At 45.6% G+C, this 72,089-nt stretch overlaps 2 protein-coding genes and 1 non-coding gene across 6 annotated transcripts; all 3 read left to right on the forward strand.

Annotated features, from left to right (window-relative positions):
* Positions 1-737: 737 nt before the first annotated feature.
* LOC119331704 lies at positions 738-3,242 on the forward strand. Of its 3 annotated transcripts, none has more exons than XM_037604869.1 (4): positions 738-782; positions 1,085-1,188; positions 1,303-2,216; positions 2,925-3,241. In XM_037604869.1, exons 2-4 carry the CDS (start codon positions 1,143-1,145, stop codon positions 3,048-3,050), a joined length of 1,086 nt encoding a protein of 361 aa, XP_037460766.1. In that variant the 5' UTR covers positions 738-782; positions 1,085-1,142; the 3' UTR covers positions 3,051-3,241. The 3 variants fall into 3 exon arrangements, with proteins under 3 accessions (XP_037460766.1, XP_037460764.1, XP_037460767.1); XM_037604867.1 differs by having other exon boundaries at positions 747-782; positions 1,088-1,188; XM_037604870.1 differs by lacking the exon at positions 738-782 and having other exon boundaries at positions 1,138-1,188; positions 2,925-3,242.
* Positions 3,243-15,092: 11,850 nt separating this feature from the next.
* Positions 15,093-18,165, forward strand: LOC119334483. 2 transcript variants are annotated; one of them, XM_037607042.1, is made up of 4 exons: positions 15,093-15,311; positions 16,513-16,575; positions 16,657-17,582; positions 17,739-18,165. In XM_037607042.1, exons 2-4 carry the CDS (start codon positions 16,533-16,535, stop codon positions 17,832-17,834), a joined length of 1,065 nt encoding a protein of 354 aa, XP_037462939.1. In that variant the 5' UTR covers positions 15,093-15,311; positions 16,513-16,532; the 3' UTR covers positions 17,835-18,165. The 2 variants fall into 2 exon arrangements, with proteins under 2 accessions (XP_037462939.1, XP_037462940.1); XM_037607043.1 differs by lacking the exon at positions 15,093-15,311 and adding an exon at positions 15,924-16,093.
* Positions 18,166-33,200: 15,035 nt separating this feature from the next.
* On the forward strand, positions 33,201-33,361 carry LOC119334977. Its single transcript, XR_005161670.1, has one exon. It is a non-coding gene; the product is annotated as a U1 spliceosomal RNA (small nuclear RNA).
* Positions 33,362-72,089: the final 38,728 nt, after the last annotated feature.

The following is a 72,089-nucleotide window of genomic DNA, read 5'->3' on the forward strand; positions in this document are numbered from 1 at the left end:
CTGTACATTTAAGTTAATGAAATTAGTATTGGAAAAAAATAAATAATAATAAGAGAAAATACAAAAAATATAAAAATATTATTAGAAATCTATGCCTACGGCCTACCCGTCGGCATAGCTACGGCCACGGAACGGTACAGCCCTGGATCGATGACGTGGCGTAGGGCGGGGATCAATGACGTGGCAAAAACCATGGGCCAGGCCTATGCCGATGGCCTAGCCGTCGGCATAGAAATGCCACCCCACTGGACCGGCGAACGACGCAGATCGATGACGTGGCGGCGCGGCGGATCGGTGACGTCGGCGTAGCTATGCCGACGGCCACCGTTAGCCCGTCGGCGTAGCCTGACGCCATCAAACAGCCGTCGCCGCCCGGGTAGACGGGCCCACGTGATATGCCGACGGCCTGCTCTATGCCGACGGCCCCCGTCGGTATATTCGGAGAAACGCCGACGGCTTATCTATGCCGATGGCCCCCGTCGGCATAGATGGTTATACGCCAACGGCCTTTCTACGCCGACGGCTTTAGTTGGGCCGTCGGGGTATGCCCATGTATGCCGACGGGGGCCGTCGGCATAGATATGGCCGTCGGCAACTGCCTAAATTCTGGTAGTGAACGTTGCCACTTTTTTACCCTCTCCGTCAGTTTAATAATAGGGATGCCAATCCCTGGCCGGCTAATTATAGAAACATTCTAAACTCTGCCTTTTCCTCCCTCTCCTTCAGTTTCCCCAGAGCAAAGCAGTCTCTCGCGCGATCCATCTGGGCCGATCCCTTTGCTGGTAAGCAAACCTGTCTTGCTTGGATCGTTGTTCGTTCATTTTGTTCCCTTCTATCTGCTGTGAACAATTGAATCTTTTTTCCTTCGAAGATCAATCCCAGTTGACGCCATCCCACCCTTGCCCTGCATTTTTCAATTTCGATACCATCTGATCGGTTTTTGCTCACAATTTGCTTCATTTGGTTTTTGAGATGTTTATTCACAATTCCTTGCCGGAAATATTACCATCCAGGGGCAGAGCCAGGCAAATGCAGCTTAGAATTTTAAGTTTCTCCTGTTGTTGATCATGGTCCTTTTTTATAGTAGCAGGGAGATCATGTCCCCTGGTCCATTGTGCATAATGAGTTGATCACAAGTTGAAATGGACCCTCCTCCAGTTGCCGATCCTGGACAAACCAAGGATAAAGGTCAGCTACACATATCAGAATCAAGAACGTTGTTTGTCAACTTTAAGTCACTCATGGTGATTCTGAGTTATGACTACATCGGTTATAATGAATGACTTATGTATGTGTTTGCAGGTGTTGGATCTAAGGGTGAAATGGATCTCCCAGTTGCCGATCCTGGACCGGTGAGGGATGAAGGTGAGCTTCTCCGGTGCCCGTTTTGCGATTATGAAGCAGTGTACAAACTAGCACAATTCTTGCTCCCTGGTTTGGCTGCGGTCTGTGTCGATGGTACAACTGGTGATCTGTTCAGGAGCCCATCTGATGTTGCTGTTGACCTCAGAAAAGAAATGGTGGACAGCATTACACAAAGAAGTGAAACGTTCATAGCCGATGTTGAGGCGGAACAAAACGCTGAGAATGAAATGTCGGATGACCCTTATGAGATCGTGTCAATATTCATGGATGATTTCAGTCGCACGAAAAGGAATATCATTGGCCATGTCTCTGGGTGGTTGCTAAGTGACAGCCGTGATGATAAGATCGATGACTTTGTCCAAGAAATGGAGATGACCCGCTTCTGGCCATTAGAGAGGAGAGAAGCGATAGCCGAGGTCCTCCTCAGGAATGTGGACATTAAAACCAAGTTCCACTGCCCTGAGAAATATGAAAACGAGGAACGTCTTGCTGAGCACAAAGCACAGTGTAGCTTCAGGCCTGTCACTTGCCCAAACGAGGGATGCCGAACAAAAGTCTCTGTTCGTTGCATGCAGGATCATGATGCAACTTGCCTTTTCAAGATCCTTCAGTGTGAGCAAAACTGTGAGAAACGGCTTCTGCGGCGTGATATGGATAGACATTGTGTCACTGTCTGCCCCATGAGGCCCATGAAGTGCCCTTTCGGGTGTGATGATTCGTTCAGTGAACACGACCTCGAGGAGCACTGTTCAGAGAGTCTCCAGCAACACTTGCTTAAGGTCCTTCAGGTGATTCACAAGAATAATTTTACAGCTGATGAGCTAAAGGAAACTGCTCTACGACTGGAGAAGGTTAGGCTTTTTTTATCTTGGAATTTGCAAGCTGCAACATATCTGTTTTCACTGCTCTTTTAGGGCATCTCCAATACAGTGTCGCAAAACGGACTCACTATCCATCCGTGGACACGTCCATGGACACGGGTACAGAAGCGTGCCATCCAACCACAATGCCCAAAACGTCCGCTTCTATTACATTTAAAAAGATGCAAACTTCTGCCAAATAGCTAAAATCAACCTTCTGCTAAACAGCACAGCTATGGCCCGTAGTCTTCCGCCAAATGAGATCAACTTTCCGCCAAATAGCTAAAATTATGCAATAATTTAACATTCTCCTCCCGCCAAACAACCAGCAATAGCCACAGTCTTCCGCCAAATAGCATGACTATACAATGATTTAATCACGTAGGTATTATCCTTCCACCAAATAGCAGCAGACGTGGGGTACGTGGTGGCTTTGATTGGCTAGGCGGACGTCCAAACTCCTGCAAACCTCCCGCCGGTTTGCTTCTGGTTTGCGGGATTTCAGACGTGTGGATGTATGGGACACCATGTTGGATGGTAAAAATGATCCAGATGCGTCGGTACGACGCTTTCGGGAGTTTTGCAGCATGGTGTTGGAGATGCCCTTATTTGTATTTAATCATTGTCATCAATATGTATGTATATCTTTAAAACAAATGAATAGACTGAACATATGTTATTACTAAATGATCTCTGCAGTCTGAAGATCGTGGTAAACTGGCTAAAGCTCGGGATGCTAGATCTCTAACTAGTATTGTGAAGGATCTTGAAGCAAAGAAATTTCAATGTTCTAGTGTAGTATCTCATGTAAACCTTGGTGGTTGACACGTGAGGTGTGGAGATGGAGATAACCACAGGATAACACCGTACATGGAGATGGAGATCACCATGGGACCGCCGTGTACATAGAGATGAAGATTATCATCGGTTGCCAAAAAGGGGCTATACCGTATCATACTTGTATAAACTGTTTGTGAAAGTTTATCCCTTATATATATGCACCCTTCTTTTACATGGTAAGATTTTTTAAGTAAGGTGATCTTTCAAAGAATGTTAGTAAAGTTGACTCCCCAATTGTCGTAAAATCACATGTCAAGTATATTTAGTGGTGCGATTATAAAATTAGTGTTATGCTATTCCTCCTTGACGTGACGGGTTTGTGTCAGATAGTTATGTGTGAAGCATTGGCTAACTTGTTAATGCTACCAAAATAATTTTGGGCCTCGAGACATAAGAGTTCGTGAGACATGTGATGTGCCCAACAAACAAGTCACATAGAGATATTACCAAGTGTTGCTTAACGTGTGATCTAGTCTTCTAGCAGTGATGCAAAAGCTCAGTAATCGACATGTTGACCTCGGATCTTGAATCATCAAGTATTGACGGAGGATTGTTGATTTTAGTGGGAGTATTATTACAAAAATGTTCAATATGGATTACTCTTGGTGAACACATGTAAGAAAAACTTGTTTGGTACCCATCATTTGAGTTGGTTCTCATTTGCGAATATATGTGTTCAACTTGTTTGGTTGCGACTGAGGGACGTAGTATTTCATTCGTCGATTCGAGATGATGGAAGCTTTCCCGAACCCCAAATCACGTGCTCTCAGCCGTCATTCTCCTCGATTTCAGTCTCGACGCCCTCGTCTCCTCCTTCCCACAGTCTTTCTATAGGTGTGGTTGTAGGAGTGGTTACATCAACAGCTAGTACCAACTGCTGATGTACTTGTAGGCACTAGTACTGTCGCCTGCCTTTGTCTCTCCCCTCTTTTTTACCCAAGGTCACTAGTAAAGCGGTGTTTAATCCATTCACTTCTTGACATGATTTGGGTTTATTAGAGAGCAGGTGGTTCTCAGTTCCCTACATTTGCCTACCCCTTCTGTTTTGAGACATGACTTTTCGTCGCCCCCCCCCCCCATAAAATAAGATCCCTCACTTAAAGCTCGAAGGGTGCTAGATTTATCATGTAGTAGTACAACTATTTTTGTTGGTGAGGTTCTTGACTTTTGTTATAGTGTTCATGGAACAGAGCAAGATTTGTTCTCGACTTTACTCCTGCATTTTTAATCCGCTGCGAGATTCTTGCTGGTGTTTAGGTTCGGGGCTTCGGGCTATTTTGTCATGTCAAGTAGTACCTAATCGAAGTAGCTTTGTAAGGGCATTTCTAACCGATCCCCAATACGGCCATAAGGGTTTACTCCCTTACGACAGACCTAGCCGATCCCCTAAAAATGTTAACAGAGTATAATTTTTTACTCTAACTCTCTATTCCCCCAAAGACTTTCCTAAATATACTCCATCGTGCGGTGGCCGAGTAAAACTCCCTCTCGCCCTCCCGCGCCGCGCTGCCTCCCGCCCCCGCCACCTCTACCGATGACCTCTGAGCCGACCAGAATGGATAGCCAACCCTCCCCCCTCACTCACCCCGCCGGCCACCGGCGCCGGCTTTTCGCCTCCGTAAACCACCGACGCGCCGCCGCCGGTGCCGAAAAAAGCTTGGGGATGACAAAGAACCACTAGGGTCCAAGCTCCGCCTCCAACCACGCCAATGGTGTCCGGGGTGGCCACCATGTCTCCGGCAATGACATGCACGCCCTCCTGCCGCACCTACCAGAGGCAAACGGGCCCGAAAGCCAACGGCGGTGGCATCGGTGCACGTCAAGGCGGCCGCCAAGAAGAAGATAAAGAAGACAGTGTCGACACCTTGTCCAAAGCCTATGCCTCGTGTGGCAACCTCGTATGCCCCTACGGAGACTGCTCTGGCGCGAGCGGCCGCAGCCGGCAACAAAAAACGCGGCTGCCAAGTGCTCGATGAAACGCCAACAGGGTAAAAATAAAACCCCGCGGCCCGTTGGTATTCGATAGTGATTGTTCGTGATCAGTAGTGATTGTTTATAATGCTTGTTTTGACATTGTAGAGCGGAGATGAACACGGCTGAATTCCTCGCATCATTGGGGTCCTCGGCCACCGTTGGTCTTGATGATCTCAACTATGACTCGTTCTGGAATCATTCGGCCACCAAGACACGGAGGAGGCCGAGGAGGAGGTACAAGAGATGGTGCCCGGGGAGGAGGTGGTGGAGGTGACCGAGAGGATGGTGATGGTGGCCGAGAGGGTGTCTAGGTTGATTTCTATGCCGAGGACGTCGTTTAAGTGGTGGTGGCCGAGAGAGTGGTGGTGCATGCCAAAGATTGGCTCGATCCACAACATATACATGCTATGTTTGTGGTGATTTTGAATCAAATATTGTGTTTCAAGTGATGCCCTTTGGGTGAACTTCGCATGTTTAAATTTGAAAAACGCGGTGATGAAACCTTATGTTATGACGCTTATTGCTGTCCATGCTTTAATTTGAATGATTTTAAGATATGTATTGTGCAGATTGTGTTTGTGTGGCTAGTATTCAAAACGGCCACACATTTGATTTTACTCCGCTAACTATAGGGGATCGGCTATGTGCAGCCACCGTTAGAGGAGTAAAATTTTCCTCGACTAACTTTACTTCAAATTTTACTCCACCAACTTTTAGGGGATCGGTTAGATGTTGGTTGGAAACTGGAAGATATATGAGTGTAGAAGTAGAACTACTATTGATCTAAGAAAATGTTCTCTGAATGTAGCCAATCTTCTATGTTTATGCAAGTAATCATTATGAGTCAAAATGGATATGCCCTGAACAATGCATGCAACAGTAAAGTTCCTCTTTCCGTGGCTTAAAGTTATGAGTAGTATACCTTTCAGGTTCATGTAGAAAAACACATGGTCATTTCTGCTATTGTTCCTTGAGTGTGTATTTTCTCCGTACCTCAAAACATATTCATTTCTTCTAGAGAAGTAACCATACTCCAATAGCACGCCTTTACGCTCTAGGAAATAGAAGTAGTATCTGCAAAACAAGCTTCAGCTTGTGTAGAAGGACCAAAATAGGCATACTAGTCTCTCTGTCCTTTAGTTAATTATCGTAGAATCATATATATGTTCTGGTTTTAGTCCAAAGACTCTTACAACAAGGATCTATAGAATTAAATAAAGCTTAACACCGGCACCAGTAGTTGATCAGTTTAGTAAATGTGCACCAGTACTTGATTGTTTCAGGTCAGGAGTAATCAGGAAGAACTAATCTCGCAAAAAAAGGAATAACTAATAGGTTCAGTCGTGGACTCGGACAATGAGGCGCCATGTTTGTTTCTTCCCGTGAATGAAAGGGGTAAATTTCCCGTGCAATTTTACTTCTGTGTGTGGGTAAAACCCCTTGTACACATGAAACAGAGCAGGAGCTACTACATTCTTGCTCATGTTCAGGTTCAGGCCTTTTTTCATGTCAAGTACTATGGTTTTTTTTTCAAATTTTACTTGTGGATTTGATGCAATTTAAAATTCCCTTTATCCACTTAAGTATTTGAAGTTATTCTTAGCATTACTATTTCCTTCTATGATAAATGCAACTAAAATATTGATGCGACTTTTGCTGCTTCCTCGAACTTTACATTTGATAGTTTGTATACATGATTCTCATCATATTTGCAGGGCAAAAAAGGAGCCTCAAGTTGAACCAATATCAAGTCTTACTTTGATGCAAGTCAAGTCAAGCCACAAATTGTAAAATGGCAGTCGTAATTTGATTATTTGGATTTTGCTTTATGGATCTGCTTATGATTGTGTGCCGCAACTTGTTCCCGACAATTGTAATTTGATTCATTATGCGGATTTTACTTTATGGAGTTGTTTATGATCGTGTGTTGCAACTTGTTCATGACGTTGTAATTTGATTTTGTAGATTTTGCTTGATGGAGCTGCTTATGCTTGTGTGATGCAACTTGTTTTATGTTCGCATGAAATTTTAATTTTGAAAAGATGATGTTTGTTGCATTTTCTAAGCCATGCTTGGTCTGGGTTTATTGAATTCTTGCTAGAGTGGCAGGCAAACATGATGTACAGATCATTTCAAGTGTTACCTGAACATGATATTTTGATTTGGGATCATGATTCAACCAAATGAAATATCAGCATACATTGCATTTCATTTCATTTCCACCAAATGAAATGAGAGGTGCCAAACGGGTTGTTAGAGTTTTTGCATTTTTCTGTTGTAGATCAATGGCACCACCTACTCAAGTTTCCAGTTTTGCATTGAAATCAATCCTTGGTAAATAGAAACCTGCTATAGAAATCCAAGAGTTGTTCTCAGGCATGATAAAAAAGAACATGTTCTAGAGGAACCACTTTGAGAGAACATGGTGAAAATATTAATGCTGCTATCTGGAACGCCTGCGGGGGGCTTGTTGATGAGTTAACTAAAATCAGTTGCCTCACTCTTGCATTCCTCGAGCCGGGCCTGCAACAACAGTTCCTGAAAATAGAGGCTTTTGGTATGATCGAGAGTCTCAAGGGTATGTTCAAAACAGAAGCAATGACCAAGAGATAACGTCCAGAGGCCCTTGATAGAGTGCAAGCTAAAAAAGGTGATCCGCTTAGTCCACATGTGAGAAAAAATGTTGGTTACATGTAGACTCTGGAAAGACCTAGCTTCTCTTTAGGCCCTGAGTTGGCCATAGATACAATTTTGGCTTCACTTTTGGCTAGATATGGCTCGTTCATCTTGAACTACTACATGCATGCCATGGATAAGAAACTTACTAAGTTGCATGAAATGCTTTAAGATGGCAAAGCAGGACATTAAGAAAGGTGCACATCAAGTGTTGATGGTGCAGAAGCTGACAAAGTTTAAGAAGAGTTCTTGTGCTAAGAAAAAAGCTTAATCAAAGGGCAAGGATAAGGCTATGATCCTCACTCCAGCTGTTGAGCCAAAGTCGGGGCCGGATTCAAAGACCATGTGCTATTATTACAAGGAAACTAGTCATTAGAAGAGGAATTGCATCAAGTAGCCGGAGGCCCACGGCAAGAAAAGTGGAAATACAACTTCTTCTTCCTCTTCTCCAGGTACACTTATTGTATATGTTACAACCATTTATCTTGTTGATGTTTCTACTAGCTCTTGGGTACATCATATACCAGATCAGTTGTTCATATTTATAGCTCGATGCAGGAGATAAGAAGAACTAGGAATGTCCCAAGAGGAGAAGTTGACATATGCGTAAATGGACCTAGAAGGGGGTGAATAGGTACAATTACAAATTTTAATTCTTACTTAGCAATTTTAGGCAATAATGCGAACTATGAAAGTGAGCCTAACAATTGCAAAGGTGGATCTAGTGCTAAGAAATATATTCAACAACAACAACAAGAAGAAGCAAGGTCAGTAAGCACAATATATTGTAAGTAAAGACTAGGAGACAAATAGCCACAAGTAGGGAGTTATGGTACGGGATAACCACAACTCTGGGAGACAAGGATGTATGCCGATGCTCACGTATTTTGAGTGAAGCTAGTCACCGTTGGAGGGGAAGATGTTACCACGAAGGCTCACCCTATTCCCCCCTTGAGACAACACCACAAAGGTGTTTGTCAACCACTAGCGGTAGAACTTGAGGTGGTGTCCAAACCTTCACAAAGTTTCCGGGGGTAATCACGATTCCTCCTCGGAGTACTCTTACCGCCTAGGAGTCTCCAACCTCCAAGAGTAATAATATCTAGGGGGAAAAGCTCAAGACCTGCTCAAATCATGATTTGCTTCGTTCACAAGAAGGGTAGGGAGTGGATCTTTCTTTTGATTGGAACAACTCTCAAGAACTCTCACAAATCGTCTTGACCTAAGATTTAGTTTAGGAGAGTATGAGAGGGAGTACTTGTGTTCTTGGCAAAAATGTAAGTGTAGTAGTCAACTATCTACCAGAGTGGGAGAGGTGTATTTGTAGTTCCCAAGAAAAGTGACCGTTCGGTGCACAAACTGACCTACCCGGATGATCCGGATATCTACCTGGATGATGCAGGCATTGCCCGGACAGTCCAGTTAGGGACCCGAATGTTCTGGGTGGGTCAACAAGAACAACTCACGGGAAAGAGGTCCGGATGCCCGGGGGGACTCTAGGTGCAACTTGAAACTGGTGGTTGTGCAAAGGGCAAACCTGATGTCCGGGATGCCATCCGAACGATCTGGATGTAACCGGATGAAAATGCCATCTGGTTAGTCATCCGGGTGTAACCCTATGGACACACTCTCTGTTTAGTCATTCGGGCATTCCATCCGGGCTGCGGTCGGATGATCCGGATTGGGAATTGGACGATCTAGGCAACGCCTGGACGATCCGACTACCTGTCCGTATGATCCGACTTCAGCTCAACCGTTCGGGTGTCTCCTGGTCCTCTAGCCAGATGATCTAGGATAGAGTCCGGATAATTTAGGCGATGCCTGAATGATCCGACAAAGAGACCATGTAGATGAATATTTTGACTTGGGTTTTGGCTAAGTGGTTTTTCTGAGTGCAATTAAGTGAGGTACTGGTAAGGACATATACTGTGACGCCCCGATTCAATCGTACACTAATCATGCACGCAAACGTGTACGATCAAGATCAGGGACTCACGGGAAGATATCATAACACAACTCTAAAACATAAATAAGTCATACAAGCATCATAATACAAGCCAGGGGCCTCGAGGGCTCGAATACAAGTGCTCGATCATAGACGAGTCAGCGGAAGCAACAATATCTGAGTACAGACATAAGTTAAACAAGTTTGCCTTAAGAAGGCTAGCACAAACTGGGATACAGATCGAAAGAGGCGCATGCCTCCTGCCTGGGATCCTCCTAAACTACTCCTGGTCGTCGTTAGCGGGCTGCACGTAGTAGTAGGCACCTCCGGTGTAGTAGGAGTCGTCGTCGACGGTGGCGTTTGGCTCCTGGGCTCCAGCATCTGGTTGCGACAACAAGGTAGAATGGAAAGGGGGAAAAAGGGAGAAAAGCAACCGTGAGTACTCATCCAAAGTACTCGCAAGCAAGGATCTACACTACATATGCAGGGGTATCTGTGTAAAGGGCCATATCAGTGGACTGAACTGCAGAATGCCAGAATAAGAGGGGGATAACTAATCCTGTCGAAGACTACGCTTCTGGCAGCCTCCGTCTTGCAGCATGTAGAAGAGAGTAGACTGAAGTCCTCCAAGTAGCATCGCATAGCAATAATCCTACCCGGCGATCCCCTCCTCGTCGCCCTGTTAGACAGCAATCACCGGGTTGTATCTGGCACTTGGAAGGGTGTGTTTCATTAAGTATCCAGTTCTAGTTGTCATAAGGTCAAGGTACAACTCCAAGTCGTCCTGTTACCGAAGATCACGGCTATTCGAATAGATTAACTTCCCTGCAGGGGTGCACCACATAACCCAACACGCTCGATCCCATTTTGTCGAACACACTTTTCTGGGTCATGCCCAGCCGCGGAAGATCAACACGTCGCAGCCCCATCCAGGCACAACAGAGAGGTCAGCACGTCGGTCTAAACCTAAGCGCACAGGGGTCTGGGCCCATCGCCCTTAGCACACCTGCACGTTGCGAGGGCGGCCGGAAGCAGAACTAGCCCCCTTAATACAAGAGCAGGCTTACGTTCCAATCCGGCGCGCGCCGCTTAGTCGCTGACGTCACGAAGGCTTCGGCTGATACCACGACGTCGAGTGCCCATAACTTTCCCACGTAGTTGGTTAGTGCGTATAGACCAAATGGCCAAACTCAGATCAAATACCAAGATCTCGTTAAGCGTGTTAAGTATCCACGAACGCCGACCAGGGCCAGGCCCACCTCTCTCCTAGGTGGTCTCAACCTGCCCTGTCGCTCCGCCACAAAGTAACAGTCAGGTGCCGTCGGGAACCCAGCCCCACCACTACCTGGGTGGAACCACCTGCCCCTTCAGCCCCCATCTCCGAACAGTATCACATGTAATGTAACAGTGTAAAGTATATAGTATATGCCCGTGATCACCTCCCGAAGTGATCACGGCCCAGTAGTATAGCATGGCAGACAGACAAGAGTGTAGGGCCACTGATGGAACACTAGCATCCTATACTAAGCAGTAGGATAGCAGGTAAAGGTAACAACAGTAGTAGCAAGGACAGGCTATGCGGCAGTATAGGATTAACTGAAAGCAGTAACATGCTACACTACTCTAATGCAAGCAGTATAGAGAAGAATAGGCGATATCTGGTGATCAAGGAGGGGCTTGCCTGGAAGCTCTGGCAAGAAGGACATGCCGTCAACACCATAGTCGAACTGGGGGTCGCCGGCAGTCTCGATGTCTACCAGAAAGAAGTAACGGAGGGGGAACACAATAAATAACAAAGCAATCAAAGTATAATATGACAATGCGCAGTGCTAGAGGTGACCTAATGCGGTAGTAAGTGATACTGGTGAAGGGGGAAAACATCCGGGAAAATATAGCCGGTGTTTCGCGTTTTCGGACAGATGAATCGGAGGGGAAAAATTGCGTGTTCGCTATGCTAGGGATGCGTGGCGGACGAACGGGCTGCGTAACCGGATGCGTCTCGTCGTTCTGAGCAACTTTCATGTAAAAAGTATTTTCATCTGAGCTACGGTTTATTTTATATGATTTTCTAAAGTTTTAAAACATTTTTAGAATTTATTTAATTAATTTAATTCAACATTATCCAGAACAGAGAACAGTGCACGCTGACGTCAGTAGTCAACAGGGATGTTGACTGGTCAAACTGATGTGTGGTCCTGCATGTTATTGATTGTTAACTAACCTAACAGATTAATTAACTAAACTAAGTGATTAGGTTAATCTAATCAGAAATTATTAAGTTATTTATTTCTTTAATTAATTAATATTTTAATTATTTTTATTATTTATTTATTTATTTATTTTTAATCTTTTTTATTTTCGTTTTAATCAAAAGGGGCGTGGGACCTCCTGGCAGTGGCCCATCGGGGCCTAGCGGGGCGGACACTAGCGGGCAGTGGCGTGAGCGCCCGAACCGTCACGAGCCCGAGAGGGCGCTGGGCACGCACGACGCACACCGGCGCCGGCGGCCAGAGCCACTGGCAGGGCGCGGCGGAGCAGCAGCCAGCGAGGGGGGGTTCGGGAGGAGCGCCGGGCGGGTGCACGCAACCGAGGATGGCCGGGGCACGAGCGGGCGGGACGGTCGGCTGTGGCGGCCGGAGATGGGGCGCGGGTGCGCCGGCACGAGGGCGCCAGAAGTGCGGCGAGCGCGACGAGCGCTGCAGCAGCAGCGGGTTGCAGCGAGCTATAGGGGGAACTGCGCCGCGTGGCTGTGGCAGTGGTGGCTGGGCACGGCGATGGCAGCAGGGAGCAGCGGCAGGGGTCGGCGGTGAGCGGGCGGATGGGTTCGGGACTCGCCGTCCGACGATGGATTGGCGCGCTGAAGAGGGCGTTCAAGCGCTGGCGCTCGTGCGCATCCAACAGGGCAAGCGATAGCAGTGGGGGGTGGCCGGAGCACGAGGAGGAGCGGAGCTCTAGTGCGGTCGTCGATGGGGAAGAGGGAGGAGATAAGGCCGGAGCCTCACCGCGGGCCGTAGGGTCAAGGCAACGGTTGTCGAGGCGCGGGATGGGGACGACACGCGATGGGGAGGAGATCCGACGAGGAAGCATCCCGGCGACGTGGTGGTCGCGACGATGGTGCTGCTGCAGGCGCGGCGCTCGGGGCCGGCCATGGCAAGGAGGAGGCGAGGTAGGCCAGATCCTCAACGGGGCCTTGAGGATTCGTCCATCTCCGGTGGCGAGGCGACGGCACGAGGACGGCAGGAGGACCTGCGTGGCAGAGGCGGCGGTCCGGGATGATGGGGTCGTGCTGGGATCGGGTCCTCTTCGATCCAGATCGAGGGGGAGGAAGAAGCGAACGTGGGGGGCGAGTGGGGGCGAGGGGAGTGGGGAGTGGGGCGACGGGGGGTTAGGGTTTGGGGTACGAGGGGGTAAGGTGTGGCCGGCTGGGCCGTTTCAGTAGGGTCGGCCGGATGGGTGGGATGGGCCAAGGCCCATGGGGAGCCGAGGGGGTTTCCTATCTTTTGTTTTGTTTTTACTTTTATTTAATTTTTTATTTTCTGTTTACTTTTAGTTTCCTTTTAATTTTGTTTTAGAAAAATACCAAAATGGCACCTAAATTAGTGTTGTAATTTAAGCCTCTGCAGTAACAAGTTTGACTACTAAATAAAATAGTTTAGTATTTCAAAATAATAAAAAGGCATTTAAGTAAACATTTAAATCAATGTTTTATTAATTTTTGAACATGCAAACACATTATAAAAATGTGGTTTCTCCTCCAATATTTATTATGGATTATTTGCCACCTCTAGAACATTTTAGTTTTAATGTTTGAAAACTTTATCGGTTGACTTTAATTTAAAGTTGAATTTGGATCGGTTCTGAACTAACACGAGATTAGCAACAGTAATCGAGGTGACGTGGCATCATTAGCAGAGGGTTATTGTAGCTTAATTATCCGGGCATCACATATACGAAGATGGGTATGTGTAGGATGATAGTGACATGAAGATAACTTGAGCAAATCTTGAATGGACCCCTTCGATCCCCTCTTAATAGTGCAGAATCCCTATAACTCAAGGTTAAATGAAAAAGCCTACGCTTCTTTTCTTATTATAGTCATGCTTGAGTCATATCTCATTTTGATGTGTCCATGGTCCCTATACAATGATGCCAAAGGGACGAACGTCATGTGTATACACTTAGCAAACATAATTAGTCCCTGTATGTATTTCTTCATCAAAATCAAAGTATGATTAAGGGCATGATTGCACTTTCAGTCTGGAATAGAGCAACAATTTCTACATTAGTTGTCGACACCATGCAATTTAATTTACCTTTAGGATTTGTAATGAAACTCGATAATTGTTATGATGCTTCAACTTTAAATTGAAACATTATATCTGCCTTATGCTCTATGAGACAAGGTTATGAATTCAGTATCAAGTATCAAGGACAACGGTTTTTCTATATATTTGACTAATATATTTTGTTTCTTTGCACCAATTGTGAATGGGTTATTCATATTAGTTCTTGAAGGTGAATCTGTCTATAAAATAAATGTCAAGACTTAAGCCTAACATATGCGATTGCATAGTTCTAGATTAGATACTTGAGCCACTCATCATGTTTATAATTGGACGGAGCCGGGTACAGTATATGAATTACTTGTGTACTCTCCACATCACACACGCCACTATCGTTGTTTCCCAGCTCGATTCTCACTACTAATTAAGGGTTTTCCATGGACACAGTCACAGTAAGGGTTCTCCGTCAATCCCCTGTCAATTGCAAAGGCGGGGACGAGAGGATATTACTATCACCTCTTTACCCCTATATCCCAACCTTTACAATGACATTAACATGCACCATGGCCATACATGGCGGATATGCTGAGTAGGGGCCCTTCACAACATTAACGGAGGTTATCAAATCAAACATTCAATAGAGGATCTCATATCTCTATAAGCGTCCAACACCTATACATATTAGGGTTTACCCATAATCCTGAGAATTAAGGGGATTGCTCAGACATGGAGATAACAAGCATTATATGAATGGCGGTGACAAACATGAATGATAGATCAAGCAATCCTCTAGGGTTCGATATTACAATGAAATGGAGATGAGATGGCAGTGAAGATGGTGATGGAGATGGTTGACGCCGGCATCTCCTTGTACGTGGTGTTGCTGATGGCGATATTCTCCTTGCTGATTTTCCCTTCGAACCCCTTAAGGCTAGGCCCTCACATTGAGGGACACAACGAGGCTGCCTCACCACCACCGCCATGACCGACAGGATCAGAAATGACCCAACATGCCAAGTTCAGCAAGAGGTGTTTGGTAACAATGCACACACCAGCTACCTCAGCTGCATATACCGAAATAAGAACGAAATGCGTTTTTCCTGAATGAAAACAGCAATTTGAAAGGCTCACCGAACAACAAAGAAAGCAGATCTGCGAAGGGCCCCTCTGTTTCTCTCCCGGCCAACTCGACTCCACCGCCGTCCACGGTCCACCCACCGTGCCGCCGCCGGGCCTCCCCCTACCCCGACGGCTCTCTGGAGCCTCGGCTCGACGTCGGAGCGGTGAGCCCCAGGTCAACATCGTCGCCCAGGACCCCGTTCTCTCCCGCCGATTGCTCGGTCGTCGTCGCCGCCGCCGGCACCACAGGTTCGGCCTCCGTAATCGCGTTACTGCATACGCCCAGCATCCACCGATGCGGCGATTTGCATTTCCGAGCATTATGATGCCCCCATTGCTAGGTAGGATGTTCATGGTCCGGTTTCAGCTTTTATCCCCAACGGCCAACGCCATCCTGATTCCTGAACATGTCATACATGAAAACACGCATTTTCCCGTTCCTGAAAAAGTTCCATCTCAACCGGAGGCAGATCCTTCCGCATTTGAGTCTAGGAACGGCCTTAGCCCATCTTCTACCGTACTAGTTTGTCAAGCTATGGTACCCTTGCTTCTTTCTTTTTCTTTTTACAGCATGTCCTGCTCTTGTTTTAGTCTCACATTGTTACCAAATGGCGCGCAGGAAGCCGGGCACTTGTCTGCATTGCAATGCCTTGTACTAGTATCTACAAAAAGTTGCTACGTTGTTGTGCGTGGCGAATAGAGTGGCTCCTACACGAACTTGTCATGAAGTTGTGTGTCCATGGCTTCAGCAGGGATGGGCTTGTGCATTCTATTCTTGCTATTGTGCTGACGGACTGAGTGAGTGAGTGGTGTAGCATTTATCTGAGCTAATAACTGGCTGGCTAATTATAGAACATTCTGAACGTTGCCTCTTTTCTCCCTCCCAGTCAGTTTAATAATAGATAGAGGGGTCAGTCCCTTGCTGGCTAATTATAGGAACATTCTAAACACTGTCATTCCCCTCATCTCTGTCAGTTTTCCCCAGAGCAAAGCAGTCTCTCGATCCATCTGGACCCAATCCCTCTTTGCTGGTAAGGAAATCTGTCATGCTTGGATCGCTGTTCGTTCGATTCGCTCTCTTGTTCTCTCTGCTGTGAACAATTAAATCTGTTTTCCTTCGAAGATCAATCAATCCCAGTCGACGCCATCCCATCCCATGCCCCAGTTTTGCAACTTCAATACTACCTGACCGGGTTTTGTTCACGTTTTTTTCATTTTCTTTTTTTAGTTTTTTATTCACAATTCCTGGGTAGAAATAGTACCATCCAGGGGCGGTGCCAGGACCTCCAGATCAGAATGTCAAATGCATCTTAGAATTTTAAGCTTCTCCTCTTGTTGATCATCGCCCTTTTCTTTTCTTTTTAGAGTAACAGGGAGATCACGTCCCCTGTTCCATTATGCATGATTACTTGTCCTAGTCCTGACTATGTTGCTTGTCACGCATCTATAGGTGTTTGATCACAGGTTGAAATGGACCCTCCAGTTGCCGATCCTGGACCAACCAAGGATGAAGGTCAGCAACACATATCAGAATGACGAACGTTGTTTATCAACTTTAAGTCACTGATGGTGACTCCAAGTTATATGTTTGCAGGTGTTGGATCTAAGGGTGAAATGGATCTTCCAGTTGCCAATCGTGGACCGGTGAGGGATGAAGGTCAGCTTCTCCAGTGCCCATATTGTGATTCCGAAGCAATGCACAAACTAGCGCAATTCTTGCTCCCTGGTTTGGCTGCGGTCTGTGTCGACGGTACGACGGGTGATCTGTTCAGGAGCCCGTCTGCTGTTGCTGTTGACCTCAGGCAAGAAATGGTGGACTACGTTACACAAAGAAGTGAAACGTTCATAGCTGATACTCTCATTGAATCGGAGGTGGAACAAAACGCTGAGAATCAAATGCCAGATGACCCTTATGAGGTCATATCAATCTTCATGGATGATTTCAGTCGCACGAAGAGGAACATCATTGGCCATGTCTCTGGGTGGTTGTTGAGCGACAGCCGCGAAGATAAGATCGATGATTTTGTCCAGGAAATGGATATGACCCGCTTCTGGCCACTAGAAAGGAGAGAAGGGATCGCCGAGGTCCTCCTCAAGAATGTGGACATTAAAACTAAGTTCCACTGCCCTGAGAAATATGAAAACGAGGAACGTCTTGCTGATCACAAGGCACAGTGTAGCTTCAGGCCTGTCACTTGCCCGAACGATGGATGCCGAGCGAAAGTTTCTGTCCGGTGCATGCAGGATCATGATGCAGCTTGTCTCTTCAAGATCCTTCAGTGTGAGCAGAACTGCGAGAAACGGCTTCTGAGGCGTGATATGGATAGACATTGTGTTACTGTCTGCCCCATGAGGCCCATGAAGTGCCCTTTCGGCTGTGATTCTTCGTTCCCTGAACATAACCTCGAGGAGCACTGTTCAGAGAGTCTCCAGCAGCACCTGCTTAAGGTCCTTCAGGTGATTCACAAGAAAGGTTTGACGGCTGATCAGCTGAACGACCGTGCTCTAGAGCTGGAGAAGGTTAGGCTTTTGATCTTGCAATTTGCAAAGTGTAACATATCTTTCTTCACTGCCCTCTTATTTGCATTTTGTGTTGTCATAAATAAATATATATCTTTGAAACAAATGAATAGACTGAACATGTGTTATTACTAAAATGATCTGTACTTTCTGCAGTCTGAAGTTCGTGGTAAACTGGCTAAAGCTCGGGATGCAAGATCTCTTACTAATATTGTGAAGGATCTTGAAGCAAAGAAGACACCACCAAGTTGATTAGCTTGAAGGATCTAATATATGCCAGAAATGTGAGCTGGATATTGGCATGGATTAGTTGCAGAGTTGTTTCCACACAAAGTATATAGAGAAGTAACCTAAAATTTGAGTCTTTCTGTCACATCTTTTATTTTTCGTTATGATTTGCAGACAATCAGTTAGGTTTTTCCTGCGTGTTTTTGTTTGAACGGAAATCGATCCAGTTTTTTTAGATGTATTTTTTTTCCATTATTGATGTATATTTGCAATTTTTGTTTCTATGTAACAAGAAGTACATGAGATGATTATGTATTTTCCTGAACAAACAGTTCTATGCTTGTTTAGAGCTTGGAGTGTGTGTTCTAGTTCCTGGTGGTCATTTGGAAACATAATTGATATTTCGTTCCCTATTACATTTTCTACATCAGCCCCATTTGCAGAAGCTCGTGATCATTCAACCAAAAACTGCAGCACCAGCCCACCCACAAGGGTTTTTGCCACAGGGCCGATGCCCAGCCAAACATTCAAAATGCATCTTCATGCCATATGAATCCTGTTATGGTAGGTTGCTCAGTTTGATATGGAGGCATTGTCCATGAAAGGTGGTAAACTAGTCTCTGGGATGCAGTGTTTTTCCTCCTGTACTGATTTGTAGCTCATGTTGTTGACACTGGTGGGAAAAAATAACGGACTCACTGTAATGCTTATGTACCCTTTTGGGAACTGTCGGATAGATCATATTGACATCCGATATATGTATTTTCCAAACTTATTTATTAGTCTGTTGAAAATTTGACAGTGGAATAAAATGGAAAATATTTGTACTTCATTCATGGTTTCTTGAGTTGTTTGGAGGGCAATTCTTGGTTTGTAGCCTAAGGTTTTCATGCCATAACACCTCAGACATGTGTTTGGTTCATTGTTATAGTTGTGGCTTTGCCACAATTCCTGAACTATATAGTTCACATGCTAATTAATACTAGAATTCTTGCCAAATCTTGTGGTGAACATTTTGTTCGCCACACTTTGCGTAAGAACCGCCGTGCCAAAGTTAGTCATCAACTAAACACAGTCTGAAAAACAGGGGACATGCCAAACTTTGATATGTGGCCTATGAGTAGTTTGATCGATTATGTTTTTGTTAAGTTTTTTCGCGTTGTCCAATGCAAATTTTTTGTTACAATTCTCAATTACAATATGTTATAAAAGCATAACAAAAAAGGGCATACCACAAAAGGAAATCTTAAAGACAAATCCAATGCGAAAAATTTCCAAACAGGCAAGTGCTATCCTTTGAATAGATGAAGAAGAATATTACCAAAAATCAGCATATTTCGCTTACAAAAATGTAGGACCACTTCAGCCGCTAGCATAGAGACGTACTCCCTCCGTCACGGTTTAGAAGGCGCGATTGGAAATTCTCTGGGACCTAGGTGGTTATCTATTGGTTGTGAGATGGGCTAAAAAATAGCATTCACACTACACATGCATATAGAAATAATATATATCGAAGTACTAATTAGCTACTAGAAATAAATGCAATGCGTCTTAAACCTTGTCTATTGTGGAAACAAATTTAACTGTGCCTTCTAAACTGTGACGGAGGGAGTAGAATAAACTTTTTCCTCCGACTTTCAATTTCCTTTTGAAATTTAATAGATTATAATAGAGTAAATAAATGTGTTGTATCTGGGCAAAAAATAAATATGATAAGTGCCACATGTGTCGCACAAAGGCATTCGGTCCAAACGCCTTAATCACCATTGGATCAATTAGCATATGAATATTGAAACAAAACAAGCGCCCACACGTGTGGCACCTAAGAGCATCTACAACCACTCCGCGCCCGGGTGCATCCGCGGACACTGACTGGTCAAGCCTCAGATAATGCAATTCACATTCGGATACCTCAAATTAGAAACCTCAAATCCATATTACTTGCAACGTAGTGATCTTTAAGCGGAGCTCGTCCAGTCGGCGACTCGCCGTGGCCATGCCCTGACGGCCGGTTGTGTTCCCTAGAGTATTGGTCCGGTCGCCGGCAAGGTAGAGTAGGGCATGGGACACGAGCCAGCTGAGGGGACTCAAGGCGTCGTCGTCTCCCATGCCCTACTATTCCTTGTCGGAGCCCGAAACCCGTTGGGTGCCGGTGGACGTTAGATCGATGATGGATCCGTCCTGGGACGAGCCGGCGACATCCACCACGTCGTGGTTTGCGGCGCCCTGAGTGGTGCATCATATGGGGCGCCGGAGAATGTGACTCCACCTCGCCAACGTCCACCGGCGCGAGCGCTGCCGCTACCTTCAGCTCCTGCTGCCCGCCGTGCACCTCGCCAACGTCCACCGGCGCGAGCGCTGCCTCTACCTCCAGCTCCTGCTGCCGCGCACGGCGGGCATACCTCGCCATGGATGTTTGCGTTGGACAACACCCATGATGCGTCCATGGCTTCAGCGTGCCAACAGAGGGGTTGCATGTCCACCACCATGTTCGAACGTCAAACGGACCACATCGCCTCTAGTGAGGCCGCGACAGCTGCCCTAGCATCAGATCCATGCGCCATTTGTTGAGGAACGCAATAATTTCAAAAAAATTCCTACGCACACGCAAGATCATGGTGATGCATAGCAACGAGAGGGGAGAGTGTTGTCTACGTACCCTCGTAGACCGCAACGGAAGCGTTGACGCAAGTAGAGGAAGTAGTCGTACGTCTTCCCGATCCGACCGATCCAAGCACCGTTACTCCGGCACCTCCGAGTTCTTAGCACACGTACAGCTCGATGACGCTCCCCGGGCTCCGATCCAGCAAAGCTTCGGGGATGAGTTCCGTCAGCACAACGGCATGGTGACGATGATGATGTTCTACCGACGCAGGGCTTCGCCTAAACACTACAACGATATGATCGAGGTGGAATATGGTGGCAGGGGGCACCGCACACGGCTAAGGAACGATCACGTGGATCAACTTGTGTGTCTAGAGGTGCCCCCTGCCCCCGTATATAAAGGATCCAAGGGGAGGGGGTGCGGCCGGCCATAGGAGGCGCGCGGGAGGAGTCCTACTCCTACCGGGAGTAGGACTCCCCTCCCAATCCTTGTCCAACTAGGAGAGGTGGAGGGAGAATAGGAAAGGGGGGCGCCGCCCCTCCCTCCTTGTCCAATTCGGACTAGGGGGAGAGGGGGCGCGTGGCCTGCCCTGGCAACCCCTTCCTCTTCTCCACATTGGGCCCATGAGGCCCATTAACCCCCCGGGGGGTTCCGGTAATCCCCCGGTGCTCCGGTTTTATCCGATACTTCTCCGGAACCCTTCCGGTGTCCGAATATAGTCATCCAATATATCAATCTTTATGTCTCGACCATTTCGAGACTCCTCGTCATGTCCGTGATCACATCCGGGACTCCGAACTAACTTCGGTACATCAAAATGCATAAACTCATAATAACTGTCATCGTAACGTTAAGCGTGCGGACCCTACGGTTCGAGAACAATGTAGACATGACTGAGACACATCTCCGGTCAATAACCAATAGCGGGACCTGGATGCCCATATTGGCTCCTACATATTCTACGAAGATCTTTATGGGTCATACCGCATAACTTCATACGTTGTTCCCTTTGTCATCGGTATGTTACTTGCCCGAGATTCGATCGTCGGTATCCAATACCTAGCTCAATCTCGTTACCGGCAAGTCTCTTTACTCGTTCCGTAATACATCATCCCGCAACTAACTCATTAGTTGCAATGCTTGCAAGGCTTATGTGATGTGCATTACCAAGAGGGCCCAGAGATACCTCTCCGACAATCGGAGTGACAAATCCTATTCTTGAAATACGCCAACCCAACATCTACCATTGGAGACACCTGTAGAGCTCCTTTATAATCACCCAGTTACGTTGTGACGTTTGGTAGCACACAAAGTGTTCCTCCGGCAAACGGGAGTTGCATAATCTCATAGTCATAGGAACATGTATAAGTCATGAAGAAAGCAATGGCAACATACTAAACGATCGGGTGCTAAGCTAATGGAATGGGTCATGTCAATCAGATCATTCAACTAATGATGTGACCTCGTTAATCAAATAACAACACTTTGTTTATGGTTAGGAAACATAACCATCTTTGATTAACGAGCTAGTCAAGTAGAGGCATACTAGTGACACTAAGTTTGTCTATGTATTCACACATGTATTATGTTTCCAGTTAATACAATTCTAGCATGAATAATAAACATTTATCATGATATAAGAAAATAAATAATAACTTTATTATTGCCTCTAGAGCATATTTCCTTCAGTCTCCCACTTGCACTAGAGTCAATAATCTAGATTACACAGTAATGATTCTAACACCCATGGAGCCTTGGTGCTGATCATGTTTTGCTCGTGGAAGAGGCTTAGTCAATGGGTCTGGAACATTCAGATCCGTATGTATCTTGCAAATCTCTATGTCTCCCACCTGGACTAGATCCCGGATGGAATTGAAGCGTCTCTTGATGTGCTTGGTTCTCTTGTGAAATCTGGATTCCTTTGCCTAGGCAATTGCACCAGTATTGTCACAAAAGATTTTCATTGGACCCGATGCACTAGGTATAACACCTAGATCGGATATGAACTCCTTCATCCAGACTCCTTCGTTCGCTGCTTCCGAAGCAGCTATGTACTCCGCTTCACATGTAGATCCTGCTACGACGCTTTGTTTAGAACTGCACCAACTGACAGCTCCACCGTTTAATGTAAACACGTATCCGGTTTGCGATTTAGAATCATCCGGATCAGTGTCAAAGCTTGCATCAACGTAACCTTTTACGGTGAGCTCTTTGTCACCTCCATATACGAGAAACATATCCTTAGTCCTTTTCAGGTATTTCAGGATGTTCTTGACCGCTGTCCAGTGATCCACTCCTGGATTACTTTGGTACCTCCCTGCTAAGCTTATAGCAAGACACACATCAGATCTGGTACATAGCATTGCATACATGATAGAGCCTATGGCTGAAGCATAGGAAACATCTTTCATTTTCTCTCTATCTTCTGCAATGGTCGGGCATTGAGTCTGACTCAACTTCACACCTTGTAACACAGGCAAGAACCCTTTCTTCGCCTGATCCATTTTGAACTTTTTCAAAATTTTGTCAAGGTATGTGCTTTGTGAAAGTCCAATTAAGCGTCTTGATCTATCTCTATAGATCTTTATGCCTAATATGTAAGCAGCTTCACCGAGGTCTTTCATTGAAAAACTCTTATTCAAGTATCCCTTTATGCTATCCAGAAATTCTATATCATTTCCGATCAGTAATATGTCATCCACATATAATATCAGAAATGCTACAGAGCTCCCACTCACTTTCTTGTAAATACAGGCTTCTCCGAAAGTCTGTATAAAACCAAATGCTTTGATCACACTATCAAAGCGTTTATTCCAACTCCGAGAGGCTTGCACCAGTCCATAAATGGATCGCTGGAGCTTGCACACTTTGTTAGCTCCCTTTGGATCGACAAAACCTTCTGGTTGCATCATATACAACTCTTCTTCCAGAAATCCATTCAGGAATGCAGTTTTGACATCCATCTGCCAAATTTCATAATCATAAAATGCGGCAATTGCTAACATGATTCGGACAGACTTAAGCATCGCTACAGGTGAGAAGGTCTCATCGTAGTCAACCCCTTGAACTTGTCGAAAACCTTTTGCGACAAGTCGAGCTTTGTAGACAGTAATATTACCGTCAGCGTCAGTCTTCTTCTTGAAGATCCATTTATTCTCAATTGCTTGCCGATCATCGGGCAAGTCAACCAAAGTCCATACTTTGTTCTCATACATGGATGCCATCTCAGATTTCATGGCTTCAAGCCATTTTGCGGAATCTGGGCTCACCATCGCTTCTTCATAGTTCGTAGGTTCATCATGATCTAGTAGCATGACTTCCAGAACTGGATTACCGTACCACTCTGACACGGATCTCACTCTGGTTGATCTACGAGGTTCAGTAGTATCTTGTTCTGAAGTTTCATGATCATTATCATTAACTTCCTCACTTATTGGTGTAGGTGTCGCAGAAACAGTTTTCTGTGATGTACTACTTTCCAATAAGGGAGCAGGTACAGTTACCTCGTCAAGTTCTACTTTCCTCCCACTCACTTCTTTCGAGAGAAACTCCTTCTCCAGAAATTTTCCGAATTTAGCAACAAAAGTCTTGCCTTCGGATCTGTGATAGAAGGTGTATCCAATAGTTTCCTTTGGATATCCTATGAAGACACACTTCTCCGATTTGGGTTCGAGCTTATCAGGTTGAAGCTTTTTCACAAAAGCATCGCAGCCCCAAACTTTCAGAAACGACAACTTTGGTTTCTTGCCAAACCACAGTTCATAAGGCGTCGTCTCAACGGATTTTGATGGTGCCCTATTTAACGTGAATGCGGCCGTCTCTAGAGCGTATCCCCAAAACGATAGTGGTAAATCAGTAAGAGACATCATAGATAGCACCATATCTAGTAAAGTACGATTACAACGTTCGGACACACCATTACGTTGTGGTGTTCTGGGTGGCGTGAGTTGCAAAACTATTCCACAATTTTTCAAATGTACACCAAACTCGTAACTCAAATATTCTCCTCCACGATCAGATCATAGAAACTTTATTTTCTTGTTACGATGATTTTCAACTTCACACTGAAATTCTTTGAACTTTTCAAATGTTTCAGACTTATGTTTCATTAAGTAGATATACCCATATCTGCTTAAGTCATCTGTGAAGGTGAGAAAATAACGATATCCGCCATGAGCCTCAACATTCATCGAACCACATACATCTGTATGTATGATTTCCAACAAATCTGTTGCTCTCTCCATAGTACCGGAGAACGGCGTTTTAGTCATCTTGCCCATGAGGCATGGTTCGCAAGTACCAAGTGATTCATAATCAAGTGGTTCCAAAAGTCCATCAGTACGGAGTTTCTTCATGCGCTTTACACCGATATGACCTAAACAGCAGTGCCACAAATAAGTTGCACTATCATTATCAACTCTGCATCTTTTGGCTTCTACATTATGAATATGTGTATCACTACTATCGAGATTCAACAAGAATAGACCACTCTTCAAGGGTGCATGACCAAAAAAGATATTACTCATATAAATAGAACAACCATTATTCTCTGATTTAAATGAATAACCGTTTCGCATTAAACAAGATCCAGATATAATGTTCATGCTCAACGCTGGCACCAAATAACAATTATTTAGGTCTAATACTAATCCCGAAGGTAGATGTAGAGGTAGCGTGCCGACCGCGATCACATCGACTTTGGAACCATTTCCTACGTGCATCGTCACCTCGTCCTTTGCCAGTGTTCGCTTAATCCGTAGTCCCTGTTTCGAGTTGCAAATATTAGCAACAGAACCAGTATCAAATACCCAGGTGCTACTGCGAGCTCTAGTAAGGTACACATCAATAACATGTATATCACATATACCTTTGTTCACCTTGCCATCCTTCTTATCCGCCAAATACTTGGGGCAGTTCCGCTTCCAGTGACCAGTCTGCTTGCAGTAGAAGCACTCAGTTTCAGGCTTAGGTCCAGACTTGGGTTTCTTCTCTTGAGCAGCAACTTGCTTGCCGTTCTTCTTGAAGTTCCCCTTCTTCTTCCCTTTGCCCTTTTTCTTGAAACTAGTGGTCTTGTTGACCATCAACACTTGATGCTCCTTTTTGATTTCTACCTCCGCAGCTTTCAGCATTGTGAAGAGCTCGGGAATAGTCTTGTTCATCCCTTGCATATTATAGTTCATCACGAAGCTCTTGTAGCTTGGTGGCAGTGATTGGAGAATTCTGTCAATGACGCAATCATCTGGAAGATTAACTCCCATCTGAATCAAGTGATTATTATACCCAAAAATTTTGAGTATATGCTCACTAACAGAACTGTTCTCCTCCATCTTGCAGCTATAGAACTTATTGGAGACTTCATATCTCTCAATGCGGGCATTTGCTTGAAATATTAACTTCAACTCCTGGAACATCTCATATGCTCCATGATGTTCAAAACGTCGTTGAAGTCCCGATTCTAAGCCGTAAAGCATGGCACACTGAACTATCGAGTAGTCATCAGCTTTGCTCTGCCAGACGTTCATAACATCTGGTGTTGCTCCAGCAGCAGGCCTGGCACCCAGCGGTGCTTCCAGGACGTAATTCTTCTGAGCAGCAATGAGGATAATCCTCAAGTTACGGACCCAGTCCGTGTAATTGCTACCATCATCTTTCAACTTTGCTTTCTCAAAGAACGCATTAGAATTCAACGGAACAACAGCACGAGCCATCTATCTACAATCAAACATAAACAAGCAAGATACTATCAGGTACTAAGTTCATGATAAGTTTAAGGTCAATTAATCAAATTACTTAAGAACTCCCACTTAGATAGACATCCCTCTAATCCTCTAAGTGATTACGTAATCCAAATCAACTAAACCATGTCCGATCATCACGTGAGATGGAGTAGTTTCATTGGTGAACATCACTATGTTGATCATATCTACTATATGATTCACGCTCGACCTTTTGGTCTCCGTGTTCCGAGGCCATATCTGTATATGCTTGGCTCGTCAAGTATAACCTGAGTATTCCGCGTGTGCAACTGTTTTGCACCCGTTGTATTTGAACGTAGAGCCTATCACACCCGATCATCACGTGGTGTCTCAGCACGAAGAACTTTCGCAACGGTGCATACTCAGGGAGAACACTTCTTGATAATTTAGTGAGAGATCATCTTATAATGCTACCGTCAATCAAAGCAAGATAAGATGCATAAAAGATAAACATCACATGCAATCAATATAAGTGATATGATATGGCCATCATCATCTTGTGCCTGTGATCTCCATCTCCGAAGCACCGTCATGATCACCATCGTCACCAGCGCGACACCTTGATCTCCATCGTAGCATCGTTGTCGTCTCGCCAATCTTATGCTTCCACGACTATCGCTACCGCTTAGTGATAAAGTAAAGCATTACATCGCGATTGCATTGCATACAATAAAGCGACAACCATATGGCTCCTGCCAGTTGCCGATAACTTGGTTACAAAACATGATCATCTCATACAATAAAATTTAGCATCATGTCTTGACCATATCACATCACAACATGCCCTGCAAAAACAAGTTAGACGTCCTCTACTTTGTTGTTGCAAGTTTTACGTGGCTGCTACGGGCTTAAGCAAGAACCAATCTCACCTACGCATCAAAACCACAACGATAGTTTGTCAAGTTGATGCCGTTTTAACCTTCGCAAGGATCGGGCGTAGCCACACTTGGTTCAACTAAAGTTGGAGAAACAGTCACCCGCAAGCCACCTATGTGCAAAGCACGTCGGGAGAACCGGTCTCGCGTAAGCGTACGCGTAATGTTGGTCCGGGCCGCTTCATCCAACAATACCACCGAACCAAAGTATGACATGCTGGTAGGCAGTATGACTTATATCGCCCACAACTCACTTGTGTTTTACTCGTGCATATAACATCAAACCATAAAACCTAGGCTCGGATGCCACTGTTGGGGAACACAGTAATTTCAAAAAAATTCCTACGCACACGCAAGATCATGGTGATGCATAGCAACGAGAGGGGAGAGTGTTGTCTACGTACCCTCGTAGACCGCAACGGAAGCATTGACGCAACATAGAGGAAGTAGTCGTACGTCTTCCCTATCCGACCGATCCAAGCACCGTTACTCCGGCACCTCCGAGTTCTTAGCACACGTACAGCTCGATGACGCTCCCCGGGCTCCGATCCAGCAAAGCTTCGGGGATGAGTTCCGTCAGCACAATGGCGTGGTGACGATGATGATGTTCTACCGACGCAGGGCTTCGCCTAAGCACTACAACGATATGATCGAGGTGGAATATGGTGGCAGGGGGCACCGCACACGGCTAAGGAACGATCACGTGGATCAACTTGTGTGTCTAGAGGTGCCCCCTGCCCCCGTATATAAAGGATCCAAGGGGAGGGGGTGCGGCCGGCCATAGGAGGCGTGCGGGAGGAGTCCTACTCCTACCGGGAGTAGGACTCCCCTCCCAATCCTTGTCCAACTAGGAGAGGTGGAGGGAGAATAGGAAAGGGGGGGCGCCGCCCCTCCCTCCTTGTCCAATTCGGACTAGGGGAGAGGGGGTGCGCGGCCTGCCCTAGCAGCCCCTTCCTCTTCTCCACATTGGGCCCATGAGGCCCATTAACCCCCCGGGGGGTTCCGGTAATCCCCCGGTGCTCCGGTTTTATCCGATACTTCTCCGGAACCCTTCCGGTGTCCGAATATAGTCATCCAATATATCAATCTTTATGTCTCGACCATTTCGAGACTCCTCGTCATGTCCGTGATCACATCTGGGACTCCGAACTAACTTCAGTACATCAAAATGCATAAACTCATAATAACTGTCATCGTAACGTTATGCGTGCGGACCCTACGGTTCGAGAACAATGTAGACATGACTGAGACACATCTCCGGTCAATAACCAATAGCGGGACCTGGATGCCCATATTGGCTCCTACATATTCTATGAAGATCTTTATCGGTCAGACCGCATAACTACATACGTTATTCCCTTTGTCATCGGTATGTTACTTGCCCGAGATTCGATCGTCGGTATCCAATACCTAGTTCAATCTCGTTACCGGCAAGTCTCTTTACTCGTTCCGTAATACATCATCCCGCAACTAACTCATTAGTTGCAATGCTTGCAAGGCTTATGTGATGTCCATTACCGAGAGGGCCCAGAGATACCTCTCCGACAATCGGAGTGACAAATCCTATTCTCGAAATACGCCAACCCAACATCTACCATTGGAGACACCTGTAGAGCTCCTTTATAATCACCCAGTTACGTTGTGACGTTTGGTAGCACACAAAGTGTTCCTCCGGCAAACGGGAGTTGCATAATCTCATAGTCATAGGAACATGTATAAGTCATGAAGAAAGCAATAGCAACATACTAAACGATCGGGTGCTAAGCTAATGGAATGGGTCGTGTCAATCAGATCATTCAACTAATGATGTGGCCTCGTTAATCAAATAACAACACTTTGTTTATGGTTAGGAAACATAACCATCTTTGATTAACGAGCTAGTCAAGTAGAGGCATACTAGTGACACTAAGTTTGTCTATGTATTCACACATGTATTATGTTTCCGGTTAATACAATTCTAGCATGAATAATAAACATTTATCATGATATAAGGAAATAAATAATAACTTTATTATTGCCTCTAGGGCATATTTCCTTCACCATTTGGGCGGACGGAATGGATTCCCGATGGAAGGAATCTGAGCGCCGCCGTGCATGGGCCTCCTCCCGGGAGCGGCGGAGCGCAAGCCGAATGACCATCTCCTCTCCTTGGGGCCACGTGGGATAAGCTCGGGTCGGTGGATCTGGAGGTGAAGGACTAGGATCGCTGCCCGCCATGCCAGAGACGGCCGGACACCGCTGGAGAAGAGCTTGGGTGGAGGAGGGGAGTGGAGTCAAGTGGCTAGGGTTTGGTCTGACCAACGGATGGGGAGTAATATATGTGGGGTCGGGTGGGCCAGTGTGGGCCGTATATGACGTGGCGAGTGTGTCCGGGCGTGCCCATGCGCCCCCATATTCGCCCCATATTTGGGCTTGATATGAGGGGTGCCGGTGAGTCCGAGCGTTTGAGGCCCGTTTGAGATGTCCGGTTGGGTCGAAATTCCATGACCGGTCAGTGTCCGGGCGGCACGCCCGGACATTTGAGAAGGGTTTGGGATGCCCGGTTGTAGATGCTCTAAGGCTTCGTGCCACAGGTTTCCCCTTCCCGTTAACATATGCATGCATATAAAGAAGAAAGAGATGATGGCAGCATGAATCTTTTTGTTCTTTCAAACTTTAAAATGTTTTATCCCTTATATAAAAAGCTGATTAAAATTCTGTTTTCACCATTTAATTCACCATGATGAGATGTTCAAAATTCGATCACATATTGGTGCACTTCGCCAACTTTTGTTGGGGCAAAAGTTACCATGTCTATAGCACAAAAATTGCCACGTGTTTACACTACAGTTACCATGTGTTGTTTTAACCATCTTTTCTCCTAGTTTTAAAGCAACCATTGCATTTCAACTACTTTTCACTCATCGGGCGAGGGTTCTGGTAAGCTACAGCGATGACCCGTGGACCCCGAGAAGATATGGGGGGTGATGCGCGCCATGGCGGGCTCCTGGGACGCAAATGCGTCAAGGAGATTCTCAGGTGCGTCCTGACGTGTGGTGGCAGGGAGAGAGGGGTTGTGGGTCGGGTGGAGAGGCCGACAGTGTGGTGCTGCGCCCACGGCGACTCTTTTTTCTTTCCATGGCAAATATACTAAACACGCCTATCACCCATGGCAAACTCTTTTCCCTTTTTTGTCCAATGCAATTATTTTTTTTCATGGCAATTTAAGATGTGTTCTTGCGATGGCAAATAAACATGTGTACTTCATGGATCACTGAAATGTTTAGTAGTTCATCACGGCAATTTTATTATTTTGACCATTGCAAATTTTGTTTTTTGGCCATGACAATTAATTTTTTGGTATGAACCATGGAAAATTTAGTGCATGGGTCATGGCAAATTTGAGTAATCCACCATGGAATTTTAGTATTTTTACCATGGCAATTTTAGTACTTTGGCCATCGCTACTATTATTTTTCTATGAACCATGGAAAATTTAGTGCATGGATCATGACAAATTTGAGTAATTCACCATGGCAAATCTAGTTTACGGTTCATGGCAACTTTTAGTTATTGACCATGACATTGTTTTAGTAATTGATGACAATATTTTTAGTTATAAACCATGTCAATTTGTAGCTTTTATAAGATTAGGGCAAGTGAAGTCTACACATCACGACAATTTTATCTTTTTCGTACATGGCAAAATTTATTTCATTTGTAACATGTTAAATTTTACTTTAAACTTAGAATAAAAAACAGTCGAAACATATCATGGCAACTTCGGTGCAAACACCATGGCAACTTTTGACCCAATAAAGAAGTCATCAAACAACACCGTCACTTCAAGTCACACCCAAGGCTCTCTTCGACACCATTGAGGTACCATCTAAGGTCAATGCAACCGATGGTCCAATTGTGATCTAAGTCAACCATGCACCACCGAGCGGTGTGAAACGGAGTATGGGCCTATCATCCAAGATATTTTTAAGCAACAAAACAAGAAGTTTGGTCAGAAGCATTTCACATTATTTCATTGCTACAAAGAAATTTCCAGCAATAAGAAGTGCATTAGGAGAAACTCAAATACAATACGAAAGAGATCAAAATTAATTACACCCATTGAAGATGTTGACAAGGAGGATAAAAATCCCAACAAAAGACCGGATGATAACAAGTATGCGAAAGAGAGACATAAAAGAGGAGTATTCGGCGACACATACAAAGAAGAGTTTGTGATGATTGAGAGCAAGAAAGCCTTGGAGGCGAACGAAAGAAACAGAAGGCGACAAGATGAGTTGGAGGAGAAGAAATGCAGGTCAAAGGTTGCGGCCGAAGAGAGGAAGTTGAAAGCGGAGGAGCGTATTATACTAAATATTTTTACTTATTGTATACTATCACTAGCCTTATGTTTCCGTTGATACACCTAACAATCTTGGCAAGTTATTAAATATATGTGACAACATTTCACACATATATTTATATTATAACTCAAAATTGATCATTATATATACATGTCAAACTCTTATCAGTACACATACAAAAGTAGAATGGTGGAACTCCACTTTTTCTTCATGTTTTTGTAAATTTGTTTTAAAAAAATTCATTGAATTAATCTAAATCTTGGCCAAATCACATTCACCTAAGCTGTAATTTGTGTCACTTAGATGCACTATAGTGTGTTTATATGTTTTGTGTCTGTTTTTAGTATCTTTAAATATCATGATCAAGATTTTGTGACAACGTACAAGTCCAAAACAAATATCATAAAATAGGTTTGCAGAGTAGGTTTATCTAGTTTAGGTGTACCTAAGAGAACAATTGAAAAGCGTATGAGGTTTAAATGTTGTCCTTGAATTATTCTCGCGCCGTCAAATCCACATTGCTTGTTTTATCATGGTTAAATATTTCGTACTTCTCCTTAGGCCTCATTCGGCAAGCCAGTGTTGACATGGTTTGTAGACTTTTTGCGGGGCCAGGCACAAATAGTTTGATGTTTGGAATGAAACACTGGATCAAGGTGTTGTCTAGGTAACTGAAATTTAAGTTTTCTGTATCCGCAATATCATGTTCCAGCAATTATGATGTTCCAAGAAACTAAGATGTTGCCTTGCCTCAACTAATTCCAGCCATCTATCATCCAAAGACCGAGGGTGATAGATTAATTGTAATCGTTAATTTTTAAATACCATGTTTTCTAAACAATTGGATTATTAGTTGATTGTAAACGACTATTAATTTACAATATTACCATATGTGCCCACTAAAAAAGTATTTCAGTAGAAAGAGGACTTTGACTGGAAGACAATTCAAGGAAATTGGCTCATGTAATCCAGTACCCCTAGGGCTTGAAATACCCCTCTCCCAACAAATCCTTGGGGACTATGACAGTATGACTAGTTACTTAGCGGTCATAGGTGCTATGTCCAAGCTGATAGCATGATTCAAACTTCAAATATCGCCTTTACACATATGTGAACGTGTTTCAATACAAATGAGATCAACATAATTATTTAGTCGATCAAATAATGAGGTATTAGAAACTAATAAGTTACCAGCTTATATCACTGCCGATCATGGAGTTGTAACTTGAGAAGTATCTTTTCACTGGTCAATCAATAAGGGAATATATGCCGAACTAGGAGATTCGGCTGCAAAACATATCTTCTTTTTTCTTTTCTTTTTTTGCGATGAAAAACATATCTTCTTCGGAGGGCCATAACAATGGGCTGCACTGTTCCCGAATTTCTAAGCCAGATCACTCACACTCTCACATAATTGAAGGTTCCATCAGTCAATCAGTGCATCGTCATGGGAAACTTTAACCAGCTCAGCTAGCCAATACACCATGCGAACACCGATCGAATTCTGCCTCGCAAAAAGGAAAACAAAAAAGAACACGATCGAATTATTGAGTATCATTCGCAGCAGAGCAACCACCAGTCAACGAGCAAGTTTTTCTTTCTTTTCAAGTTCCTTTTTTTTTGAGAACTGGGCCTAGCCCCCAGGAGCCCATCAGTAGCCACAAGTCCAACACGAAACAGGCCCACGTCCCAGCAGCCCGTAAGCTGCATCAGCAGCATCCTCTTGTCTTGTTTAGTACCACATCGACGCCACAAGAAGATTAGAGGAGGAGGGCTGGCTACATTAAGACCCCTAGGTGCGACATTGCAACATACTTACCTGGACGGGGTCGACGGTTGATCAAGAAGGATCGTGGCCTAGATCAATGGCTCGCATTGCACTTGGTGAGTGTGTTGATCTACCATCTTCCCAAGTGGGAGAATGGATGTCATAATTTGTGGTAGAGGGGGTACGCGTTCGCGTGGCCCCTGCCAAATCAAAAATGTAAAATTTAGTGATCTTGCTTTACTACTTGACTTGATTATTATTTTCTACTTTTTGAAATTTTGATTTGATAATTATTTTCCTCCTGGATTTTTAGTTCAAACAAGAGGCAATTTGAATGGAAGAAAATGGGCAAAATGCAGCACCCATCCCAGACACATTCCATATTTAGCAGGACTGTGGGTTGCACTGCTCTCATGTTTCCCAGCCAGATCCTCACACTCTCACATAACTGAAGGCTTTATCAGTCAATCGGTCCATGACCATCAGAAAATGTTCAGTCAGCGGCACAGAAGCTTGAAAAAAAAAGAAATAAAATTCAGAGTAACCTATGGCGATTACATAAACACAACCGTTTTAGCAGTGTGTCTGCGTCCATGACATGTTCCACGAGTAAGCTCTCTCACAGATGAATAATAAAATGAAATGAAATCAGCCTCACAGATAAGATAGACAGACTTGTTATGGTATATTGCTATGGTATTGGTATTGATCGCTACCACTGTACCAGTCTTGTTCCCCTTTATAGCAACGGTTACGCCAGTGGATGCATCTTTCAGTTTTGTGTATGGAGGCTAATCTGTAGCTGAGTTCCTGATCTAGTGCTGCTGCTTTCGGAAAATGTTGCGTAGCCTCCTATCTGGATAATATTGATGCATTTCCTATCTGTAACTTCTTTATGTGACAGTTTCTTATGTGGATAATATTGATGCACGAGGCTAAGGTTCTGGCTTGAGCGGTGGTTAAATGTCGGCGCACCAGAACTTGATCAAATTATGCACCAAAAAGAATTGCTGGATGGACGATGGATCAGACACCTACCTGGACTACTACCACTGTTCAGTTTACCAAGGCGTGGAATGATGCGTGAATGCATATCCCGGGTTCAGTTGGTCCAAGGGCGGCCAGGATTGTGTTTCCTGGAAATGGACTGCAAATGGCGAGCTCTCCTCGGCGTCCGCTACTCCGCCTACCCCTTGCAGTTGGAGGGATGCTGTCGACCTGCTTCTCGGCATCTTTTGTCGTTGGGAGCGCACTTGCTGGTTAGGTGTCTTTGAGGGCTCATGCTAAACCATTGTAGGCTACCAGCAACCTTGGGCGACCAACACAGGTAACTCTGTCATCCCCAACAAGAAAGAAAGGTTGGTGCAATCTATTTGGTGGAAAGAAAGAAACGAGAGGATTTTCCATAGCAGAGTTTCTTCGGTAAATTCAGTTTTTCCATCTTGTCATGGACAAGATCACACTATGGAAGGTGGCCAGCCGTCCCAAGATACTAACTGAGTAGCCACATAGTTGAGTCAGTTATCTCCAAGATTCCGTCGATGAGCATCCTCGGCGAAATTTATGCAAATCCTGGGAATCCCTGGAGTCGACTGTCAGGCTTCTGAAACAATATGCTATGTGAAAATAAGCAGCGAGATGGCCAAAAATAGAAAGAAAAAAAACAAAGCGAGGAATCAGTACAGTGATCTGCATCTATATGTATGAAAAACACTAGGGGCAGACCAGTTGACCATCTGAAAATTTTAGTTTGCTAGTGGTTCTCAAGTTGCCTTGTTTGGATCTGGAATACAAGGAATGAGGTCCGTCAATGCTGCGGCACAAATCTAATACAAGCATATCACAAAAAAAAATTGTAATACAACCGTCAAAGTTGTATAAATACAAGTGGTCAGAGCTTTTCTTATGGTTAGAATTTTGTGCTTGTGTTGTGTCGAATTTTGTTTTTCAAATCCGACTCGGACACGATTCCTTTTGCCTCCTCTCATCATATCTAACCTGAAGATCAGTCATCGACACACGCACACGCACCCAGCCATCCATCCTTCTCGATCTTAGCCATGGATGCATCAACACAATCCATATGGGGTGATCGCCATCGGAGGAGACCGAGGCGTGGTGGCGTGGGTCGGCTCGAGCATCGCATCCTCCTCTATGACATGCTCTCTGGGAGCCCCATGATCCACGGCCCCATCAGCCTGCTGCCGCCGATGCCTCCCAGTAAGGGGGTTCGAGACCGGCGACCCACATGGCAGCCGGGACGTGGCTGTCGTCGTCCGCTCCATTAGGTTCACCTATCTTTAAGATTTTGAATTGTGTTGATCTCCTTGGCAGGCTCCTCTCAATTTAAGATAATAAAATATTGATTTTACATGGAGTGTCATGTTAGTTTGGAGCTAAGATTCGAGTAAACCGCGGGCCAAAACTCAGAAATAAATTGCTTCATGTTCAGATGCATGGAAAAAAAATCTAGTTCCGTTGCCCCATTACTATATGGTTTAGATCCAGTGACCGATTGCCAACAAATTTAAGCTACTTTTTTGTTAAGTTGTTCTAATTTCTTAAGTTGATTTGATGGTTACTAAAAAATAATATTTATCTTATATTCTTATAACATAAAATATATTGAAAATTTATTAATAATGTATTAATATTACAATTAATAGAAAAAAAGATTTGGCATGTTGCTTTCTCCTATTTGGCATATTACAATTAATAGAAAAAAAGATTTGGCATTATTAATAAACTATTTATTAATAATGCGTTGTAGATGCCCTTAGCAGACAGGGAGAGGGAGAGGGAGGGATGGAGGGAGAGTGAAGCAATATAATATGCTGACAACGGTTATTACTATAGTGCTACTTCCTCTATTCCATAATGTAGTGCATATTTTTTTTTCAAAAGTCAAATATTACAAACTTTGACCATGTCTATAGGCAAAAATATGTACACTAAAAATACCAAATGCATATCTTTGGATACATCATCAATTATATTTTCATATTGTATAAATAGTTTTCTCTGCAAACATGGTCAAATTTTGCTTAATTTTGCTTTTTCAGAAAATCTATACACACTACATGATGGAACGGAGGGAGTATTGTACAACACCACAATTTTACGTCTTACATTTATTATCTGATACGGCTGCAAATAAAATAGCTCCGATAACAAGTGCTAGCTGCTATGCAACTTCCATTATTGCAGGATCATATCATTTCAGCTCGATTGTCTCAAGTCGAGGCTCATCTTTTCCTCCATGTTATGCTCGTCAGCAAACAGGAGGTGTGCATCTCTACCGTTGTATCTCGTACTAATGCCCGTTGGCCATGTCTTTGAGTAGGATATGCCAAGCCTAAAGACAGATACAGAACATTCCTAGATTCCACTACCTATAACGCTATCCTTTGGTTCTCTATGCAGCCAAACTGTCAGGTCAACTATCACCAAGGTTCTATCTAGAAGAGCATTATTGGCATACTCATGCAGATCAAGCAAATCCCTGAATGTGTTATCTGTTGGGCTTCTTGTGGCAAACATCTCAAGCAGCAGTATGCCGAAACTATAAATATCACCAGGTGCAAGTGAATCCGTGGATGTGTCATCTGTTGGGCTTCTCCCAGCAAACATCTCAAGCAGCAATATGCCAAAACTATAAATATCACCAGGTGTTCAGATCAAAATGCCTTCCCTATACTCTGGAGTTATGCAAAAAGTTATGTGGTTACCACGCCATATTTGAATGAAAAGTAAAAGATGATATTATAAGTGTTTCAGTCACCTAGACCAACATAGCCTATGAAACCTCTAATACCGGTCGAGCTATATGAAACTTGCATCCCTTCCTTGTAATTTCATGAAGGATCCTTGATAAGTCGATGTCTCCAACTCGGGCGCTCATGTCTTCCGCAAGAAGAATTGCTTGGCTTAAGATCACAATGGATTACATGTGGTTGACAGAGGAGGTGATGATGTTCAACTGCATCCATGATATCGCCAGCAATATCCAGCCCGTGAGCAAGGCTGAACGTGTTGCTTCTAGTTAGTTTTTGACACTTCGGTTGAATCCAACCATCTAAGTACCATTAGACATAAACTCAAAACCATTGCCTTAAACTCTCGACCTTCAGTATCAAAACTTGAGCAACATGTTATGATCTTTATTAGATAATGGTCCCATATCCTTCTCATGGCCTCACATTCAACCTGAAAACTCTTGTAAGATCCGAGTTGCTGAAGATCAAATACACTTATAAACTGCACTGTAACTTCCTCTCCCAAGCATACTAGCTTCTGAAAACCCATTAGTTCATATAAATAGCGCTTGTTATGGATTCTTTCATGAAGAATAACTGGAAGTGACAGCAAGATTGCTCTAGCTATTGCTAAAAAAATTAAAAGAGACTTTGGCGACCTTTTTTTGTTCTTGTTTAAGGGTCTAGTGGAGCATGGAGCCAAGTGAAACCGAGGTGCGCCACCACACAAATTGATATTTCCAGCAACTGCTATGTAAGTAATGTTTCTAAAAACACTTCCGTGTGGCACCTCGCCTTGCAAACTACTGAAGGATACATCTAATTGGACAATGTTGCAGATTCTGTAGAATTGTCGATATTACCATGTTAAGTTGTTGTGTGCTAGGTACAGTTCCTGCAGGTTTCCAATATTACCAAGGGCACCATGAATATTACCAAAGAACTTATTCACAATAGATCCAGGCAATTTTCCACCGAAAGAGTAGCCTCCTAGTGTCAACCACTCTAGATTTTTTTTTTTGAAAAGAAGGATGACCCCCGGCCTCTGCATCTGCCAAAGAGGTGATCAATTCCCACCCCTTGTTGTCATTTGTTTCAAGCTTATTGTCAATGAAGTCTAGATACTCGAGAGGTCTCTTAGATTCTCAAATGTGGGAGGCACATACCCACTAAATCTATTATGCCCGAGGCCAAGTGTTCCGAGGAAAGATATATTGGATATTGAGGAAGGGGTGGTTCCTGCGAAGTGATTATCACCCAAGCCAAGATATTTCAGTTTGGGGAACTTGTTGCCGATATCATCTGGAATGTTTCCGCATAAAAAATATTTGACCTTACGTCAAATGCTTAGCGAGGACCAGTTGTAGAGAGAAGGTGGGACCATAAGAGAGAGGTTGTTGAGATCGAATAGGCACATGCTCTGGATGCTGCCGAGCCCTGGTGGGATTGAGCCTAGGATCAGGTTATTGGAGAGATCAAGCTTTTGCAGATAGGTCAAATTCAGCAGTTATCAGTACAGGAAAATCATTTTTTGCCTTGTGTTTGTTTCCCAATACGCCGAGATGTCGCCGCGAGCCGTTGCGCGTCCATCGTGAGGACGCCCCAGGAGCTCTGCATGTACCACTCCGAGACCGGGCCCTGGACCACCAAGAGGCCGGCGGGGCCGCGGAACGTGCCGTACTACTAGCACTGCACGCACAGGGCGTTCGCCATCGGAGGAGACCGCGGCGTGGTGGCGTGGGTCGGCCTAGAGCGGGGCATCTTCCTCTGCGATGCGCTTGCCGAGTCGTCCGCCTGCCGCCGCTGATGCCGCCCAGCGAGGGCACAGTGCAGCCGCGACGTGTCCATCGTCGGCGGCTCCATGAGGTTTCACCCAGCTGGAGATCCGCATCGTGCCGGGGTCCTTCGTGGACGACGGCCGCGCGCGTCGTCTTAAACGGCTGGAGGGTCGCCACATGGAGCATGCCTTTCAACGGCGCCGACCCGATGTCCATAGCGGCGGCGCCGGCTTGGCGCAGGGACTACAAGCTCGACTCGGGCAAGATCTACGAACCGAAGGTGCGGTCCGACGCCGGCCCGGCACCTCGCCGACCCTGCGGAGGCTCCACACTGGCATGCCCGTCCGCAGCCTGCGAGACGACTGCATCGTTTACTTGCTTGGGAAGATCGACTACCGGGACAACGAGCAAACGGCGTGGGCGCTCGCCGTTGACATGGAGACCAGGACAGTGCAGGGAGTGGCCGAGTTTGGGGCAGGCAACACCATTGGTTTGGGCCAAGCCTATATTATTGCCAGTCATGTCTCCAAGTATCTCAAAATGTAATTGACTCTTGTTGTGATTTACTTGCTTGAGGCAGCGTGGTCTTGTTTTTGCTTCAAATCAAGATCTCAAATACAAATGTAAGCACAAGGACGGTACTTAATTCTCATTTATGCTACCCCGCAAGTGTTGCAAAACCAAAACACATGCTCGATGACTTTGTCGTGGCAATGGATCAGAAAAATAACTTCCATAAGCCTGACCATAGTGCTGGTATCTTAGCCAGTATTATGCACTTGGGATTAACAAATAGGCTGATGTGACAGAGAATTAAAGAAAAGAAAAAAGGTTATAGTAATATAAATAGATAGATACTATATCATAAAAGATGTTATGCTACTTTGTGTCATGCATGACAATGAATAAGATCATCTATAATACTACTCTATAATAGTATCATGTACAAGTTATTTGGTACTCTACTGCACCAAGCAACTACGAAAATTTGTGCGGGAAGTGACACTCGTATTGTATTTCTCTACTTTGTTTCACCGGTTTTTCTTTAGTTTTTTCGTATTTTCTTTTTTCTCTTATTTTTCATTTTTTTTAAATTCACAAACTTTTTTACAAATCACAGACTTTTCTTAATGTTTTTAATATTTTTATATCCGTGAACATTTTTCTTCAATTCATGAACTTTTTCCCAAATTCGTGTTTTTTTTCATATGCATAAAATATTTTCAATTTTTATGAAAATTTTTCAAATTTTTAAGAAGAATTGAAAATCTATTAAATTTTCATTTTGAAATTTTTCATAATTCGTGAACTTATTTCATTTTTCATGAAAAATTACAAATTCATGCAATTCAGAATTGGTGCTCTTTTTCAGATTCACGATTTGTTTTTCAAATCCGTGAACTTTTTTCAAATTTGTAAACTTTTTTTCAAGTCCACGCACTTCATAATATTTGTGAACTTTGTTTCAGTGATGTTTTTTAAATTCGTGAACTTTTTTACTTTAAGAAAACGGCAGTGAACAACAAACCATAAAAAAGGAAACTGAGGGAAAAAGTGAACCAATGAAAAAGAAAAAGAAAAGTGAGTGAGCTTAGGACGCGAGCAAGCGAGCGATGGACACGAGCGAGCAAGCGACCATCGGCCTGTGTTTGGTCAGGCGTAGTCGGCTAGCGCCGCCATGGAAGGTAAGTAGTACTACATGCGCCAAAGAGGAGGTCTCGCTCAAATATGCAGCGGCCCAGTGGGACTATTGACATTATTTAAAAGGGTCCGTCTATGTCACATTTAGATGTGAGATAATATCTCACATCTAAGTTTTTTTGTTCTATTTGTTTGTCCTGTTTCTTTGATTTTAATTTGTCAATGCCCAAAACTAAAAATTACCTCGTGGTGCGTCCGCCTTGGTCACCAGCCTATACGCAAATCTGGTCACTAGCTCCCCTCGTAAAAAAAATTCTGATTGATAGCTACCGGTACAAGGAACCTGATCGCTAGCTTTTTCTAAATCGCTAGTGAATTCTCTTCCAAAAGTGCTTACAAGCACTGCTTCAACAATCTTCAGCTTCCACCAAGGCAAAGACCCAAAATTGTTCCTATGCAGGTCATTTCCCTTCTTAATCAGGTGTGGGAGGATAAGCAAATGGCACCAAGAGTTCAGACATTTGCTTGAAGGCTTCTTAGGAAAGCACTTCCTACAGGTAAGAGGGCAGGTAGGTACTCCAAACATATCAATGAAAACTGCTCTAGATGTGGACTATTAGAAGATGAAATGCATATGTTGTTTCTCTGCCCTTTTTCTAAAGCTGCATGATTTTGCTATCCCTGGTTTATTAAAACGGAATCTCTGGCTGAAAATTATCATTCTATTCCTGATATGATTCGTGCTTTGATTACATCTCAACATCCAAAAATAAACTTGACTACTCTTTATACTTTTCTATGGTGTCTTTGGAAAGCTCGGAACGACTGTCTATTTTGCAGCAAATTATGCAAGCCTTCCTAGGTGTATGCTTCAGCAAATGCAATAATTGAAGCAACCAATTTAGAAGATAAGAACTTCGCTCAACAACAAGAAAGCGATAAAGCTCAGGAGCAGTTGCAGGCTTCTTCAACAACCACGCATACACATGACTGTAATAACCTTACAGGGAATGTCATCTTTTGCGACGCAGCCTGGGAGAGACGCACAGATTCAGAGCTGGGCCATGCTGGCTTAGGAGTAATCATCACCATGCAAGACAATCGGCACCTCCAACGACTACACGTCTCTGCGCTTTCGCCTCCAGTTTCATCACCCCTCCAGGCTGAGACTTATGGGCTGCTACTAGCTACTAAGTTAGTAGATCTTCTGCAGGTTCAGAACCCTCCCTTTTGCACCGACTGCTCGGTGTTAGTTTCGGCGGCAAGGTCATCAACGGTATTTGCTGCTCCAGGATGTTGGGAGAACAGACCTCTCCTTGCAGAGATCCAAGCCTCTCCCTCTTTTAGTCGTAACAAGATCACTCACATCAACAGAAGCAACAATGTAAAAACTGATCATCAAGCTCGATTAGCTTTGCGGATTCAGTCAAGGTCCTTAGCTCTTTGTTGCTTATGTACACAAGCAGATCAAGGTCAATGTCCCGGAAAGGACATAGTTTCTGGTTCTAGCATGAGTCCCTTCATGCTTCTTTCTGTAAAATGCACCTGATCATCAATAAAGTTTTCTTGTGTTCAAAAAAAATCAACTTGTTAGCTTTTGCCTATCATTACACATTTACAAGGACATCTCCCAGAGCTAGCTTCTAGGCAACCAACGATCTATTTTATTTTTTGCCTTTATGTTTTTTGCGGTTTTCACTATTATATTTTATAATTAATTTTTCCGCAAAAAATATATTTTATAATTAATTTTCAGTAAAGAACAAAATTTCATCAACACATATTTCAAAAACATGTTCACGAATTTACATAAGTTTTTTCAAATTATAAAAAATGTTAAGGAATACCAAAAATGTTCTAATATATGGTGAACAATGCTTTATATGATGATCATTTTCTAAATACACACTAATTTTTTTCCAATACACACTGAACATTTTTTTGATATACGTGAACTTTTTAATATATGATGAACTAAAAGTGAAAATTTTTATATACATTGAACTAAAAGCGAACAGGAAAAAACAAAATAGAGAAAATATATAAATAACAAGACAAAAAAACACATTTTGATTTGCTTTGAAAAATTGATCAACATGAACAATTTTAGAAAAATGAACTAATTTACAAATTTTGAAACATGTATTGAAACTTGTGAATTTATGAACAAACAAAAAATTATCAGAATATAAAAAACAATGAGATCAACTTTTGAAAATATAAAAATAAAAAGGAGATGAAAAACAATGAAGAAACATGATAAATAAAAAAGCAGAAAGAACATGAAGAAAATGAAACAAAACAAAAAAAAGGTATCCTAACTACTTGGGCCGGCTCATCTGCAGTTTGTTCGCTGACTAGGGTGGACTTGAAACTAGGAAAAAAATAATGGACCCCAATGGCAAGTCGAGGGTGGACTCTCAATTGGGAACAAAAAAGGTCGGGCCCCAGTTGCGAGTCGAGTTTGGACTTGCAACTGGGGACAAAAATGGTTGGACCCTAATTGCGAGTCAAGGGTCGACTTGCAATTGGGACTAGAAAGGGTCGAACCCCAGTCGCGAGTCGACGGTGGACTTGCAACTGGGGTAAAAGGTCGGCCCAGTTACGAATGGAGGGTGGGCTCACAATTAGGACTAAAAAATGCTGGGCACCAGTTGCGAGTTGAGGGTGAACTTGCAACTCGAAAAAAGGTTCGGCTATAGTTGCGAGTCGAGGGTGGACTTGCAACTCGGACAAAAAATGTTGGGCCCGAGTTGCGAGTCGAGGACGAACTTGCAACTCAGACAAAAAAATGTTGGACCCTAGTTGTGACTCGAGCGTGGACTTGGAACTCAGACAAAAAAGGTTGGGCCCAAGTTGCGAGTCCAGGACGAACTTGCAACTTGGACAAAAAAGGTTGGACCTTAGTTGCGAGTCGAGACTGAACTTGCAATTCGGACAAAAAAGGTTGGGTCCCAGTTGTGAGTCGAGGACGCACTTGCAACTCGGAAAAAAAAGGTTGTGCCCTAGTTATGAGTCGAGGGTGGACTTGCAACTCGGACAAAAAATGTTGGGCCCCAGTTGCGAGTCGATGGTGGACTTGCAACTTGGGAAAAAAAGTCTAGCCCCATTTGCATTGAGAGTGGACTTGCAACTAGGACAAAAATGGTTCGGCCACAGTTGGACTTTCAACTGGAAAGAAAAGGCTGGACCCCAGTTGTATGTCGAGGGTGGACTTGCAATTAGGACAAAAAAATATTCAGACCTAGTTGCGAGTTGAATGCAATTCCAACCAGGAAAAAAGGCCAGGCCCAGCTGTGACTCAAGGGTGGATTGCAACTAGGACAAAAAAGGGCCATGCTGGAGTTACAAGTCAAGGGGGATGTTGCAACTGCGACAAAAAGGTTCGGTCCCTAACTGTGAGTCGAGGGTGGCTTGCAAATAGAAAAGAAAGTCAGGCCCCATTGCGAGTTAACGATGGACTTGCAACTAAGACAAAAAAAGTCCGGGTCCCAGAATCGAGAGTGGACTTGCAATTGGGAGGAAAAAAATATCTGACCCGAGTTGCGAGTCGAGGACGGACTTGCAACTAGGACAAAAAAAACTGGGCCCTAGTTGCGAGTTGAGGGTGGACTTGCAACTAGGACAAAAAATGCCAGGGCCCAGTTGCAAGCAAAGGGCGGACTTGCAAATGGGACAAAAAAGAATGGATCACAATTGCGAGTCGAGGATGGACTTACAACTAGGACAAAAAAAAAGGTCAGACCCCAATTATGAATTGAGGGCCAACAAAAGCGGAGTCGAATAGGCCTAGGCCAACAACATGATACACAATAAACAAACAACGACAAGGGAGGCGGAAGGTAGAGCTTGCAGGAAATGATGAAAAATAAATCAAATGATGAATTTAAAAAGTACTTATAAAATTTTAAAAATCATGGACAAAAGAGAAAAGAAGTTTTAAAAAACGGGACCTCTATTGCATGTCAGTGTGTGGTTGGACTTGCACCTAGAACAAAAAATGGATTGGGCCTCAGTTAGAGACAAGTAGATAAAACATAACAAGGAGACACTGGAATACATCATCCAACGCCGGGAGATCAAAATTTTACGCGAAAATTACACTAATAAAAAAACTTGCAACATAATATAAAAATATGTTGGACCGAGTTGCATCTCGGTGGTTTACTTGCAACTGCGACAATAAAAAAAGAGACGAGCTCCAGTTTGCATGTTGGTGGTCAACTTGTAACTAGAATAAAAAAAAGGCGAACCCAGTTAGGAGTACACTTGTAGGACCAAAGCGGTTTGGACAAGATATATGTCGGTAATCGACTTGCAACTGGAACAGGAATAATAAAAAAGACACAAGGTTCTTACATATTAGGGTTAGACATGAGAAAAAAAATGAAAACAAGAAATTGGCCGTTGCCCGTCATTGTACTATTTAGAAACTTGGCCGGGTCGCCTCTACTCCTTAGACAAAGAGCAATGGGATAGATAGAGCGAAGAAACAGAGCCGACGATCGAGCGGTCAGCTCGTCTCTCCAACTTATACAGGCAACACTTATCTTCAACTACAACACAGAAAAAAAGATCATGAAAAACGGTCCAAAAAAGAAAAACGCATGGTGTGATGGGCTGTAAAATGAACATGATTTACAAAATTCCATGGGACAAATGAACATGAATATAAATGATTTTGATACATGATTTACAATTTCATGGACACGTTGCATAGATGAATACAAATCAAAACAACCAAAAATATGCACGAACAATCATACGGTATATACACGCACAAAGGAGATGCCTGCACACGTCATCTAATATATACACATATCATAGTATCACAAGTGGGAGAAAAAAGAAATGAAAAAAAGACAAAAAAAATACCTCACAAACTGCAACAACTGCAGTGTATCGAGACAATACAACAACAGACAAAAGAAGGAAAAAACAGAAAGGAAAGGCAGCTCACGCTAGCACACATGGGCTAGCCCACGCTGGCACTCTGCATGCCGGCTGCCCTAGCGCACGCTACAGATCGCCAGATCGTATAATCAAACGCGAACAAATCGTCAGATCATCAGTGCACGAATTTTAAAGAGAAAACAAATCCAACGATAAGGGACTTAGATGTGAGATAGTTATTTCACATCTAGATGTGAAATAGCAAATCCGTATTTAAAGATACTCAAGCACGATGTCATCTTCCTGAAAAATAAATTTTGTCAACTGAAACATTTTATGGCTTGGGCATTAATAACTTGGATTTTCAAACAATTGTCTTCCTATGAAATTTGCAAATAATTAGTTCCATTTCACAACATCACATGCACACTTTGTTTAATTAGTAAAACCATATATTTATTTCATATTTTCGATATATATTTAGAAAAAAGATCAAGTAACACAAATAATTACTAGTTGAATTATCATTTACAATGGTTGTGTTTTTTACGTTGTCCGATTATTGAATTAAATCATAGCAGGCGTAATCTAGTCAAACCTATGAAATTTGGTTAACATTTGTTACTATATATGAGTTCAATGCGTTGTTGATATGACCTTCACTTATCTTAATAAGATCATAAATTTAATAAATTATTATGCAAATGTTCTAATTACGATTTATTTGGTTGATTATAAGGCTACATCAGAATCTAATTTATTTCTTAAACTATAATTGATGTTTAAGAATAAAAAAATAAAACAGCAATTTTTTATTTATACTAAATATTTTTATTTATTTTATACTATGGTTTACTAGTATTCCTTATATTTTTTTCCATTGATACACATTACAAGCGTGGCAAATTCTCTATGTATGTGACGACATTTAACACATGTATATATATTACAACTCAAAATTCAAAAAATAAAACTCAAAATTGATCATTATATATACAGTTCAAACTATTATCAGTACACGGACAAAAGTAGTACGGTGGAACTCCGATTTTCTTTAAGTTTCAGTTATTTGTTTTTATAATTTTGTTGTGAACATTTTATAACTAAATTTCATCTAAATCTTGACAAAGGACATTCACCTAAGGTGTAATTTGTGCCACTTAGATGCAATATAGTGCGTTTATATGTATTTATGTTTGTTTTTAGTATCTTTAAATATCATGATCAAGATTTTTGACAATGTACAAGTCTAAAACAAATATCATAAAAAGGTTCGCACAGTAGGTTTATCTAGGTTTGGTGTAGCTAAGAGAAGAATTGACAAGTGCATGAGGCTTAATGGTTTGTCCTTGAACTATTTTCTCAGTCTCAAGTCCACATTGCTTGTTTTTCCATGGTTTAATATTTCATACGTCTCCTTTGGCCTCGTTCGGCAAGCTAGTATTACCATGGTTTGTAAAGCTTTTGCTCGGCCAGGCCCAACATCCCCAAAATTCCCATATATGCAGGCCGACTCCTGGTTTTGGAAAAAGAAGAAACCTCGAAAGTCTGCCCCTGCTCCAGTTGAACCACATCGAGGAAGCCCACCCCTGTGCCACAATGCAGTGCCGCGCCTCCTGAGTCTAGCAGAGCACGAGATGAATGGACATCTCCAGGGGGGCAATGCCGAACTTCATGTGCATCGCGGCCGCAGCAGCCGCGAGATTAACCTGGGGGCGCGTGCCCACGATGGTGACCACTACCGCACAAAACAATTCCTCCATCCTTGCAATCTCCTCATATGCCTCTTGGAAATAGTGTGTCGGCTCAACCGCGGCCGGCACCGTAGCACCCGGCGTACCCACCGACCCCGCAAACGGCACACTGAAATCAGGCCCAACAACGCCGCCCACCGAGCAAGCGCGCAATGAAATCCCCCTCTGCTAACCAAATTCTTGCGGATTATGATTGGTTAACTAGCGTCATAGGAGCTATATCGAAAGTGATATCATGATTCAAACATCAAATATCATCTTTACACAGGTGTAAATGTGTCTCGATACAAATGAGATCAGCACATTTATCTATTTTTCCTAGTTGATCAAATAATGAGTTATGATAAATTAATAATTGATATCTTTTTTTGCGGGAAAAACTTCCAATCTATTCATCTTCAATCATGGTAGTACAACGAACACTAGAAATAATAAAAGTTACATCCAAATTCATAGACCATCTAGCGACGACTACAAGTACTGAAGCGAGCCGAAGGCGCGCCGCTGCCATCGCCCCTCCCTCATCGGAGCTAGGCAAACCTTATTGTAGTAGATAGTCGGGAAGTCGTCGTACTAAGCCCCCATAAAACCAACGCACCAGAACAGCAACCGCCGCAGATGAAGAATGTAGATTAAAAGGATCCAGCCTGAAGACACACGAACGAAGACGAACGACGAACAGATCTGAGCAAATCCACCAAAAACAGATCAGCTCGAGACACAACTCCACACTCCCACCGATGACGCTGGACGCATCACCAAAACGGGGGCTAGGCAGGGAGACCTTTATTCCATTTTCAGGGAGCCACCACCGTCTCGCCTTCCTGAGCAGGACACAAACCCTAACAAAACTCAAAAAAGATCTAAAAACAGAGCCCTCCCACCGTCAAGGGGCGAGATCCACTCCGCCTCCATGTCCCTAAGGCCACCGGAGACGAGACGGACTGGCGCCCGCGCCGGCGTCGGCGCCGGCAGGAGGCAGAGTACCCTAGCATTTTGGAGGGGTGGTTGGCTAGGTCAAAGAGGCAGTAATTAATAACAGATATCCAACTAGCGATCTCCCAAAGGAGGAATTGAAGTGGGCATTGCGGGCTAAGGTTCGCAAGATCGTCCAAGGGGATGACAACACTCAGTTCTTTCACATGATTGCCAATGGCAAGCACCGCAAGAAGAGGATATTTCAACTTGAGCAGGATGAGGGGACGATTGTAGGTCAAGAAAATCTGAAAGTCTATATTACGAATTATTATAGGTAGCTGTTTGGGCCGCCGGAAGATAACTGTGTGTCCCTAGATGAGTCCAGGGTTGAGGATGTACCTCAACTTGCATCGGACGAGAATGGAGTCTTGACTGCCCCTTTTATGGAGAAAGAGGTGTTTGAGGCTATTTCACAAATGAAGAATAATAAGGCTCCCGGGCCGGATGGCTTCTCGACAAAGTTTTATAAAAAATGTTGGCACATCATCAAAGGGGATTTACTCCCAATGTTCCATGATCTTTTCTCTGGACAGCTTCAGTTGTTTCAACTTAATTTTGGAATGATTACTTTACTCCCCAAGAAGACAGAGGTTGTTCGTATTGAGCAGTTCCGACCCATCTGTCTTCTTAATGTAAGTTTCAAAATCTTCATCAAGGTCGGGACTAATAGGCTTACGCAAATCGCACACTCTGTGATGCAGCCGTCCCAAACTGCTTTCATGCCAGATAGAAACATCCTGGAAGGGGTTGTCGTTTTGCATGAAACACTCCATGAAATCCACTCAAAAAAACTAGATGGAGTAGTTTTCAAAGTGGACTTTGAGAAGGCATACGACAAGATCAAATGGCCGTTCCTTCAGCAGGCTTTGCGTATGAAAGGTTTTGATCAGGCCTGGAGACACCAGGTCGACTCCTTCACGTAAAAAGGGAGTGTTGGAATTAAAGTGAATGATGACTGTCGAAGTAATGGGCCACGGGTAGGCTAACCCGACGCCCATAACCTTTCAAGACATCGGGGCTGACCGCGCCCCTCAGGATGCCAAGGAAAAGAGCTGCCTTCTGGAAGCCGGCTGGAGAAATAGTCGGCTGCCCGTAGACGGCCGAGTCCAGAAGGCGAGGTCGAGACGAGCCGACTCCTGCCAGGCGGCTTCCAGAGAAGTCGGCTCTGAGGAGTCGGCCCGCGGCCCCTTCGAAGCCCGTACCCACATCAAGGGGGACGGGGCGGGGGATGGCTACAGTGCAGCCCATCCCCTCCCCTTCCTAAGGGCTGGCGCAGCCACAGTGCGATGTACCAACGAGGAGCCCCGCCCGACGCGACATTGTTGCCATGCCAGCCCTGACGTCACCACGAGCAGGCGGAGTCCTGCTCCCACGACGGTCTGTCTGTATGGCCCAAGGACGACGGCCCCCACCAGTCAGCGAGAGTCCAGAAGACGGCGAAGAGCCCTACCAGTCGGACCCGATGGGAGTCGGCCCCTAGGAGTCGGCCCCTAGGAGTCGGCCTGCTCCTCCCACGGGCCCCACGCGCCATTAACCAGACTAGACGGGGAGTGGCTACAGTAATCGCCCGCCATGACGGCGGTGCTCTAGCCATGATCCTTCGACCAAGCCTGCGTCATTAGAAGCGCGGCATAGTGATCAGCAGCCGGCAAGACCCCCAAGCGGCAAGTACGGCCTGTCGGCTCCGTACCAGACCAGTCGGCGGGCCCCAGCAGTCGGTGGAGAAGTCGGCGGCCGAAGAGACTGACGGCTGGGCCTACGCCCAGTCATATTACCCTTGTACACCTGGGGGGTAGGCCTATATAAACCCTCCAGGGCACCCATGCAAAGGGTTCAGACCCATTAGAACTAGACCAGAGATATAGGTAGGAGAAAGCTAGCCTTGCCTTCTCCTACCTCCAGCATACAGCTCGAGGAGCACCCTTGTACTCACTTGGCCTTAGTGATCATGCGGAGACCCCATAGAGCAGGACTAGGGGTGTTATCTCCTAGGAGAGCCCCGAACCTGGGTAAAGGACGTCGGCGTTCGTGTCTACGCCTAATCCCGCTTCCGGGCACCGGCGACGTTCTACTCGCTCCCACCATGATAAGCCATCCTTTGGCATATGTCGCACCCAACCCCTGACATTTGGCGCCCACCATGGGCGAGGTGCACCGTCGTCCGGAGACCTGTTCTGGACGGGAACCCTTTTTCTCCCTGGCGAGCGCAGCTAGCCCGACACGCCAGACGGAGTCTACGCCAACGCGCTGCTTGGCGCAGAAATCGCCTGCGCGGCCAGTTGCCTCGCCGATCTTGTCGGCGAGGTCCGCCTCTCCGACGAGCCCGCATCCGACGCGGGCACAGGTGACCCCGAGAGCCTCCTCATGGGCCTCCTCAACCAACTCCACATCGCTAGCGAGCCTGCTGTGGACTTAGAGTCCGTAGGCTCCACCGACCCGATGCTGGTCGACTCCGACACCGCATCGCTCGACGCGTTTCCCACCAACGTGGTGGTCTACAATGAGCCGCTCCCTCGCGCGGAGAGCGGCGGAAGCACCGTCACGGAGGTACTTGTCATCGGTCACGGCGAGCACTCCGACGGAGGTGCTTGCGACCCGCTTGATGTGGCACTACAAGACCTGACCGCGCCCATTCCCGAAGACGCTGATGCCGAGATGCTGGAGGCGCGCCGCCTTCAGCTTGTCGAAGGCGCCAAGAAGCTAGCCAGCATGAGACGCCTGTCGGAGGCCTATCAGCGCGAGATGGACCATGCTGTGGGCGTCACGCCGGCTCCCGCTGGGCCCAGCCGCCTTGGCGTAGTCCAGCAGCGCGACGTGGCCATCACCAACCTGTTCGGGGCAGATCACCCTGTCTACGCCACACCGGCGGAAAACATCCGAGCTGCCCAAGCGGCAGCAGACGAGCTGGACAAGTTCGAGGGCGAGGAGCGTCGCCTGATGGCGGAGCACGTTCAGCGGCTCCTCGACGCAGCCGCCGAGCAGAACGAGGCCGGCTGCCACACCAACGCGTTGCGACGGCAGAATGACGACCTGCACCCCCGCCGAGACCATGGCGCGACGTCTCGGACGCCGACCGACGGCGTGCATGGAAGAAAAGACAAGGAGCCGGCTGCTAGCCGCAGTCGGACTCATATCACCATAGAGCGCGACCAAGACGGCCGCCCAAGAGCAGTGGAACGACGGGACACCTGTCCTCCTCCTCCCCCTCGCAGGGAAAGGCGAGTCTCCCTGCCGCCTGTTGACCACCCGACGCTCGGCGACCGTCTTGGCCGCCGAGAGGGAGTCAGAGAGAATGATGCCCGCCACCGGATCGACCGTCTCCACCGATCCCTGGCGCTTGAAGAAAAAGATGAGCTGGGCCCGCGTGCTTCGGCCCCCGCATTCGAGACGAGCCTTTTCCCAGAGGGTTCACACTCCCAAGAGACACACCCAAATACACCGGCTCTGTGAAGCCGGAAGATTGGCTGATTGACTACTCCACAGCAGTCAGCATAGCAAACGGCAACAAGCGTGTTGCCGCGAAGTATGTTCCGCTCATGCTCCAGGGCACGGCCCGGACTTGGCTGAACAGCTTGAAGCCCCGCAGCATCAACAGTTGGGTCCAATTCACCGATGCCTTCATCCGCAACTTCACCAGCACATACAAGCGGCCTCCCAAACCTCGCCAGCTTTCCTTGTGCGTGCAAGGCCCCAACGAGTCAACTCGCGACTACCTCATGCGTTGGGCCGAGCTCTGTAACTCCTGCGAGGGCGTGCACGAGGTGCAGGCCATCGAATACTTCACCGCCGGGTGCCGAGAGGGCACCCTGCTCAAGCACAAGCTCCTCTGCGACGAGCCAGAGACCCTCGACGAGCTGCTGATCATAGCAGACAAATATGCCACGGTCGACTACTCCATGAAGGCGGAAATCCAAGTTAGTGCGACTGGCAAGGTGGCTCCTCAGGCTCCTCGAACCCCGGCTGGAGATGCCAGTTGGCGTCAGCAACAGAACAACCACAAGCGCAAGGCCACGCAGCCGGCTTCCATCAGCCGGCAGGTGGCAATAGTCGAAGACCAGCAGCCGGAAAGGCCGCCTCCGCCCAAACGACAGAAGGGCGGGAAGCCCAATTGGTTGTCGGCTTTCTCATATGAGCAGACTTTGGATGCTCCCTACAAATTCCATAGTGGTGCGAAGCCGTCCAACCACACCACTCGGAAGTGCCACTGGCTCACCAGGATTGTCAAGGGAGACGGCCTCATGCCACCCCCGCCTGCTGGGAAGCCTCCTCCTCCTCCCCCCAGCAGCCGACGGTCAGACCAGTCGGCGCAATACAAGACGAATACCCAGAAGAGCATGGAGCCTATGTCATCTTCACTAGTGTGGCCGATGATCGACGCAGGAGGCGGCTGCAGCAACAAGAAGTAAATGCGGTAGCATCAGAGACCCCAGAGTTCATGCATTGGTCTGAAAAGCCCATCAGCTGGAGCAGAGCTGATCACCCGGAGGTGATGCCAAAGCCTGGCTCCTATGCCCTGATTTTGGACGCCACCTTTGCCACGGACAAGCGAGCAACTCGCTTCTCCCGAGTCCTGATAGACGGCGGCAGCAACATTAACATCTTATACAAGGATACCATGGAGAAATTAGGAATCAGACAGAGGCAGCTTCAGCCCAGCCGGACAGTATTCCATGGCATAGTTTCTGGCCTTTCCTGCTCCCCAATCGGCAAGATTCTGATAGACGTCCTCTTTGGCGACAAATATCATTTCCGCCGAGAGTCAGTATGGTTTGAAGTGGTGGACCTTGAGAGCCCATACCATGCATTACTTGGCCGGCCTGCCCTGACCAAGTTCATGGATGTTCCCCACTATGCCTACCTCCAGATGAAGATGCCAAGTTCCAAGGGGATTCTGACCATAACTGGCGACTACAAGAAGTCGTCCGCCTGCGCAGCAGAGAGCAGTCGATTGGCCGAGTCCCTCGTGATCGCAGCTGAGAAGCGGCTCCATGACCAGGTTGTGGCGATGGCAAGCAAGCAGCCAGAGATGTCATCCGATCCCAAGGAGTCAGAAGCTAAGGGCTCATTCAAGCCGACCAAAGAAACAAAGAAGATACCCTTGGAACCAGAGCACTCGGAGAGGTACGCTGTCATAGGTACAAACCTCGACAGCAAATAGGAAGGCGAGCTCATCGATTTCCTTCGTGAGAATCGGGACATCTTTGCATGGTCCCCCAAAGACATGTCAGGTGTCCCGACGGATTTTGCCGAGCACAAATACATGTCCGGTCTGATGCCAAGCCAGTCAGGTAGCCCTTGCGCCACCTGTCAGAAGAGAAGAGAAGAGTCGTCGGAGAAGAAATTGCCCGGCTGCTGGCAACCGGCTTCATCATGGATGTGTTCTTTCCAGAGTGGTTGGCCAACCCGGTCCTTGTGCTGAAGAAGAACAAGCAGTGGCGTATGTGTATTGATTACACCAGCCTCAACAAAGCATGCCCCAAGGACCCGTTTGCTTTACCAAGAATCGACCAAGTAATAGACTCTAGAGCCGGATGCGAGCTGTTGAATTTTTTGGATGCATATTCAGGATACCACCAGATCAAGTTGAACCCGGCTGACAGACTAAAGACCGCCTTCATCACGCCATTTGGAGCCTTCTACTACTTGACTATGATGTTCGGCTTGAGGAATGTCGGCGCCACCTTTCAACGTTGCATGCAGAAGTGCCTCCTCAAGCAACTCGGCAGAAACGCCCACGTTTACATGGACGATGTGGTGGTGAAGACGGAGAAGCGTGGAATGCTGCTAGAAGACCTCAAGGAGACCTTTGAGAATTTGCTCCGATTTCAAATCAAGCTCAACCCAGAGAAATGCGTCTTCGGAGTACCAGTCGGCCAGCTTCTTGGCTTCCTGGTCTCTGAACGCGGCATAGAATGCAACCCTATGGAGATCAAGGCCATTGAGAGGATGGAAGTACCCAGCCGACTGCTGGACGTACAGAAGTTCACCGGCTGTTTGGCATCCATCAGCCGATTCATCAGTCGGCTGGGCGAGAAGGCTCCCCCCCTATACCAACTCATGAAGAATACCACTTTTTCGAGTGGAACCACAAGGCTAACGAAGCTTTTCTCCAGTTGAAGAAGATGTTGACCACTCCACCTGTCCTGGCGGCTCCGACTCCTAAGGAGTCCATGCTCCTATACATCGCCGCCACCAGCCGAGTGGTCAGCACAGTCATCATAGTAGAGCGCAAGGAGGAAGGCAAGGCCCTACCAGTCCAGAGATCGGTATATTATTTGAGCGAAGTACTGTCGACCTCTAAGCAAAACTACCCCCACTACCAGAAGATGTGCTACGGTGTGCACTTTGCCACCAAAAAATTGAAACCGTACTTTCAAGAGCATCCAATCACTGTGGTCTGCACAGCTCCACTGGTCGAGATCATTGGAAGTCGGGATGCTTCAGGCCGAGTGGCCAAATGGGCCATAGATCTGGCCCCCTACACCATCTACTACCAGCCTCGCACCGCCATCAAGTCACAAGCGCTGGCCGACTTCCTCGTCGACTGGGCCGAGACCCAGTACTTGCCACCAGCACCTGACTCCACCCATTGGTGAATGCATTTTGACGGCTCCAAAATGTGCACCGGCTTGGGAGCCGGCATCGTCCTCACCTCTCCCAAAAACGACAAGCTCAAATATATGCTGCAAATCCACTTTGCCGCCTCCAACAATGTCGCTGAATACGAGGCACTCATTCACGGGCTCCGGCTTGCCAAAGAGCTCGGCATTCGCCAGATCCTGTGCTATGGGGACTCCGACTTGGTGGTCCAGTAGTCGTCAGGCGACTGAGACGCCAAAGATGCAAACATGGCGAGCTACCGCTTCCTCGTACAACAACTCAATGGATATTTTGAGGGATGCGAGTTTCTCCATGTGCCAGGAAACGACAACGACCAAGCAGACGCCCTGGCACGAATCGGCTCCACCCGTCAAGCAATACCAACCGGCGTTGCCCTTCAGCGCCTTCTCAAACCGTCTGTCAAGCCATCACCAGAGTCAGATTCTATCTTCATGTCGGCTCCTCCTGAAGCAGTCGGATCTGACTTGAGAGCTCAATCAGCTGGCACAGGAGTTCTGATAGACGGCTCGGGGGTCGCAGAAGTCGCACCCGGCCCGGGGACTGTAGTGACTAGCCCGGGTACTTCAGAACTCGGCCTGAGGACTGCACCAATCGGCCCGGAGACTTCATCAACACAGCAAGCAACTGCCGACTCCAACCCGCCGCCTCCCGGCCCAGCCGCCCTTGTCCAAGTTGCAGTCCTGACAGTTGCAGAAGCCGCAGCACCTTCATGGGCCCAACCCATCCTCAGTTTTTTGGTGAACAAAGAGCTACCAACTGATGAGATCTTGGCCCGGCAAGTGCAACGTCGGGCAACAGCCTACACCATTGTCAACAGAGAGCTCGTGAGGCACAGTGTCACTGGTGTCTACCATCACTGCGTGGAGCCAGAGCAAGGCCAAGCAATTCTCAAAGACATCCATCAAGGCGATGTGGCCACCACACGGCTTCAAGAGCACTCGTCGCCAAAGCCTACCGCCATGGTTTCTTCTGGCCGACTGCTCTTGAAGACGCCAAGGAATTGGTCCAAAAATGCAAAGGGTGCCAGAAGTTTCGTTCCAAGCCACATCAGCCGGCTTCTACGCTCAAGACTATTCCCATTGCCTGGCCCTTTGCTATCTAGGGCCTAGACATGGTGGGACCATTCAAAATAGCGCGAGGCGGCATGACCCATCTACTTGTCGCGGTGGACAAGTTCACCAAGTGGATAGAGGCCAAACCAATCAAGAAGCTGAACGGTCCGACTGCTGTGACTTTTATCTCCGACATCACCATCAGATATGGCATACCGCATAGCATCATCACCGACAATGGCATAAACTTTGCCAAAGGCGCCTTGGCCCGTTTCTGCGCGACGCAGGGCATCAGACTGGACTTAGCGTTCGTTGCCCATCCGCAGTCAAACGGACAAGTAGAGCGAGCAAACGGCCTCATCTTGTCCGGCATCAAGCCTCGACTGGTCGAGCCTCTGGAGCGTTCGGCCGGTTGTTGGCTCGACGAGCTGCCGGCCGTCCTCTGGAGCCTGGGCACAACTCCAAACAAGTCAACCGGCTTCACGCCCTTCTTCCTCGTCTACGGTGCCGAAGCCGTCATCCCAACATACATAGAGTTTGACTCCCCTCGAGTCACCATGTACACCGAAGAGGAGGCAGAAGAAGCACGTCAAGACGGCGTCGATCTGCTGGAAGAGGGCCGACTATTAGCACTCAGTTGGTCCAGCATCTACCAGCAGAGCCTGCACCGATATTATAACCGGAAGGTCAAGCTGAGATCTTTCCAAGAGGAAGACCTTGTGCTCCGGCTGATCCAGCGAACAGCCGGTCAGCACAAGCTCTCAGCGCCTTGGGAAGGCCCCTTCGTCATCAGTAAAGTGCTAGGCAACGACTCCTACTACCTGATCGACGCTCAGAAGCCTCGAGCACGCAAGAGGGACGACTCCGGCAAGGAGATGGAACGGCCGTGGAACGCAAACCTCCTCCGAAGATTTTACAGTTAAAGCAGTATGTACCACGGTACCTTTTGTATTAAGTACGAAAACTCCGGGTCCCTTGAGACAAGCTCGGGGACTGCCCTCTTTTATCTATATGATAAGAATCATGCCCATAAGTGTTTTATTTTTTATACCGCTTGGCACCGGGTCCGACTAGGCGGCCCGGGGACTTGCCGCCTTGCACTACGAAATGCTTCCTGCAGCCGAACAAGTAATGTGTGCCACCTAAGCCGTCTCCTGCCAGAAGCCGCAACTCGCAGAGCGACTAGACGGTGGGCAGGAGTAAGGTAGAAAGGGTGCCCATATGAAAAATGGCTAAGGACACAAGCATGGGCATAGTCTAAGCCGGCTTCCCGCCTCTTACGCCGACTGTTGAGCAGCCGGCTCGCCGTGTTCTACTTAACTTGCCAAAGAACTCTAAACGGCTAAGTACTTGCCTTCCCAAAAGAAGCTAAGTACTTGATCCAGCAACAGTCCGCAGAGCGGCTGTCTGACTGGCAAGACGGCAACCAAGGGAAGGCGTCAAAGGAAAAAAGCCAGCAACAGGCAAGAAGAGATAGAACTCGGAATATATTTACATAGCAAGGCCCTTGGTGAAAGTGCGTTATATTGACTAGAGGGGGTGAATAGGCGATTTTTATGAAATTCTTCACTGAGGAATTTGCCGGTGAGGAAATTCCTTAGCGAAGAACTACTAGCAGCGGAATAAGTACTCAAAAGTAAACATAACAGAACACAAGCATAGTGATCATGATGAAATGAAGACATGCACAGAGTACAGGAAGCGTAAGCACAGGATAACACAGGATGAAGACAAACAGACTGAAGAAATTGAACTGAGGAAATTGAGAAAGTCTTCAGTCAAAGTCTTCAAACACATATATGAACAAACACACAACACAGTTATGAGGAAATGGAAGAGTTGAGGGAATAGAACCAGTAAGCTTGGTGAGGACAATGATTTGGTAGACCAGTTCCAACTGCTGTCTCAGTTGTACGTCTGGTTGGAGCGGCTGAGTATTTAAACTTGAGGACACACAGTCCCGGACACCCAGTCCTGAACACGCAGCTCAGGACACCAAGTCCTCACCGTATTTTCCTTGAACTAAGGTCACACAGACCTCGTCCAATCACTCATGGTAAGTCTTCAGGTGACTTCTGAACCTTCACAAACTTGGTCACTCGGCGATCCACAATTCCTCTTGGATGCTCTAGACCATGACGCCCAACCGTCTGGAAGAAGCACAGTCTTCAAAGTAACAAGCGTCGGATCCATGCAGGATCAATCTCTTCAGTGATGCTTAATCACTTGGGGTCTGTAGGTGTTTGGGTTTGGGTTTTCCTCACTTGATGATTTTCGCTCAAAGTCCTCGGAGGATGGGTTGCTCTCAAATGAAAAGTGTTAGTTTCTCTTGGAGCAGCCAACCAGGTAGTGGTTGTAGGGGGCGGCTATTTATAGCCTAGGGAGCAGCCCGACATGATAAGACATAAATGCCCTTCAATGATATGACCGTTAGATGGATATATATTTTGGGACAGCTGGCGCATAGCACAACAATGGTCGGAATTTTGAGTAGCAAAATCCTCAGGGCTATCATGTTCCTCACTGTGTAGGCAATCCGCACTGGCGAATTCCTAACTCCTCAGTCAGAACAAATTCCTCAGAGACCAGAAGAACTTCGTCTCTTTCATTGAAGAATATGACTGGACTGTATGAGATTTCCAATGGCTTCACTCGAAGGGATTGGTAGGTGTAGGATTTTGAGTTGAGCATCACATGGAAATTTTTCCTTAGTATTTCCTCGACCCCCTTTAACAGTACGGTGTTTCCTACGACTGAAGAAAGAGAAAATGAAACTACGAAAACAAAAGTCTTCACGCTTCATGTTCCTCGAATGAATACCAAGTCTTCAAGGTCACACCAATTTCTTCACTTTCAAAGTCTTTAGAAAGTCTTCAGAAATCCAAAGTTTTCAGTCGAAGAACTTCATTTTTAGGGGTCGACTTTCTCTGTAAATATCAAACTCCTCATAGACTTATAGACCTGTGTATACTCACAAACACATTAGTCCCTTAATCTATAAGTCTTCAATACACCAAAATCACTAAGGGGCACTAGATGCACTTACAATCTCTCCCTTTTTGGTGATTGATGACAATATAGGTTAAGTTTTCAACGGGGATAAACATATGAAGTGTAAATACTGATATTGAGGAATTTGATTGCAAGATATAGAAGAACTCCCCCTGAATATGTGCATGGTGAGGTATTTGCTTTTGAAGCATTGCACACTTGAAGAGTAGAATCATGGAGATCTCCCCCCTATATCTTGTAATTCATACACGCATTTGACATATCAAAGTGAAGAATTTGAAATGCATGATGAAATATGGTGACTGATGTAATTCAGCATGCGTGCAATAATATTAATAAGGAATAAGCATGCAGAGAAACATCTCAAAAGTATCAAAGCACCATCGGGTTTAAGTTTTCAACTCGATCCAATAATGTTTCAGAAGAACGAGAGTTGTAACTTAGCAAAAAAATGCCCATATAAATAGACCCGCTTGAAGACTAACTCAAATTTCTCCCCCTTTGTCATCGAATGACCAAAAGGATCGAAAATGAGGACTAACGCCCCTGAACAATATCAAGATGATGAAGGAGTGCCAGCGTTGTTGGGGTCATTTGTCGTAGTAGGGCCTGCCGCAGTGTCGTCAAGTCTTCATTCTCATTGGTGTCGCGCGATGAAGAATATGAGCTGGCCACCAAGGAAGGAACCTTGACCTTCTTGAATTTCTTCGATGGAGGTGTAGACCAGTCAAAATCTTTCTTGAGACCCATTTTCTTGAGATCTTCTTCACCATACATATGTGACAGAATGGCATAGGTGCGACCGAAGACTTCATGGAGGTAGTAATGGTTTTTCTTCACTGCATTGTGTGTAGTAGTCATGTTGTGAAGAAATGAACCAAACTGACACTTAACCCATTTATGATTTCGATCCACCTTCTGGTGAAGACTAAGCAGAAGCTCACGAGGAGTAGACTTGGGTGCATTGGCAGAGTCATGTGTGGCAGAGTCATCATTGGTGGAATAAGAGGCTGCTTTGCGAAACTGTCCATCCAATGGACGAATGCATTCATCTATAACAGCTGGTGCCTTGCCCTTTTCATCAACTGAGGAATAGGTCCGCTTGAGGACTTCAATCGGGGGCAAGTAGCTGAGGTGATTCTGAAAATCAGCTTTGTAGTTGAGTGAAGACCTTGTCCTGAGGAATCTCATAATCCAAGGTGCATAAGGCTTCAGCTCAAACGGAGACAGTGCAACATTTGCCAGAGTCCTCATGAAGAAATCGTGATAGTTGACAGGAATGCCATGAACGATATTGAATACCAGAATCTTCATGATGCCAACAATTTCCTCATCAGATGAGTCGTGGCCTTTGATAGGACTCATTGTCCTCGTAAGAATACGATAGACAGTTCTGGGCACATAAAGTAATTCCTTCACGGGGAATTAGGTTTGTGGGGCCTGACCTGGCTTCAAAGGTTTCATCAGAACTTGCATGTAGTGATTTGTAAGCTCAGGTTCACTGTAGATGCAACGAGCTTCTTCAAGGGGAGGACTGAGTGGTAAGGCACGAAGCAATTCAGTAGTTGGTGATGTGTAGTGAGTGTTCTCAGACATCCAGTCCAGCACCCATGAATTCACATCTTCAGAATCTCCTGTGATGTGCAGCGTCGCATAAAATTGAAGAATCAGTTCTTCATTCCAATCACAGATGTCAAAGCAAAAATTTAACAGTCCAGCGTCGTGAAGAACACTAAGGACTGGCACGAAGCATGACAGAGATTCCATATCCACGTGAGGAATGTCCTCATGGTAGAAGATTTTCTCTTTGTTGAACAGCACTGAGGAAAAGAAATTTGCTTGACTAGCAGTCCAGAAATGCCTCTTCCTTATGCGAGTAGAATCATATGGGTTGTAGTCTGCGAAGAATATGTGCTCGCCAAAGAAATCATCAGCCTTGATCTTTTGCTTGCGTGAGAATGGATCCTTTGGCTTGGGCAGAGTAGTGTCAGTGAGTTGCATCACAACCTCAGGAATCGCAATCTCAGGTTCTTCAGGCTGAGAAATTTCTGGTTCCTCTTCAGTGGCAGTCTGCGTCTTCAGATGTTCAGCAGCAGCAGTTTCTTCAGCACTAGTGGCTGGAATTTCTTCACGTACATATGAAGTGGGGTGAGTTTCTTTGGAGCCCATTTGAATAGTTTGTGCAGGGGACTGAGGTATTTGCTGCAGTGGTGTGAACATTGGAGAGTTTGGATGCTGACTTTCCCAGAATTCATCACTCATCACTGGTGTGGAGTAGCCAACGTCCACATCTTCATCTTCCATTTCTTCAATGCTAGCCTCTTCAGCTGTGAACTGAGGCATAGGCGAGGAGATAACAGGTGTTGAAGGGATCGTATCCACTTCAATTTCTTCATCAATCTACTCTGATGAAGCAGCAGAATGATTTTCTTCATCAGATCTGCTAGGGATCACATATTCTTCAACAAAAGGAACAAGATCATTTGATGGCATGGTTGAGATCGGAACAGCATCAATGGGATTAGCAAATGAACTTGGCATAGGCTTCATCTTCTTCGGAGCTGATGAATTTGAAGCAGCTGATGATTTCCTTTTCTTCACTGCTGCACGCTCTGCAGCCTTGGTCTTCTTCACATCTGATGCATATGGAAGGATCGGAGTTGGAGTTGGCGCAGGAGGAGCAGAGGAATCTGGTTGATTTTCTTCAGGCACAACTGATGCAGTTGCCCTAATTTCTTCAGTTTCTTCAGGAGCACCACTAGTGGATGCCATGAAAATTTCTTCAGCGGCTGGGATGCAGTCATCAGCCCTAGAACTCACATTTTCTTCAGCAGCCTGATTTTCATCAGCGGTGCTGGCATGTTCTTCAGTCGGCTGAGCAGATGCTTCAGCCTGAGGAACTTCCTGTTGCGTTGGGGCTGCAACATTTGAAGTGAAGTTATCAGCAAGTCTCACAAAACGAACCTTGGCTCCAAGCCAATCAGCGTGGTATGCGTCAAATTCATCACTGAGTTTCTTGATCTCAGTTTGAATAGTGAAAAGTTCTTCAGTTGTCATAGAGACAACGTTTTTCTTCAAATAGCGCTCCTTCTTGTACTGTGCTTTCTTGATCTGCCTGGCCTTCTCAAATTTCCATTTTTCTTCTTGTATGAAGTGGGTCAGCATGTGACTTTGGCCAGGAGTCAGCTTGAAGTCAGGCATGGGAGTGTTGGGGTCCTTGTGCCAAATGTCAATGTATTCGAGGGTCAACTTTGGATCCAAAGTAGTGGCACATTTGTTCCCTTGGCTCTAGCGGCCCTGACTTGCCTATCTCTGATGATTTCAGCAAGTTCATCATCATCAGCTTCGTCTTCTTCAGACGGCACTTGGAAGGCGTCCTGCTTCTTCTGAGGACTAGGGCGAGGACCTCGTCCAGCAGTGGCCTTTGTCTTCAGCAGTGAGGGACCAGCTGAGGAACTTGGAGCAGCAGAGGAACTAGCGGAGGCTCCTGAGGCAATTGAGACGCCTATGGTCCTTTGACACATGGCGAGATGCACAGGTGCAGAGGACTTTGTCGGAGCGGCCGAAGACTTTGGAGGAGGAGCTGAGGACTTTGGAGGAGTAGGAGCAGCATGAGGAATTGGCCGTGAGGGCTTTGAGGATTCTGGCCGTGAGGGCATTGCTAAGGAACTTGGCCTTGAGGGCATTGTTGGTGATGCACTTGGCTTGCGCGCAGGCTTCTTTGACATAGCCTTCTTCGGCTTGACAGCAGAGGTAGCAGCAGCAGAGTCTTTATTGAATTTCCTCACTGCTTCTCTGGCTTGCTTAGCCAACTTGGCTTGGCGCTTGGCCCATTCATCAGGATAGTCCTCACCGCGCTTGAGGCTGGTGGGATCTGCTTCTTGGCCAGGTGCCAATGAAGCTCTTTGGCATGGAGGATTGAGTGCGAATTTCTTCATGTATTTTGGAGTTACATACCTGTACTCCCTCCATTATCTTGCCCATCTCCTCTCTATCCTCTGGATGCGCACCTTGCACTGATTTTTATCTTCCTCAGGAGGAGTGCAATACCCAGCATAGATGTCATCAGGGATCTCAAAGGCAGTCATGACCTCAGGCTTCTTTCCTCCTTTCTGTGGCCTCTTACCGTCAGCCATTTTCTTCAGTTGAGGAATTTGAACAATTGAATTCTCTGAAGAAGTATGCAACTTTTCTTCGAGGAACGCTGCAAATGAGTTAAGTTGATGAGAACCTAGTGATTCAGCAGCTGACTTGAGTACCTGTGAACAGAGCATAGTTGCGAGGAATTTGGAGAGGTCATATGCATTCTTAGAAGGTTTTTCAAAAAGAACAAGTTTGAGGAATTTGACCAGATAAGTCTTGAAGAATTTCTCTAAGCGTTCTTTGTCTTAGGTTCTAGAGTTGTATAGATCGAAGATCCACACAATTGAGGAATCTTGAAGAAAAATGATGCTTAGAGAAACGAATCAAGAACAGATGACTTGTGAGGTGTTTAGTGTGTTAGGAATTGAAGAATAAAACACCTTTGAAGATTTTGTAGATAATCATTTGAATCAATGAGGGCAGTAAAAGTAACTTTTAATTACCCTGAACGAAGAACACGACGAACTGGAGTGAGGAAATGTGAAGTTCGTCTGTGTAGATCTTCCACGCCCTAACTCGGCGGAGGAAGACAGCTACAGCGGCGGCGGAGTGAAGGTTTCCGCGGCCGGTGCGAGTATGGCGGCGACGAGGTCGAGGCAGTGAAGCTCTTCCTCACCGGCGACGATGAAGTAGCGGCGGCGCTAGGGTTTGAGAAACTCGATCTGGAGAGAGGTCGAGCGGAGTAAAAGAAGTGAGGAAGGGGAAGAGGGGTATTTATAGCCATGGTGAAAACCATTCGCCCGAAGAAATTGGACGAATGTGCCCCTGACCCTTCTCATTCGCTTGATATGTGTCACCCACGTACTGAGAGGTGGAGATCGTGTTAGATCGTGGGTGAGTGGATAAGTATATCGTGGGATGCGGAACGGTTTGAGCGGCAAGGCCAAAAATTTATATAGGATAGGTTTAAAGTTCCGTTCACAATTTCTTCAGCTGACAAGGACACAGTGAAGATTTTGAACGAGCTTCAAATAGAACGCACATGAAGAATTTTTGAATAGATTGGGTTGAGTTTAGCATAGAGGGGGAAGGGTCCGATCACATTCACTTAGCAGAAAAACCAACTTGAAGAATTAGCAATAAGTGAATGCTGTAGAGGACGTAAACTCATATATATATTTATAGCCAATGAAGAAAAACGACGGAAACAGTGAAGATAATGCAAAGTTGAAGAATATTGAACAACTGAGGAATTTCAACTTTTGGTGGTGGCGTGACCCACCGTATAAGAATGATGATTTCAGACACCGCATACAATTATCATAGGGTTCTGAGAATCAATTCTTCGTTAATTTCTTCACACTTAGAGTGTTATTCTTCATTGATTGAAGAAAAATGTTTCTTCATGTGTTGCACATCTAAGTCATCAATTTTGCATAAGTGTTAGGATGAGTGTCCTTTTCAAAGAACATTCGAAGATTCTAGGATATTTAGCTCACACCGCAACTTGCTAAATCTCTTCTCATCCAAGGGCTTTGTGAAGATATCGGCTAGCTGTTCTTCAGTCTTCACATGCTCAATAGAAATGTCGCCCTTCAACACATGATCACGAAGAAAATGATGATGAATCTGAATGTGCTTAGTCTTCGAGTGCTGAACTGGGTTATGAGCAATCTTGATGGCACTCTCATTGTCACAGAAGAGAGGCACATTCTTCATGTTGACGCCGTAGTCCTTGAGAGTTTGCTTCATCCATAGCATTTGAGCACAGCAAGAACCGGCGTCAATATACTCAGCTTCAGCAGTAGATAGTGATACGAAGTTCTGTTTCTTCGAGGACCAACAGACCAAAGATCGTCCGAGTCAGAATATCCAATGAGATCAAAAGTCAAACCCTTGGGGTACCATAATCCAAGTGTTGGTGTGTGAGCTAGATATCGAAGAATATGCTTCACAGTCTTATGGTGTGATTCCTTCGGTGTAGCTTGAAATCGGGCACACATGCAAACACTAAGCATTATGTCTGGCCTAGATGCACATAAGTACAATAAAGAACCAATCATGGAGCGGTATACCTTATGATCAAAGTCGATACCATTTTCATCAGTGCACAGATGGCCATTTGTGGGCATAGGAATTTTGACGCCTTTGCAATCTTGCGTGCCGAATTTCCTCAGTACACCCTTGAGGTATTTCTCCTGAGATATGAATATGACATTGCGTTGTTGACGAATTTGAAGACCTAAGAAGAATTTCAACTCTCCCATCATAGGCATTTGATATTCTTCACTCATCATATAGGCAAATTCATCACTATAACGTTGGTCAGTACAGCCAAAGATAATATCATCAACATATATTTGGCACACAAACAATTCACCATCATAAGATTTAGTGAAAAGAGTAGGGTCGAGTGAACCGGGTTTGAAGCCTTTCTTCATGAAGAATTCCTTCAAGGTATCATACCACGCTCGTGGGGCCTGCTTGAGGCCATAGAGGGCCTTGTTGAGTCTGAAGACTTTGTCAGGATTCTTTGGATCTTCAAAACCTGGGGGTTGAGCAACATAAACTTCTTCCTCAAGCTTACCATTGAGGAATGCACTTTACACATCCATTTGATATAAAGTGATATCATGATGCTTAGTATAAGCAAGTAATATGCGAATAGCCTCAAGTCTAGCAACAGGTGCAAAAGTTTCATCGAAATCAATTCCTTCAACCTGTGTATAGCCTTGAGCTACAAGACGTGCCTTATTCCTCACCACAAGGCCATTTTCATCTTGCTTGTTGCGGTAGATCCACTTTGTGCCAATGATATTGTGCTTGCGAGGATCTGGACGTTTGACCAGTTCCCAGACATTGTTGAGCTCGAACTGATGTAATTCTTCTTGCATGGCCTGAATCCACTCAGGCTCCAGAAATGCTTCATCTACCTTAGTGGGCTCTGTGATAGAGACAAAAGCATAGTGCCCACAAAAGTTAGATAAATGTGAAGCTTTTGAGCGTGTGAGAGGACCTGGCTCTTTGATGTCATTGATGATCTTTTCAACTTGCACTTCTTTTGCAATGCGAGGATGAGCTAGTTGTCGTTGAGGAATTTGATCAACATTCTCTTCAGCACCATTTTCTTTAGGTGCATTAGCTCAACGTTCTTCATGTTCTGGAATGAATTCTTCAGCAGATTCTTCAGTAGGAATGACATCCTCAGTAGCCTTGAACTTGATAGTTTCCTCAGGTGATGTTTCATCTATCATAGTAGGTAGGTGCTCTCTTTGCGAGCCATTAGTTTCATCGAACCGCACATCTACAGTTTCAACAACCTTGTGAAGAACGTTGTTGAAGACTCTGTAGGTGTGCGAGTCCTTTCCGTAACCAAGCATAAAACCTTCATGTGATTTCGGTGCAAATTTTGAGTTGTGATGAGGATCTCTAATCCAAAATTTAGCACCGAAGACTTTGAAATAACTTACATTGGGTTTCTTATCAGTGAGGAGTTCATAGGCAGTCTTCTTGAAGAATTTGTGAAGATATACTCTGTTGATGATGTGGCACGCAGTATCAATTGCCTCAATCCAGAAGCGACGAGGCGTTTTGTATTCATCAATCATAGTGTGAGCCATCTCAGCAAGAGTCATGTTCTTGCGCTCCACGACGCCGTTCTGCTGAGGAGTGCAAGGAGCAGATAACTCATGAGTAATACCAAGTTCATCAAGATAGTCATCTAGACCAGAATTCTTGAACTCGGTTCCATTGTCACTTCTGATGTGCTTGATCTTCACACCAAAGTTGGTTGAAGCCCTCGAGGAAAACCGTTTGAAGACTTCCTGCACTTCATGTTTTTAAGTAACAATGTGTACCCATGTGTATCGAGAGTAATCATCAACAATAACAAAGCCATATTGAGATGCCTCATTTGAGACTGCAGAATAATGGTTAGGTCCGAAGAGATCCATGTGAAGCAATTCAAATGGACGAGTAGTGGTCATGATAGTCTTCGCTGGATGCTTAGCCTTTGTCATTTTCCCAGCTTCACAGGCTCCGCATAGGTGATCCTTGAGGAATTTGACATTCTCGATGCCGATGACATGCTTCTTCTTCGCAAGTATGTGCAAATTCCTCATCCCTGCATGACCAAGTCGTCGATGCCAGAGCCAGCCTTCTGAATCTTTTGCAAGTAGGCACACGGCTGGTTGTGGTCCTATAGAGAAATCAACAATATACAGGTCTCCTCTCCTAAAGCCTTCGAAGACTTTGGAATTGTCAGCTTCCATAACCACAACACAACGGTACTTTCCAAAGACAACAACCATATCAAGATCACAAAGCATTGAGACAGACATAAGGTTGTATCCTAAGGACTCAACAAGCATGACTTTGTCCATGTGTCGATCCTTTGTGATCGCAACCTTACCTAGACCCAATACCTGACTTTTGCCTTTGTTGGCAAAGATGATATGCTTCAGATGCGACGGAGATAATGGAGCATCCATAAATAGATTCTTGTCACCAGTCATGTGATTTGTACATCCACTATCGAGGACCCACTTAGTGGCTTTGGGTTGATCATCTTGCAGATGAATTAGTGCAGCTTACAAACTCATATACTTCATCAGTGAAGAATATGACATCAATTCATTAGATCAATTTCATCAAGCAAAAGAACAGATAAAGAAGTATGAGGACGTGAGAAATGAAAGTTCATTTCTTCATGATTAGCCTGCGTCCTTTCAGGCATACTCAGGTCTCCAACAAATTCTTCAGACGATTACGTACGTTTGGAAACCTGACCCTGCAGAAGAGATTAGTTCCTTTTCTTCACCACCCACATCTGAAGGGGTGGCAAAGAGTTCATCGTTCTGCGATCTCTATAAGAGAAAGGTGGCATAGATGCCAATCCAGTTCGTTTCACATAAGAGGGGTTAGAGTAAGCATAAGAGTAAGTAGAGAAATTCTTCGAGGACTTATGGACATAATGATTTGAAGAATAATGCACATATCCATAATCCTTAGATCTTCCCTACGAAACAGGCGGGTTAGCATGATGATGTTCATATGAGGACTTTGATCCATATGAAGAATTTGGTCCATATGAGGAATTTGATCTGGGGTTCCTATTCTTCACAGGTGGCGTCGTGATGACATTCACCTGAATATTTTCAAGGCATCTTTTGGGAACCCAGATTTTCTTCATAGCGGAAGCATTCCTGCAGTTAGTGCCAACATATCTAGCAAATATTTCACCATTCTGATTTTTGAACAATTTATAGTTGGAGTCAAATGACTCATCATCAGAACGAGGAGATTCACATGCAAATCTAGATAAGTTAGATGGATCAACTGGAGGTCCCTTTGCAGCAACCATGTAGTTTTCGGGTACTGCTCAGGCTTCCAATATGTACCATCAGCATTGAGTTTCCTCTCAAAGGCAATACCCACTTTCCCAGGGTTCTTGTTGAGGATCTGCTTTTTAAGCACATCACAAAGAGTCTGATGCCCTTTGAGGCTTTTGTACATGCCTATCATGTACAATTCCTTCAGCCCTGCATCGTCAGTGATACTAGCAATGTCCTCATATGAGGAATTAGTGATAGCAGAGGCATGTGAAGAATTTAAAACATCAGTAGAATTTGAACATTCAGGTGAAGAATTAGCAGATTCACGTTCAATGCACTTCAAGCATGGAGGGACAAATTCTTCCTGAGAAGCGCTGATTTGTTGAGCAAGTAATGAATCGTGCTCCTTCTGAAGATCTTCATAACTCACTCTTAGCTTCTCAAGGTCTTGCTTTCTTTGAAGAAATTCATAAGAAAGCTTCTCATGATCAGATAAGAGAGTGTTATGATGATCTTGAAGGGTGTCATACTTAGTATGAAGTCTGAAGACTTTCAGCCAAAGCTTTTGGCTGATCCATTTCTTCACCCAACATATCATCGCTCTTATTTAACATGTATTGAAATTTTTCCAAAGCTCTTTGTTGTTTAGTGGCAAGGGAAGCAAGTTTGACATAGCTGGGTCCAAATTCATCACCAGATTCATCATCACTAGACTCGGATAGGTAGCATTCAGTTACCTCAGCATCTTTTGCCATAAGGCATGATGCAGAAGATGGTGATTCTGGTTCGAATGTCATCGCTTTGAGAGATTCCTTGAAGTCCTCAAACCAAGGATCATGACGGGTTCGATGACCTTCATAGACCTCAGAGATACGGTACTAGATAAGCTTCGCATGATCGAGATGCATGATATTCCTGAACTGATTTTGAGACAGACAGGAGCAGATGACGTCCTTCGCCGTGAGGTTGAGAAGAGTGTACTTGCGAATGTCATCTGCTTCCGCCATCTTGCACAAAGCGGTCAGACCAATTTCAGTGACGGTCCACAGCTCGCTTTTCATCGCCATGAGGCGCTTCTTCATCATGGCTCCACTTGGTATACTCATGACCGTCAAAGATGGGGCATGTCACTTTCTTCATACCTGCGGTCGACATAACTAAACTCTAGACGGTTAAACCAAAATCACACAAAACAAGGAAGTACCTTGCTCTGATACCAATTGAAAGTGCGTTATATCGACTAGAGGGGGGGTGGATAGGCGATTTTTATGAAATTCTTCACTGAGGAATTTGCCGGTGAGGAAATTCCTTAGCGAAGAACTACTAGCAATGGAATAAGTACTCAAAAGTAAACATAACAGAACACAAGCATAGTCATCATGATGAAATGAAGACAGGCACAGAGTATAGGAAGTGTAAGCATAGGATAACACAGGATGAAGACAAACAGACTGAAGAAATTGAACTAAGGAAATTGAGAAAGTCTTCAGTCAAAGTCTTCAAACACAGATATGAACAAACACACAACACAGTTATGAGGAAATGGAAGAGTTGAGGGAATAGAACCAGTAAGCTTGGTGAGGACAATAATTTGGTAAACCAGTTCCAACTGCTGTCTCAGTTGTACGTCTGGTTGGAGCGGCTGAGTATTTAAACTTGAGGACACACAGTCCCGGACACCCAGTCCTGAACACGCAGCTCAGGACACCAAGTCCTCACCGTATTCTCCTTGAACTAAGCTCACACAGACCTCGTCCAATCACTCGTGGTGAGTCTTCAGGTGACTTCCGAACCTTCACAAACTTGGTCACTCGGCGATCCACAATTCCTCTTGGATGCTCTAGACCATGACGCCTAACCATCTCGAAGAAGCACAGTCTTCAAAGGTAACAAGCATCGGATCCACGCAGGATCAATCTCTTCAGTGATGCTCAATCACTTGGGGTTTGTAGGTGTTTGGGTTTGGGTTTTCCTCACTTGATGATTTTTGCTCAAAGTCCTCGGAGGATGGGTTGCTCTCAAATGACAAGTGTCAGTTTCTCTCAGAGCAGCCAACCAGCTAGTGGTTGTAGGGGCGGCTATTTATAGCCTAGGGAGCAGCCCGACATGATAAGACATAAATGCCCTTCAATGATATGACCATTAGGTGGATAGATATTTTGGGACAGCAGGCGCATAGCACAACAATGGTCGGAATTTTGAGTAGCAAAATCCTCAGGGCTATCATGTTCCTCACTGTGTAGGCAATCCGCACTGGCGAATTCCTAACTCCTCAGTCAGAACAAATTCCTCAGAGACCATAAGAACTTCATCTCTGTCACTGAAGTATATGACTGGACTGTATGAGATTTCCAATGGCTTCACTCGAAGGGATTGGTAGGTGTAGGATTTTGAGTTGAGCATCACATGGAAATTTTTCCTTAGTATTTCCTTGACCCCCTTTAACAGTACGGTGTTTCCTATGACTCAAGAAAGAGAAAATGAAACTACGAAAACAAAAGTCTTCACGCTTCATGTTCCTCGAATGAATACCAAGTCTTCAAGGTCACACCAATTTCTTCACTTTCGAAGTCTTCAGAAAGTCTTCAGAAATCCAAAGTCTTCAGTCGAAGAACTTCATTTTTAGGGGTCAACTTTCTTTGTAAATATCAAACTCCTCATAGACTTATAGACCTGCGTATACTCACAAATGCATTAGTCCCTTAACCTATAAGTCTTCAATACACCAAAATCACTAAGGGGCACTAGATGCACTTACACATGGCCAATCTTCAAACAACAGTTCAAGATACACCCCACGGGTGGAATTGTGCAAATTAACAAAGTTCATCGAGACCGATAAGAAGGTATAAAAAAAGAGGTAAAGTGGCAGCCTAGGAAGAGCAGCAGGCGGGCTTGGTGGAACGGCGGAATTGGCGGCGCCGGCTGGTGAAGCGGCCGGCTGGGAAGTCTCCGCTTGGTCGCCTCCAGTGGTAGCCGGCTCGGTTGGGCGTGGCTCATTGTTGGAGGCGCGGTCGAGCTGAGGCTGGCCGTTCGCTCCGACTTTCGGCGCCTCCCCTTCGCCTTCCTCCTCCGCCCCGCCTTCTTCCTCGCCACTGGAGTCGATCACCTCCGTTGAATCCTCCCCATCAGCCGGATTCATCTTGAACCATTCCGGCGGTGCCTCGTCGCCATTCTCAGCCCGCTCCGGGACGAAGACGCTGGTGTCAGTGTACTCGGCGATCGACGCCGCGCGCTTGACAAGGTCATCTTCCACGACCGCCAACTCCGCCTGAGCTTCTAGCTGGAACATGGCTAGCTGGGCTAGACTTAGCCCAGGATACCACGCCTTGACGAACTCTAAGGCCCGGCGCGCTCCAGCCCGGGCCGAAGAGCCCTTCCAGGCTTAAAGGCAGCCAGGCGCTACCTCCAGCCAGTCGGCAGTCCGACTTGGGGTGCGCGGTGCCGGCATGTCTGGCCACAGGGCGGGGATCGCCTGGGCGCCGACATGTTGAAGCCGGCGCGGCATCCGTTGAGCCGACCGAAGACGAGCCTCAATGCTCAGGATCTACTTGTTGAGGGTTCGGGGGGAGTCAATGGCGATCTTCACGCCATCCGCCCTCCGCCCTTCACGATTAGCCTCGATGGCCTGGTTGGCGGCGTCCGAGTGGCCAGGGAAGAAGTCTGCCAGGACAGGAAGGCAAAGAGCAAATTAGAAGATTAGAAGCCGGTTCGACCAACAGCCGGCAGCTCAAAGAAGAAAAGTAAGGAGAGGCTCACCGTCGACAAGATCCTCGATCTCATGGAAGCTGGAGGACACCATCACCTCCTTGTCGGTCTCGGAGGAGCGCTCGAACGCGAATTCGGCAAGGAGGGCGGTCTCCTTGTCCTCCTTCTCTTTCTGGGCCTTTTTGAGCAGCTCCTTATGCTCCGCCAGCTGCGTGGCCAGCCGGTCGTGCTCCTCAGCCAGCTGGCCGCACTCCTCCTCCTTGATGCGCATGGCGGTGTTGGCCTCGCCCAGCTGCTGCTGCAGGGCGGCGTTGGCCTCTGCAA

The sequence above is a fragment of the Triticum dicoccoides genome, chromosome 7A (assembly GCF_002162155.2).
Source record: "Triticum dicoccoides isolate Atlit2015 ecotype Zavitan chromosome 7A, WEW_v2.0, whole genome shotgun sequence".
NCBI lineage: Eukaryota > Viridiplantae > Streptophyta > Magnoliopsida > Poales > Poaceae > Triticum > Triticum dicoccoides.

What these genes read in the sequence shown, in the direction of transcription:
- LOC119331704 (XM_037604869.1), top strand. Translation starts at nt 1,143, where the DNA reads ATGGACCCTCCTCCAGTTGCCGATCCTGGACAAACCAAGGATAAAG. An exon ending in TGGACAAACCAAGGATAAAG is followed by an intron (nt 1,189 to 1,302) that starts GTCAGCTACACA and finishes ATGTGTTTGCAG; the next exon opens with GTGTTGGATCTAAGGGTGAA. An exon ending in CTGCTCTACGACTGGAGAAG is followed by an intron (nt 2,217 to 2,924) that starts GTTAGGCTTTTT and finishes TGATCTCTGCAG; the next exon opens with TCTGAAGATCGTGGTAAACT.
- LOC119334483 (XM_037607042.1), top strand. Translation starts at nt 16,533, where the DNA reads ATGGACCCTCCAGTTGCCGATCCTGGACCAACCAAGGATGAAG. An exon ending in TGGACCAACCAAGGATGAAG is followed by an intron (nt 16,576 to 16,656) that starts GTCAGCAACACA and finishes ATATGTTTGCAG; the next exon opens with GTGTTGGATCTAAGGGTGAA. An exon ending in GTGCTCTAGAGCTGGAGAAG is followed by an intron (nt 17,583 to 17,738) that starts GTTAGGCTTTTG and finishes TACTTTCTGCAG; the next exon opens with TCTGAAGTTCGTGGTAAACT.